Source organism: Triticum urartu, chromosome 3A (assembly GCF_056163025.1).
Source record: "Triticum urartu cultivar PI428250 chromosome 3A, HENAU_Tu73, whole genome shotgun sequence".
NCBI classification, from domain to species: domain Eukaryota; kingdom Viridiplantae; phylum Streptophyta; class Magnoliopsida; order Poales; family Poaceae; genus Triticum; species Triticum urartu.
Window position 1 is genome coordinate 7,227,513 of NC_141875.1, and position 72,089 is coordinate 7,299,601.

The 72,089-nt window shown below is 45.2% G+C and overlaps 3 protein-coding genes and 1 long non-coding RNA gene across 6 annotated transcripts; 3 read left to right on the forward strand and 1 right to left on the reverse strand.

Moving 5' to 3' along the window:
* Window positions 1–4,554: 4,554 nt before the first annotated feature.
* On the forward strand, window positions 4,555–6,252 carry LOC147977634 (disease resistance protein RGA2-like). Its single transcript, XM_087516415.1, has one exon. The coding sequence runs from the start codon at window positions 4,615–4,617 to the stop codon at window positions 6,064–6,066; it is 1,452 nt and encodes a 483-aa protein (XP_087372541.1). The 5' UTR covers window positions 4,555–4,614; the 3' UTR covers window positions 6,067–6,252.
* Window positions 6,253–28,821: 22,569 nt separating this feature from the next.
* Window positions 28,822–35,168, reverse strand: LOC125542299 (disease resistance protein RGA5). 3 transcript variants are annotated; one of them, XM_087545850.1, is made up of 3 exons: window positions 34,715–35,168; window positions 33,783–34,597; window positions 28,822–31,183 (listed from the first exon to the last, which is right to left on the reverse strand). In XM_087545850.1, the coding sequence occupies exons 2-3, from the start codon at window positions 34,574–34,576 to the stop codon at window positions 28,990–28,992; spliced, it is 2,988 nt and encodes a 995-aa protein (XP_087401976.1). In that variant the 5' UTR covers window positions 34,577–34,597; window positions 34,715–35,168; the 3' UTR covers window positions 28,822–28,989. The 3 variants fall into 3 exon arrangements, with proteins under 3 accessions (XP_087401976.1, XP_048561229.2, XP_087401977.1); XM_048705272.2 differs by lacking the exon at window positions 34,715–35,168 and having other exon boundaries at window positions 33,783–34,699; XM_087545851.1 differs by lacking the exons at window positions 33,783–34,597; window positions 34,715–35,168 and adding an exon at window positions 32,904–33,742.
* A 6,298-nt stretch (window positions 35,169–41,466) lies between these two features.
* On the forward strand, window positions 41,467–46,477 carry LOC125542300 (uncharacterized). Its single transcript, XR_007297853.2, has 3 exons — window positions 41,467–41,716; window positions 42,059–42,163; window positions 46,017–46,477. It is a non-coding gene; the product is annotated as an uncharacterized LOC125542300 (long non-coding RNA).
* A 6,112-nt stretch (window positions 46,478–52,589) lies between these two features.
* On the forward strand, window positions 52,590–58,131 carry LOC125542301 (disease resistance protein Pik-2). Its single transcript, XM_048705273.2, has 4 exons — window positions 52,590–52,888; window positions 53,229–53,333; window positions 53,805–54,863; window positions 55,866–58,131. Exons 3-4 carry the CDS (start codon window positions 53,971–53,973, stop codon window positions 57,844–57,846), a joined length of 2,874 nt encoding a protein of 957 aa, XP_048561230.2. The 5' UTR covers window positions 52,590–52,888; window positions 53,229–53,333; window positions 53,805–53,970; the 3' UTR covers window positions 57,847–58,131.
* Window positions 58,132–72,089: the final 13,958 nt, after the last annotated feature.

Consider the following 72,089-nt stretch of genomic DNA (forward strand, 5'->3'; position numbering starts at 1 on the left):
CGGTGCGCAATGCACCTTTCCCCAGCGCACATCACGCTGGTAGGAGTTCCTGGCACTTGTGGCCCCAGCAACGGCAGCTAGCGCTCACGTCCACGCGATATGGGCCGGCACGGCTACCCCCAGATCGCTCGCTCGCTTGCCCAGCCCCAGCTCGGATACTGTTTCGACCGGTTGAGCATTGAACAGTTGACTGGCCTATGTGTTGACCATTGACATTAGTGAAAAGTTTAAAAAAGTAGAAATGTTCGTGAATGTGGAAAAGAAAAAGTTCATAGTTTCAAAGGTCACAGCCGCCTCTAGGCCTCCGTTTTAGCGGCACGCCATGAGCAAGAGCTTGTAGAAGTTGCTGCCAAGAAGTCGTCAACATAGAACAAAAGACGTCAACATCTACACCGAATCATGGCAAACCCTAAGTTCATTCCTTACCCTACCCACCACCGGACCAAGTCCTCGTGTTCCCGCCCCTGTTGTCGCTAGAGCGACAGAATAGTAGGGGGCACTCGAACATGATGATGAGTAGGAAGATCAGCCGCCGTTGTCACCTATCGCACAGGTCTGGGAGAAGGAGAGGAACTAACGCCTAATTAGTTAGATCATTCAGACTTCTTCATCCAGTTTAGTTACAAAGAAGTGTATACCTATGAGACCTTGTTAGTTTTGAGGTCAATGGTTTGGTGTTTAGATAAACCCTAAGGTTTAGTATTGCGAGAAACATTTTTTTGACAAAGGTTGGGATTCATTAACTCAAAATAAAGCATCAAGGAAGTACAAACACAATAAGCACACATCCGACCTCTGCATGTTTAGGGTGCACACATCGAAAACTTATGCACCCAAGAAGAAAATCATCATATTGCGAAATAGGAAGTCGGTGCCATCGTTCATGTACCTGCAAACGGGATCATGGCCACTGATGTCTTACCACGAGAGAGCGCCTGTCCGGCCGAAATATTCACCACCTCCACTGCACAGCCATACACGCTGCTTCAGGCCTTCATTCATAGATCACATCTCATAGCCAAAGGATAGCTGAGGAAAGACCTCCCTGCCATCGCCTTCACCGACCAGTTTCATGGCTTTGCCTGGCATTTTTGCAACAAAAAAAAGGAAAAAAAAACTTCAACAGGGAGTGAGGACGAAGATGAAGGAAGGAGGCAGCGGGTGGCGGCGGCTATTTGCTAGGGTCTTTTTTGGTAAGGAGACAAAACAAAGGTTAGATGCTAGATGATACTCCCCATGTTTCAAACTATAAGATGTTTTGAATATTTCAATATAGACTATATACCTGCTAAAATGAGTGAAGGAATACGGTAAAATGCGTCTACGTACATTTAATTCAGAAAAGTTAGAACAACTTATAATTCGGAACGGATGTAGTACAACTAAACTACTCTGGAGTGAAATGTACCGGAGATACAATAATTAACTAGCATGTTCACTTTGGTTCACCAGCTCCCAAATCGTAATTAGTCCACAACGACTCGTCTATTGTGTTTACTGTGGTTCAAGTCTCGCCCAAACGAGACCACTTCAGATGACTTTTGCACACGTGGTGTCGCTTGGAATTTGCAAACGGTAAAAAACATTCTTCATATTTTGTTCCATGTCATTTTTGTGATGCAAGTTGGAGTTTTCTTTTACCCCCTCCATTTTTACATACAAAGCCATAAACTCAGATTACATGTATCAAGATAAAATTTAATGTCTGCTTTGCAAGCGAGCTTTTCTTTTTATTTACTGTGATCAGTAGACTTCACCGAACTATCACGGATAACAGCAGGCGTTGCACCTCTGTGAGCATCTCATCATCATAGCCTGAATTGATGTTCGGTTTCACATATCCCATGGGTCATGGGAGGAGGTGACCAAACCATCCTTCTCGTTTCATCGCCGCTCTAGTTTGATAGTAGTGCTCGACCAAGTCGCTGCTTTCGTACTACATCTGAATTCGATAGTAACTACTCGTGCTACTTTCTCCTCTAACAGCGCGTGCCTACATGGCCTCTTTGACCAAGTCGAGGCGAGCGACTCCTCGGCCAATTCCCGCTGAAGGTCACTCCGAGGCGGCTACGGCGACGGTGACTTTGAAGGCAGGCACAGCCAGGGACGGAGATCTTCGACGGCGACGCCATGGTACCTATACTGCGTCACCTCTGCCAAATTGTTGGGAATCACTGAAGAAGTTTGGAAACAACACAGAAAAACAAGATCACGCGATCGTTTGAAGCAATTGTACAATTTGGGCAATACTACAGGCCAGGAAACAATGAGAGAGTTATAAATAAATATTAAAGCTTCGTTGAGCTACTCCACAACGTTTTGGACCTCACTGGACCTGCTGCAGCTAACAATAGCACGGCTGCCCTGGTGAAGTTTCGGAGGTTGCTGCATGCCCATAGAAAGATATCAGCCATACGCCTATTACAGTAGTTACTAGGGTATATGGCATAAGAAATTCAGATTTCGCAGCAGCTTGCAATTTGATAGCACGAGTCGGAAGGTGTACAAGAAGTAAGCTGTTCTTCGACACATCACTTACGAGTGCAGTCAATTGGTATTGATGCGGCAGTGGTGGGGGCGGCAGCGGCTGTGTGGGGGCAAAAGTGCAGGTGGGGACGAATATGGCTATGCCTAAACGATTGCGCGCACAACTCAAATCTGCTCCAAACATCGCCATGCACATCACATCAGGCAGTACACATGCTGTCACATCTGCATGTCCATTCTCTCTCTTCTCTATTCTCTCTCACAAACAAATCCATTCCTTTTATTTTACGCTTTCTAGCTTAAATCATTTATATCTTTTAAACCAATATTCTGATTTCAAAACAAATTATTTCTGTATAATCATGACGCAAAGACCTTTAGAATAAGACTAATATTGAATATATTTCAACTACTTTGAATTTTAAATGAGTGAAATCTGTTATTGAAACGAGTGAAATGAATGAATTTTGTTATTGAAACGAGTGAAATGAATGGAATTTGTTATTGAAACGAGTGAAATCAGTTTTTGAAATTAGTGAATCAGTTTTTGAAATGAGTCAAAATCTGTTATTGAAAATGAGTGGAATGAGTAAAATGAGATGAAATCAATTTTTGAAATGACTGAAATCTATTATTGAAACGGGTGAAATGTGTTAAATATGCTATTGAAACAAGTGAAATGAGTGAATAATGTTACCAAAACAAGTGAAATGAGTGAAACTTGTTTTTGAAATGAGTGAAATATGCTATTGAAACGAGTGAAATATGTTATTGAAAAAATTAAACTAGTCAAAATCTATCCAAAAATGATCTTGTTCTAAAGGTCCTTTTATCAGGAGTTCAAATATATAAAAATTTCTGAAATCAAAATATTAGTTTAAAAGATGTAAATGATTTAAGTTAGGAAAGGCGAAATAAAAGGGTTGGATTTGTTTGGGAGAGAGAAGGGAGAGTGCACATGCCGATGGGACACCATGTGTACCAGCTGATGTGATGTGCATGCGATGTGTGGTGGAGATTTGGATTGTGTGCGCAATGAGTTAGACAAAATCCATGTCCGAGGTGGGGAAGTGTAGCAGCATGCTCGTAGCACAAGCATAGCATGTTTAACAAGAGCTAGTTTTTGCATGTGAATATTGAAGGCGAAGTACAAGCCCTGGTGCACCAGATAATTTTCTCCCTGTGTATCCAACTAATTTAGTGTACTCCCTCCATTCCACAATGTAGTGCTTCCTCTATCCCCGTGCTTCAACTTTGACCAAAATTTAACTACCAAGAGCGATTGCGGCGGGAGCAAAAGTTATATCGGTGAATTCGTATTCGAAAGAAGTTTTTAATTATGTAACTTTTTCTCACGCCGCAGTCAGTCTCGTTCGTTAAATTTATGGTCAAAGTTCGACCTCGGGAAGTACGGGCGCACTATATTTTGGAACGGAGGGGGTATTAAATAGCCAAAGGTTCAAAATGAGTTCTAAATTTCAACTTTATCCAGTATTTAACCGAGTAAGATTTGTTTTGTTTTAAGTACATAATTTATATTGCCTAGACAACTAATCAAACGACAAGATCTATCTCTTGTGACAAATGATTTTAGTGGCTCCATGATCACGTAAATTTTAGGTAGACTGAAGCTAAAAGTGACAAGAAAAAGAAATACTAACGTGAAACCCGATACAATCAATATTTTGTGTTCACATTATTTTGATTCCTTCTCTGAAACACAAGATAAGCTTATACTATAAAAGATACAAGAATAGGAACTCCATCAAGCATAGTCATAGATGCCACATCATGGTAGTTGGCATTAGGGCCCTAGTTGGCATGTCCTTGTCAAGCATTATTGTCAAATATCGGGAAACTACAGTCAAACAATAGGAGAATTGAATGTTCAAAAACATTGGAGCTATCCTTTAATTGGTAGAATTCATTCACTCCTCATTTTTAAACACTTGGCCTTGCTCAATTTGTGATTCTAATTAAATTAATTGCTAGTGCTTTCAACACAGCACTAATATATCGTGAGAGATGAGCTTCCATGTCAAATTCCATCACAAACTCAGACTTTGTTTCGCCAAAGTAAAAGCTCAAGCGAAACATTCCACTTAACAAAGAAGGGCGGTGAACTACATGGATGTCGCCATATCTGCAGTTGCAAGCGAATTTGTTAGTCGCTTCATCTCCTTCCTGATAAACAAGAACTCCTGCTCAAGCCATGTCCGATTACAGGAGAAGGTGGAGAGGTTGCAACATCTCCTAATGAGAGTACGCATGGTCGTTGAAGAGGCAGATGGGAGATACATCATGAACCACAGGATGGTGATGCAGCTACAGTTGCTTTCAGAGGCCATGTACCAAGGCCACAATGTTGTTGACACGTTTTGGTCCCAAAGCTTTGTGGACAAAGGCATCAACGAGGTTTGCAACTCATCTGTTTTTCCTTTTGCCATTCCTCTCAAGCGTACTCGCCCAATTGCATGTGCAAGAAAGGACAAAGTAGTGAACCTTGAGTTAGATGGTGCCTTGGAAAGCATGCAAAGTGCTGTGGCTAACATGATGGAGTTTGTTGTGCTTTTGGATGGATGCGACCGTATGGTGCATAGACCATATGATTCATATCTTTACTATGAAAACATCATGTTTGGACGCCATGCCGAAAAGCAAACACTCTTTAACTTCTTGTTGCAACAGAACACGCCTGGTGATGAACCAGCTGTTCTTCCGATCATAGGTGGTTGCACTGTCGGCAAGAAAACATTGGTTGCTCACGTGTGCGGCGATGATAGGGTGCAGTCGTGCTTCTCTTCGGTTTTGCACTTGAGTGGAGAAAACCTTTTGAAAATTCTTGAGCACGAAAGTACCATGTTAGGCAAAATGTTGCTAGTTGTTGAGTTTGCTTCCAATGTGGATGACAACGATTGGAGAACATTCCACTCATTTGTCAAAAGGTTGGCTAGAGGTAGCAAGGTGGTCATCATAAGTAAACTCCAAAGATCAGCCAGATTTGGATCAAGGAAGCCAATTTTTCTCAATAATTTGTCTTTCCAGGAATTCTGGTACCTATTCAAGACACTGGCATTTGGAAGTGCAAACCCAAAAGAACATCCACGACTAGTACCAATAGCGCAAGAATATGCTAGGATGTTGCACATGGAAGCGTCACTTCTCGTCATAAATCCAATTGCAGATGTACTGAGGAACAACCTGAATGTACAATTCTGGCTTTTCCTATTAAAAAAAAGAAGAAGAATGATTGAAAGGAACCTCTCTATATATGGCGTGGATCTGAAAATACAAATGGAACAAGGTTATCCGCTTGACTTAACAGATTATGCTTTGAATCCATTGCGCGCAATACCTTATTCAAACATAGTTCCAAGAAAGAAGGAATTACCAACTGTGGCACTTGGGGACCTCGTGGCAGATCCTAGTGTTAGGCCAAAAGGGGAGTTCAATTTAGTGACATGGGAATCAAGGATTCCTCCTTACAATTCATCCTCTTACTTTGTTCCGGACTGGGTTCAGAATGCTCCTGAAGGTACCCTCTTGCCAGGGAGGAAGCGACGCGAATTGCATGTATAATCTTGTAACATAACTTCTATAATTTAATGTAATAATTGTTGTTTAGTTTTTCATGGAATTTGTAGTCTTTTTGCAAAGACCCAAAGAACAATTTGGTGCCACTAGGCATACTAAGGCCACTCTATGTCTGTAATTATGCATGTATACGGTTGTTTTTCCTCTCAATCCATTTTTCCTTTTACTTCATTCCTATGTTTTTTTCATCTGAGTGTTAATTAATGTAAAGTTGAAGAAATCTTATAATGGACAACATTGCACCACAACCACAATGTCAGGACTTCGACACAATATCCTATCAGTTAAATGTTTATAGCATTGGCTGGGTGGAGGAACTAGGGCTTCGACACAACATATTTAGAGCCAAAATGGGGTTTGGACATTGTAGCAGAACCAAAATGTATTTAGTCTAACAACACGTAATGCCTCCTACGTCATCGGTTTCATCTTCAAACCTGGAGAGAGAGAAATCTCCAAAAAGATTACCATGACGTTTGAGACGTGGCCTGTTGGTTACAATATTTGAGTTTCAACAAAGTTAGCAATCATCAATCTTAAAAAAAATGGTTAGAAGTCAATCTGATTGTGACCTGGATGGCAACACAAATCGTGATATTTTCCAAATGTAGTAGTTGGTATAAGATGAAGTCACTCATCCTTTGCTTGAACCGCCAAAAATCGTTGTGCCTAGCGCGAGTGCCCATGGAAAGGTCAACCATGGCTGCCTAGCGCGCGTGCCAGCCGTTGATTGGATTATCTTAGATACACATATCAATATATGACAATTAGAAATTCAGATTTGACAACAGTCTGCAGTTTAACAACACTAGACGGTGTGCAAGAAATTGATGCTTAGCATGGACATGTAGTACTGCCGCTTTGATTAGCGGAATTAACCCTCGGTAATTAGCAGTTGACGGTGACCTGTTTATGGCAACCTAGTTGCTGCTTGCTTCCATATGAATTCGATACCGGCCCTGGGGCGGCCCCCGAAGTCCAGGGGGCCCCTCCCGGGTACGCATGTAGCCCATGCTAGGCAGCGATGCATCAGGTAAATCAAAATCCCACGAGCGACTAGTTAACGAGCACTTCTTTGGGAGCCTCACAACGCTCAGCCAATCGCCACATGTCGCGTTTTGGGCTTTTTCTTCAGATTTTTATTTTTTATTTTTTAGCACACGTTTTCGGCTATTTAAACAATTTTTTGGGTTTTTTCGATGTTTTGGTTTTTCATCGGTCTTCCTTAGCTTATCGACAAAAAAATATTATGAAAAATAAAAAATTTGCGTGAAAAAACGCATTTTTTTTCTTTCACGAGAGTCACGGTTTTGCTTTCGCGAGAGGCATGGTTTTGCTTTCGCGAGAGTGACGGGCATGCCTCTAGGAAACAGAAAAAATTTTGTTTTCTGTTCTCTTTCCTTTCGCGAGAGTCACGGTTTTGCTTCCGTGAGAGGCACGGTTGTGGTTTCGCGAGAGTCACAGCCGTGCTTCCAGGAAACGAAAAAAAACACGTTTTCTGTTTTTTCTTTCTTTCACGAGAGTCACAGTTTTGTTTCTGTGAGAGACATGGGTGTGCCTTCGCGAGAGTCACGGCCGTGCCTCCTCGGAAATGGAAAAAAAATGCATTTTCTCTTTTTTTTCCTTTCGCGAGAGACACGGTTTTGCTTCCGCGAGAGGCACGGTTGTGATTTTGTGAGAGGCACGGGCGTGGCTCTTTCGGAAAGGGACAGAACCCGTGATCCCGGTTCGGTTTTTTCGACAGGTTTTTTTCGTGAAAAAAGTTCATCAAAACATATCAACATAAGATCTAGTTTTGAAGATCTCAACGCGAGGAATCCAACGGTGAAAGCGGTCTGAGATTTGGACACACGGTTTGAGAGATAAAACGTTTTGAATAAACGGATCTACGAAAAATGGGAAAACTCCCGGGTTACGACAAGTGGCGCGCTGCATGTGTGTCACTTGTCGCAACCTGGAGAGTTGGAGTGATCTTTGCAACGAGTACTCCTCAACTAGTTTTTTTTTGTTAGGAAAAAGTACTCCTCAACTAGTTTTTTTTTAGTCTAAACACACTTTATTTATTACTCAAAGATGTTCAAAGGGATACAAGAGATGTTTGGAGGGTTTAACAGCCACACATGGCGCCCAAAATCCAAACCAAAAGCATGCTTAGCGAGGCTATGTGCCTCAACATTCGTTGCTCTACCCTCAAACATGAAGGTGCAACTATCAAAGTTATTCTTTGATTCCACTATCTCTCTAATAGTACTAGCATAAACACCACCTGTGCCGTTTTTTATATCATTCACAACTTCTTGACAGTCGCTTGCTATGAGAATTCTAGCGAGGCCAAGATCCACAGCAAGAGCAAGCGCTTCACGACAAGCCAAAGCTTCCAAAGTCGCCGGATCCGAAATTCCTTTGATCTTGATGACCGAGGCTCCCAAATAATCTCCAGAAGAACTTCTGCAAACAGCACTAAACGAACCAAAATGACCGTTCCTGGAAACAGCCCCATCAACTCTGAATTTTGCTATTCCTTCCGCCGGAGCGACCCACCTTGATCGTACCGGTTCAGCCGCTTCGGCTACCCGTGGGTTCTTCTTCGTCTTGCAATCCTCCAGTTCTCGAATATATTTCAGAATGAAAGTATATGTCGAAAGAGGACTCTGGAAAATATGTTCGTGGAGTGCCTGTCGCCTCGCATACCAAATAGCCCATAGTGTTGTAACAACGAGTATGAATTCCTGAGAAGAAAGCATGTCCTGGATCGAAAACAGCCAACGCTTCGCATCTGGTTCTGTAGTGCTGTTCAAAGCCTCGACAAGATCATGATCATGTAGAGCCCAAACGCATCTATCTACCGTGCAATGAAGCAAGGAGTGTTGCCACGAGTCTTCCGCTCCACATAAACCACAACAAGTTGTCATTGACATGTTTCGATGATGCATAACGTCTGCTGTCGGGATCGATTGCTGAGCCAATCTCCATAGAAAAATTTTAAGTTTCGGGGGTACATCAACACTCCACATCGCCTTCCATGATAGCTTCTCTCTGTCCATGTTTGAGGAGTCCCCTCGCCCCTCCAGCCAAGCCTCCCTTCTTATCTTTGTTTCCACCAACATGCGGTATGAAGATCTGACCGAGAAAACGCCTCGCCTTTCATGCACCCAAGACCAGAAGTCATCTACCTGGCGCGTACACAGAGGGATAGAGTATATGGCTGCAGCATCCGTTGGCAGGAAAACTTCGTTGATCAGTGTTCGATTCCACTCGGCTTCGGGTAAAATTAAGTCGCTCACCTCTTGAGGAGGATGCGCTACCCTACTCATGATCGGCCTCATATTCGAGGGTCTCGGCAGCCAATTGTGTTGCCAGATATTGGTGGTATGGCCATCTCCAATTCGTCGGATCGGTCCCTGAGTAAGGACGTCTCTACCATCAATGATCACTCGCCAAATCTATGACGGAGCTGCTCCCAGATCAACTCGCAGAAAATCCCCCTGTAGGGTAATACTTGGCCTTCAAGACGCGAGCACTGAGTGAGCCAGGATCCATCAGTATTCGCCATGCCTGTCTAGCCAAGAGGGCAAGATTAAAAAGCTCTATATCTCGAAAGCCCAAGCCTCCACAATATTTTGGTTGTGTCATTGTGCTCCACGAGATCCAGCTTGGTTTCCGTTTTCCTTCCTTATTGCCCCACCAGAACTTTCTGATCAAAGTGTTTATGTGTTCACATAGTCCCCGGGGCAACCTAAAGCATGACATAGAATAAACTGGGATAGACTGGGCGACTGACTTTATAAGGATTTCCTTTCCTCCCACTGACAAGAGCTTTTTCATCCATCCCTTGACTTTGTTCCACACTCTGTCCTTTAAGAATTTGAAGGCTCCATTCTTGCAATTTCCCACATCAGACGGCATACCCAAATATTTATCAGAGAGAGACTCACTTGCAATATTCAAAACATTCTTTACCTCAGCTCTTAGTGATGCAGGACAGCCCTTACTAAAAAAGATTGAAGATTTTGCTAGATTTATCCTTTGTCCAGACGCATTGCAATAGTCCTCCATCAAGACCGACAACTCATTTGCTCCAAAAGAACTGGTTTTGACAAACAGCAGGCTATCATCAGCAAATAACAAGTGGCTTACCGGCGGGGACGTCGGTGCAACTCGAATTCCAGTGAGGTGCGATGATTCATTTTGGGTTTTAAAGAGGCACGAAAGGCCCTCCGCTGCTAGCAAAAACAGGTATGGAGAAATAGGGTCTCCTTGACGGATTCCTCTAGATGGTGAAAATTGCTCAAGCTTACCACCATTAAACATAACAGAGAATTTCACCGATGTTACCATCCTCATGACCGAAGCCACCCACGATGGAGCAAATCCCATCTTGGTCATGATAGCTTCCAGATAGTTCCATTCGACATGGTCATATGCCTTCATCATATCCAACTTTACAACACAATATCTGTGTCGTTTAGCTTTGTTCCTTTTCATAAAATGTAAACATTCATAGGCAGTAATGATGTTGTCTGTGATCAGCCGCCCGGGAATGAAAGCAGACTGCTCTTCAGAGATGATATCAGGGAGTATCTTTTTCAGTCTGTTAGATAAGACCTTCGAAGCAATTTTATAAAATACATTGCACAAACTTATCGGTCTGAATTGAGCAAGATTGGTGGGGTCCTTTACCTTTGGAATCAAAACAAGAAAGGTCTCGTTAATTACCTCAGGACTCTCCTCCCCCGAAGGATGCGTAGAACAACATTGGTCACCTCCGTACCACACAATTCCCAGTGCCTTTGGAAAAAATGCGCTGGATATCCGTCGGGCCCCGGGGCCTTAGTGGGGTACATCTGAAAAAGGGCATTTTTCACCTCTTCTCCTGTATAAGGAGCCGTGAGCCCTGCATTCATTGCATGCGTAACTTTGACCGGGACCGCGTTTAACACTGTATCCATACCACTGGTGCCCTCTGATCTGAACAAGTTTTTATAAAACTCGGTAGTGATTGAAGCCATCTCCGCTTGATCGGTTGTTACTGATCCGTCCGGACGTTCCAGTGACTTTATGGTATTCTTACGGCGACGCATGCTGGCTCGTCTCTAGAAGAATTTGGTATTCTTATCCCCATCCCTAAGCCAATCCACCCGGGATCGCTGCCGCTGTTTGATCTCTTCCATGTGATACAACTCGATGTGGCGGTCAGTAATTTTTATCTCTGCATGCGATGGCGCTATTATTTGGGGGTCATTTTGCAAAGCCGCCAACTCTTTCTTCAGCTTCTTTATCTCTCTCGGCACACGGCCAATCGTTGCTCCGTTCCACTGTTTCAATGATGCCGACATATTGCTAAGTTTGTTGCTAATCTGCTCAACAGTCATCCCATCCGCTGAACCTTTCCACATTGCCTCGAGAGAAGAGCCAAAATCTTCTTGCCTCTCCCAGAATACCTCATAACGAAACAATTTTGAAACCTTCTGCTGTGGGGTGGATGGCTCTGATTGCAGCCTAATCGGGCAATGATCCGATGTCGCCCCTGTTTCATGGTTCAACACTGCATGTGGGAAGATTGTAGACCACTCCGTATTAGCTAGGGCCCGATCCAGATGTACCCTACAGTATCCGCCACCCGCAGTTTTCTTTTCAAAGGTCCATCGTTTTCCATTATATCCTATGTCAGTAAGAGCACAAATATCAACCGCATCTCGGAAGCCTTGGATTTGTGATCGCCTCCGTTGTCCCGCTCCTATATGCTCGTGAGTGTGGAGGACTTCATTGAAGTCTCCTATACACAGCCATGGTAGAGGACTCGCTGACACGATTGACTTGAGAAGATCCCAAGTCTTGTATCTCTCCGCGACTTGTGCTTCGCCATACACACACGTCAGGCGCCAATCCTCCTGACTCGGAACGGAAATAGTTGCATCAATATGGTACTCAGAATAACCAAAAACATCAAGCTTTATTCCATCATTCCAAAACAGACCCATGCCTCCACTACGGCCAACACTACTAACCGCATAAGCATAATTAAAACCTAATGTACCAGCAAGTTTTTCGACACGTGCTTTTGAGATTTGCGTTTCCACTATGCATAACACTGTCGGGGCAAATTTCTTCGCGATCTCGTGAAGCTCGCGAATTGTCGAGGCTTTGCCCGCACCCCGACAATTCCAACAGATGATACTCATTGCTTCCGGCGGCACTCCTCAAAGGAGCCCGCCGATACATCATTATCCGCCAAGTTACCTTTCATCCTGTTATCATTTTCTGATTCGCTACTGCTTGTTGCAGCACTATCCAGGCTCCTGCCTTTGCCATCGCCTTTCTTTGGCCTCTTAACTTCTTTCATCGGAGAAACATACACCGGTGGTAAAGGTGGCACTCCTGTTGGGTTCCCCACCACCACAAGTGCAGTCGCCACCCCTTCTGCCATTTTCCCTCCTCTTAACTCATCAGCCGGCCCCGAAAGGGGAGCTGTAGTGTTGCCCGCCGAGAAACGCTTGAGCGAAGTCCCTGCAGTCTCCTTATCAACCTCCACCGTTGTGCTTTTGGTTGCTTTTTCCAGGTCAAGACGTTCATTCTGTTTCTGGACTTGCGTCTGAATTTGCACAGGTTGGTGCTGATTGGCCTCATCATTTTCACTGTTATCTTCCTGCGATCTTCCCTCCGACCCAGAAGCAGATGCAGGGGTTTGCGTTGGCCGGGCGTTGAAGCGCCAGCTTTGGTTCGGGTTGTATTGGTCCCTCCCCCTCCCACGTCCCCCCGTTGCATAGCCTCCTCTACCCCTCTGCGAGGCAGTTCCTCGCCCTGCTGTTCGGCCTCTTACATTTTCTGCCAATACAAAATCGCCCCACTCAAAGGTTGTTTCTGTTGGGGAACGTTGCAGAAAACTAAAATTTTCCTACGGTTTCACCAAGATCCATCTATGAGTTCATCTAGCAACGGGTGATCGGATGCATCTACATACCTTTGTAGATCGCGAGCGGAAGCGTTCAAAGAACGGGGATGAGGTAGTCGAACACGACGTGATCCAAATCACCGGAGATCCTAGCACCGAACGGACGGCACCTCCGCGTTCAACACACGTACGGTCAGCGTAACGTCTCCTCCTTCTTGATCCAGCAAGGGGGGGAGGAGAAGTTGATGAAGATCCAGCAGCACGACGGCGTGGTGGTGGATGCAGGGCGTCACAGTAGCAGGGCTTCACCTATACTACGAGAGAGAGATGTAACAGGGGAGAGGGAGGCGCCAAAGGCTGAGGTCTGAAGTCCTCCCTCTCCCCCACTATATATAGGGGTGCCTAGGGGGGGGGGGCGCCGGCCAAGGGGTGGGGGGCTTGCCCCCCAAGCAAGGGGGCGCCCCCCTTTAGGGTTTCCCCCAAACCCTAGGCGCATGGGCCCTTTTGGGGCTGGTGCCCTTGGCCCATATAGGCCAAGGCGCACCCCCTACAGCCCATGTGGCCCCCGGGGCAGGTGGTCCCACCCGGTGGACCCCCGGGACCCTTCCGGTGGTCCCGGTACAATACCGGTGACCCCGAAACTTGTCCCGATGGCCGAAATAGCACTTCCTATATATAATTCTTTACCTCCGGACCATTCCGGAACTCCTCGTGACGTCCGGGATCTCATCCGGGACTCCGAACAACATTCGGGTTACTGCATATACATATCTTCACAACCCTAGCGTCACCGAACCTTAAGTGTGTAGACCCTACGGGTTCGGGAGATATGTAGACATGACCGAGACGACTCTCTGGTCAATAACCAACAGCGGGATCTGGATACCCATGTTGGCTCCCACATACTCCACGATGATCTCATCGGATGAACCACGATGTCGAGGATTCAAGCAACCCCGTATACAATTCCCTTTGTCAATCGATATGTTACTTGCCCGAGATTCGATCGTCGGTATCCCAATACCTCGTTCAATCTCGTTACCGGCAAGTCACTTTACTCGTACCGTAATGCATGATCCCGTGACCAGACACTTGGTCACTTTGAGCTCATTATGATGATGCATTACCGAGTGGGCCCAGTGATACCTCTCCGTCATACGGAGTGACAAATCCCAGTCTTGATCCGTGTCAACCCAACAGATACTTTCGGAGATACCCGTAGTCTACCTTTATAGTCACCCAGTTACGTTGTGACATTTGGTATACCCAAAGCACTCCTACGGTATCCGGGAGTTACACGATCTCATGGTCTAAGGAAAAAACACTTGACATTGGAAAAACTCTAGCAAACGAACTATACGATCTTTATGCTATGTTTAGGATTGGGTCTTGTCCATCACATCATTCTCCTAATGATGTGATCTCGTTATCAATGACATCCAATGTCCATAGTCAGGAAACCATGACTATCTGTTGATCAACGAACTAGTCAACTAGAGGCTTACTAGGGACATGTTGGTGTCTGTTATTCACACATGTATTACGATTTCCGGATAACACAATTATAGCATGAATAAAGACAATTATCATGAACAAGGAAATATAATAATAATGCTTTTATTATTGCCTCTAGGGCATATTTCCAACAGTCTCCCACTTGCACTAGAGTCAATAATCTAGTTACATTGTGATGAATCGAACACCCATGGAATTCTGGTGTTGATCATGTTTTGCTCTAGGGAGAGGTTTAGTCAACGGATCTGCTACATTCAGGTCCGTCTGTACTTTACAAATATCTATGTCTCCATCTTGAACATTTTCACGAATGGAGTTGAAGTGACGCTTGATGTGCCTTGTCTTCTTGTGAAACCTGGGCTCCTTGGCAAGTGCAATAGCTCCAGTGTTGTCACAGAAGAGTTTGATTGGCCCCGATGCATTGGGTATGACTCCTAGGTCGGTGATGAACTCCTTCACCCATATTGCTTCATGTGCTGCCTCCGAGGCTGCCATGTACTCCGCTTCTCATGTAGATCCCGCCATGACGCTCTGCTTGCAACTGCACCAGCTTACTGCCCCACCATTCAAAATATACACGTATCCGGTTTGTGACTTAGAGTCATCCAGATCTGTGTCGAAGCTAGCGTCGACGTAACCCTTTACGACGAGCTCTTCATCACCTCCGTAAACGAGAAACATTTCCTTAGTCCTTTTCAGGTACTTCAGGATATTCTTGACCGCTGTCCAGTGTTCCTTGCCGGGATTACTTTGATACCTTCCTACCAAACTTACGGCAAGGTTTACATCAGGTCTAGTACACAGCATGGCATACATAATAGAACCTATGGCTGAGGCATAGGGGATGACACTCATCTCTTCTATATCTTCTGCCGTGGTCGGACATTGAGCTGAGCTCAATTTCATACCTTGTAACACAGGCAAGAACCCCTTCTTAGATTGATCCATATTGAACTTCTTCAATATCTTATCAAGGTATGTGCTTTGTGAAAGACATATGAGGCATCTTGATCTATCTCTATAGATCTTGATGCCTAATATATAAGCAGCTTCTCCAAGGTCCTTCATTGAAAAACTCTTATTCAAGTAGGCCTTGATGCTGTCCAAGAGTTCTATATCATTTCCCATCAAAAGTATGTCATCTACATATAATATGAGAAATGCTACAGAGCTCCCACTCACTTTCTTGTAAACGCAGGCTTCTCCATAAGTCCGCGTAAACCCAAACGCTTTGATCATCTCATCAAAGCGAATGTTCCAACTCCGAGATGCTTGCACCAGCCCATAAATCAAGCGTTGGAGCTTGCACACCTTGTCAGCATTCTTAGGATCGACAAAACCTTCCGGCTGCATCATATACAACTCTTCCTTAAGGAAACCATTAAGGAATGCCGTTTTGACGTCCATTTGCCATATCTCATAATCGTAGAATGCGGCAATTGCTAACATGATTTGGACGGACTTTAGCTTCGCTAACGGTGAGAAAGTCTCATCGTAGTCAACCCCTTGAACTTGTCGATAACCCTTAGCGACAAGCCGAGCTTTATAGATGGTCACATTACCATCCGCGTCTGTCTTCTTCTTAAATATCCATTTATTTTCTATGGCTCGCCGTTCAACGGGCAAGTCAGTCAAAGTCCATACTTTGTTTTCATACATGGATCCTATCTCGGATTTCATGGCTTCTAGCCATTTGTCGGAATCCGGGCCCGCCATCGCTTCTTCATAGTTCGAAGGTTCACCGTTGTCTAACAACATGATTTCCAAGACAGGGTTGCCGTACCACTCTGGTGCGGAACGTGTCCTTGTGGACCTTCGAATTCCAGTAGGAGCTTGATCAGAAGTATCTTGATCATTATCATTAACTTCCTCTCTAGTCGGTGCAGGCACCTTAGAAACATTTTCTTGAGTTGCGCCATTTTCCGGTTCAAGAGGTAATACTTCATCAAGTTCTACTTTCCTCCCACTTACTTCTTTCGAGAGAAACTCCTTCTCTAGAAAGGATCCATTCTTGGCAACAAAGATCTTGCCTTCGGATCTGAGGTAGAAGGTATACCCAACAGTTTCTTTAGGGTATCCTATGAAGACGCATTTTTCCGACTTGGGTTCGAGCTTTTCAGGTTGAAGTTTCTTGACATAAGCATCGCATCCCCAAACTTTTAGAAACGACAACTTAGGTTTCTTCCCAAACCATAATTCAAACGGTGTCGTCTCAACGGATTTCGACGGAGCCCTATTTAAAGTGAATGCGGCAGTCTCTAAAGCATAACCCCAAAAAGATAGCGGTAAATCGGTAAGAGACATCATAGATCGCACCATATCTAATAGAGTGCGATTACGACGTTCGGACACACCATTACGCTGAGGTGTTCCAGGCGGCGTGAGTTGTGAAACTATTCCACATTTTCTTAAGTGTGTGCCAAATTCGTGACTCAAGTATTCTCCTCCACGATCTGATCGTAGAAACTTGATTTTCCTGTCACGTTGATTCTCAACCTCACTCTGAAATTCCTTGAACCTTTCAAAGGTTTCAGACTTGTGTTTCATTAAGTAGACATACCCATATCTACTCAAGTCATCAGTGAGGGTGAGAACATAACGATAGCCCCCGCGAGCCTCAACACTCATTGGACCGCACACATCAGTATGTATGATTTTCAATAAGTTGGTTGCTCGCTCCATTGTTCCTGAGAACGGAGTCTTGGTCATTTTACCCATGAGGCATGGTTTGCGCGTGTCAAATGATTCATAATCAAGAGACTCTAAAAGTCCATCTGCATGGAGCTTCTTCATGCGTTTGACACCTATGTGACCAAGGCGGCAGTGCCACAAGTATGTGGGACTATCATTATCAACCTTACATCTTTTGGTACTCACACTATGAATATGTGTAGCATTACGCTCGAGATTCATTAAGAATAAACCATTCACCACAGGAGCATGACCATAAAATATATCTCTCATATAAATAGAACAACCATTATTCTCGGATTTAAATGAGTAGCCATCTCGAATTAAACGAGATCCCGATACAATGTTCATGCTCAAAGCTGGCACTAAATAACAATTAATTAGGTTTAAAACTAATCCCGTAGGTAAATGTAGAGGCAGCGTGCCGACGGCGATCACATCGACCTTGGAACCATTCCCGACGCGCATCGTCACCTCGTCCTTCGCCAGTCTCCGTTTATTCCGCAGCTCCTGCTTTGAGTTACAAATGTGAGCAACTGCACCGGTATCAAATACCCAAGAGCTACTACGAGTGCTGGTAAGGTACACATCAATTACATGTATATCACATATACCTTTCGTTTTGCCGGCCTTCTTGTCTGCTAAGTATTTGGGGCAGTTCCGCTTCCAGTGACCACTTCCCTTGCAATAAAAGCACTCAGTCTCGGGCTTGGGTCCATTCTTTGGCTTCTTCCCGGCAGCTTTCTTGCCAGGCGCGGCAACTTCCTTGCCGTCCTTCTTGAAGTTCTTTTTACCCTTGCCCTTCTTGAACTTAGTGGTTTTATTTACCATCAACACTTGATGTTCCTTCTTGACTTCTACCTCTGCTGATTTCAGCATTGCAAATACCTCAGGAATGGTCTTTTGCATCCCCTGCATATTGAAGTTCATCACAAAGCTCTTGTAGCTTGGCGGAAGCGACTGGAGGATTCTGTCAATGACCGCGTCATCCGGGAGATTAACTCCCAGCTGAGTCAAGCGGTTATGTAACCCAGACATAGTGAGTATGTGCTCACTGATAGAACTATTTTCCTCCATCTTACAGCTGAAGAACTTGTCGGAGACTTCATATCTCTCGATCCGGGCATGAGCTTGAAAAACCATTTTCAGCTCTTCGAACATCTCATATGCTCCATGTCTCTCAAAACGCTTTTGGAGCCCCGGCTCTAAGCTGTAAAGCATGCCGCACTGAACGAGGGAGTAGTCATCAGCACGTGTCTGCCAACCGTTCATAACGTCTTGGTTCTGTGGGACGGGTGGATCACCTAGCGGTGCTTGTAGGACATAATCTTTCTTGGCAGCTATGAGGATGATCCTCAGGTTCCGGACCCAGTCCGTGTAGTTGCTGCCATCGTCTTTCAGCTTGGTTTTCTCTAGGAACGCGTTGAAGTTGAGGACTATGTTGGCCATTTGATCTACAAGACATATTGTCAATATTTTAGACTAAGTTCATGATAATTAAGTTCATCTAATCAAATTATTCAATGAACTCCCACTTAGATAGACATCCCTCTTCTAGTCATCTAAGTATAACATGATCCGAGTCAACTAGGCCGTGTCCGATCATCACGTGAGACGGACTAGTCAACGTCGGTGAACATCTTCATGTTGATCGTATCTTCTATACGACTCATGCTCGACCTTTCGGTCTTCTGTGTTCCGAGGCCATGTCTATACACATGCTAGGCTCGTCAAGTCAACCTAAGTGTTTGCATGTGTAAATCCGTCTTACACCCATTGTATGTGAACGTTAGAATCTATCACACCCGATCATCACGTGGTGCTTCGAAACAACGAACTGTCGCAACGGTGCACAGTTAGGGGGAACACTTTCTTGAAATTATTATGAGGGATCATCTTATTTACTACCGTCGTTCTAAGTAAACAAGATGCTAAACATGATAAACATCACATGCAATCAAATAATAATAGTGACATGATATGGCCAATATCACATAGCTCCTTTGATCTCCATCTTGGGGCTCCATGATCATCTTGTCACCGGCATGACACCATGATCTCCATCATCGTGTCTCCATGAAGTTGCTCGCCAACTATTACTTCTACTACTATGGCTAACGCGTTTAGCAATAAAGTAAAGTAATTTACATGGCGTTTCTCAATGACACGCAGGTCATACAAAAAATAAAGACAACTCCTATGGCTCCTGCCGGTTGTCATACTCATCGACATGCAAGTCGTGATTCCTATTACAATAGCATGAACATCTCATACATCACATATATGTCATTCATCATTCATCACAACTTTGGCCATATCATATCACAAAGCACTTGCTGCAAAAACAAGTTAGACGTCCTCTAATTGTTGTTGCAAGTTTTACGTGGCTGAAATAGGGTTCTAACAAGAACGTTTTCTTACCTACGTGAAAGCCACAACGTGATTTGTCAACTTCTATTTACCCTTCATAAGGACCCTTTTCATCGAATCCGCTCCAACTAAAGTAGGAGAGACAGACACCCGCCAGCCACCTTATGCAACTAGTGCATGTTAGTCCACTACAAGAAAATTGACATACTGTGACGAAAAACCTTGTGACGATGGCTGGCAACGTCACACAAATACCTAATGTGTGACGTCTTGGAGGCTGTGTCACTAATTACCACAAATGGATGACGATTAATGTCATTGAATCGATTGGGGTAGTGAGCGCCACATGGATGCCAATTTCTATGACATTTTGCTAATTTTCGTGATGAACCTACTAGTGTCACATATTATTACGTGTGACGCTCTTTTTCATCATATAAAGACTAGCAATAGCACCCATCGTAGCAAGTTAGTAATTTGTTTAAGAGGCGTGCATGGCCCAATATGTTCCACGAGCTATATGGCGATTTGGAAATATTCAAAAAACAACAATGTTTTACTGGTAAACCATCTTAAAATGGAAATATATAGATGTCGTGTATGCACCATAAGATCGTATTTTGGTGTTTCTCAACATGACCTACTGCAATATAACCCACTTTACTCTTGACTATGTGAAAAATCTCAACATGACCTAGAATATATTTTGGTGTTTCTCATATTGTTCGATTGATGTTTTGAAAGCGAATTTGTGCACTCGATGTTAACCGTGTGGTTGGTGAGGTGGTCGATTCCTGATGTTGGTGAGGTCGTCGATTTGTAAGGCCGGCGCCTAGCGTCCCCCTAATGGTTTTCTACATATTGTATTTTTTATAATTTGCTATTTCTGTTAAATTATGCTAATTATAAGAAATTGCATTCATATTTGACTCTGAAAATAAAACCTCCACCACCGACCTTAGTCAGAGCCTCGCACTCCATCTCCAGTAAAATACTTTGACCTCCATTTTTCTAAAATTTTGCCCATTGCCTCTGTGTCCCCACGTGTCAGTCCCCACGCAATTATTTCTCCTTTATTTTTTTAGCCGCGCGAAACTACCTCGCCCGATATCTACCTTATCTCCCAACCCCCTCTCCGCCACAACCGCATCCAGAGGCGAGGCGAGATTGGAGAGTATCCCGGTGGCGCACCTTGCCTGTAACCGCTGCCGCGCTCTCGAGCGCCCTGCGCCTTCTCCCTCACGGCTGCTCGCCCGCGCTCCCTCAATCCTCAAACCCCGACCGCCGCGTTCGCTCTCCGCAAGGACCAGCCGCCCCGCTTGGCAGGCTGACATCGGAGCCGCCAGCCTGTACAGGCGACATTAATATCTCGCCTCACCCTCGCCGGCCGTGGTCATCGGGTCCCGCGTCGACCCGACCGTAGCGCTGCACCGCCATAATTTCCTCCAAGTCCGGCTCCCACGACCATGCGAGCTTCTTCTGGTTGCCAATGGCGTTGGGAGGCTATGACTGATGACCCTAATTATGGTGGCATGGAGTCGTATGCACGCGACTTGTTGTTTGGGCAGCCCGCTGTCGCATTGGAGGTGGAGCGCGAGGCTCTGCCTAAGGGCGGTGGTGGTCGTAGATTCTTTCCTTTCTGCTCCGTACAACCTTCTCTGTTTTGTTAGGTATTTTCTGAAAATTCCATCTGTTATGCCCAAAACTGATTAGTACAGCTTAATTTCTGGGTGTCGTTTTACTCTTTCCCATGTTAATAGTGGAGGTCCTCTTTGGAGCTTGGGAGACATATACTCAGAAGATCTAGGTACGCTAGATCAAAGATGAAGACGTGAATACGTGATTAATTGCGAGTGTGGAAATAACTTAACATTGCCTTTTTTAGAAGACCTTTGCTTTTTTGTTAGTCCCCTGTTATAACCCAAATTGGACTTTGGCTGACTATTTTTACTACTCAGTATTCACATTATAGACCTGTTTCTGTTTTGCCAATCTAACATGATCACAATTACTGCATTCATTTGGACAGATTATGCTAAGTGCGTCCTAATGCACATGACCATAAATTATCTAAGTGAGATTAAATTCAGAAGGTCTTTTCCTAAAAGTCAAGGTTAGGCTCTGTTTCTTTGTTGATATGTTTTGAGATAGCTTACTGCTTACGTCAAGCGGTATCATGAAGATTAGTCTGAACATTAAATATTTGTTAGGCATCAAATCATACAATTGGTGAACATTTGTGCAGATATATATAGAGAGTGGCCTTGTCATATAGGGTTCTACGAACTATACATGGATTTTACCTTTCCTTCCAATGATGTTTACCTTTGGCTCGTGAACAATTAAACTCAAATTTGATCTTTTTGTCATCCATATTATTTGTTATTTATTGAGCCATTATCTATCATTACAGTAAAAACGCCATATAGGTTTTATAGTACTGTTCTCCTGGAAAACTACAAGCAATCACTTTGTACAAGCTAAAAAAAATCTTATTTCCTGATTAAATATATATTTGAGAGATGAAGAGGAGGTTTCTCTTGCTATGTCCAAGACAATGGTAATATATTGTGCGAACCTACATCTTAAATAGCATGTACATAAGTGTGGATTCATTGAATTTAATTTTGTCTTCTTGTATCATAATAAGTATTGTAAATATTTGACTAATTACCTGCAGACTGATTCACAATTTCTGCCCCTCCACTCTTTTACTTGTACTAATAAATCTCGCTGATGCTTTCTCTGGGCGGTACCTTCCTATTTGAACTAGTGTCGGCTTGCATAAGTCATTGTTGATTCACTGCCTTCTTTTTCTCTGACTTGTTTGACCTAGGCACCTGAAGGTTCTACGATGTCAAATACACAAATCCGAGAGGTCTAGGAGGTCTGTTTCATGTATTCAATCCAGAAGAAAGAATTGGACAGAAGGGTACAGAGGCAAGAAATGTGAATGACATTTACTTCTATGTATTTCTCTTTATGTTCTTGTTGTTTCTTATTTTCCTCTGTGTGCACAGTGCACTCGTGACGGTGAAATTGAAAACACAGTTGAGTTACCGACTTGTCGTCTTATCGATGAAACTGATGCTGCCTTTCAAGATTGATAGTTGAAATCTTACTCTTCCTTATGCATGTTCTTTAACCACTATAACTTGTTATTGCATTTACCGTTTCATTGGCCCATTTGCATGTTTGCATATACATTTAATAAGTTACTTCTCATTTTCGATTCATAATTTAATAGATTGTAAGCTTCTTAGTGTTACTCGTGTACCATGGTGTCTTGTCTGTTTTCATCTAATGAGCATGCAAACCTACTGTGTTTCGTCAATTTATAAGCACCGGGAGGAGTGAGCTACAAGACTTGAATCACAAGATAGAGCAGTTGAAGAGATGGAGACGAAGAATCAAGAAAATTTGAATTTGTGAAGAAGAGTCGGTACACAACAGTGAAGCCTAAAAAAGAAGCATCAAGAAATGGAGAACCTGATTGTCCTTGTCCAAACCTGGTGGTGCGTGAAGGTCATCCTTTTGTGATGGAAAATAGTTGTTGAATGATACACAACAATCATCAGGCCAACACTTTTGTGGTCTTTAGTTATCCAAATATTAGTTTCCAACTTGTATATTGTCATGATTGTCAAACTTCTGAATCAATTTTGTATTTATTGTTATTTAGAGAATGATTTGTCTGAGATGATTGAATTTATAATATGACTAAAGTTGTCAACTACGTTTTGTAGCCATGGGATAGTTTGGTTGGTGCTGACATGGCATCAAGTCATGACATTGCATCATCACTGAATATGGTAGATTATGCCATACTTGCTCCTAACATGTGACATTTAGTCGTCCGTCATAGAAATAGCAAGTTTTTGACGTTCTAGAAAATTCCACCGAAGGTACAATTTCAGTGACATTCATTTGTGCGCACCGTCACTGGGAGTAATCTGTGACGGGGATTCTGTGACGATGCTTAAAACGTCACTCAGGGGTAATTTGTGACGTTATTAGCTATTCGATGACATTTTTTGGCTCGTCATAGTAGGCCTGATCTCTTGTAGTGGTCGGTGGAACCGGTCTCACGTAAGCGTACGTGTAAGGTTGGTCCGGGCCGCTTCATCCCACAATACCGTTGAAGCAAGATAAGACTAGTAGCGGCAAGAAAGTTGACAACATCTACGCCCACAACAAATTGTGTTCTACTCGCGCAAGAAGAACTACGCATAAACCTGGCTCATGATGCCACTGTTGGGGAACGTTGTAGAAAACTAAAATTTTCCTACGGTTTCACCAAGATCTATCTATGAGTTCATCTAGCAACGAGTGATCAGATGCATCTACATACCTTTGTAGATCGCGAGCGGAAGCGTTCAAAGAACGGGGATGAGGTAGTCGAACACGACGTGATCCAAATCACCAGAGATCCTAGCACCGAACGGACGGCACCTCCGCGTTCAACACACGTACGGTCAGCGTAACGTCTCCTCCTTCTTGATCCAGCAAGGGGGGAGGAGAAGTTGATGAAGATCCAGCAGCACGACGGCGTGGTGGTGAATGCAGGGCGTCACAGTAGCAGGGCTTCGCCTATACTACGAGAGAGAGAGATGTAACAGGGGAGAGGGAGGCGCCAAAGGCTGAGGTCTGAAGTCCTCCCTCTCCCCCACTATATATAGGGGTGCCTAGGGGGGGGGCGGCGGCCCCTAGGAGATCCAATCTCCTAGGGGGGCGGCGGCCAAGGGGTGGGGGGCTTGCCCCCCAAGCAAGGGGGCGCCCCCCTTTAGGGTTTCCCCCAAACCCTAGGCGCATGGGCCCTTTTGGGGCTGGTGCCCTTGGCCCATATAGGCCAAGGCGCACCCCCTACAGCCCATGTGGCCCCCGGGGCAGGTGGTCCCACCCGGTGGACCCCCGGGACCCTTCCGGTGGTCCCGGTACAATACCGGTGACCCCGAAACTTGTCCCGATGGCCGAAATAGCACTTCCTATATATAATTCTTTACCTCCGGACCATTCCAGAACTCCTCGTGACGTCCGGGATATCATCCGGGACTCCGAACAACATTCAGGTTACTGCATATACATATCTTCACAACCCTAGCGTCACCGAACCTTAAGTGTGTAGACCCTACGGGTTCGGGAGATATGTAGACATGACCGAGACGACTCTCTGGTCAATAACCAACAGCGGGATCCGGATAACCATGTTGGCTCCCACATACTCCATGATGATCTCATCGGATGAACCACGATGTCGAGGATTCAAGCAACCCCGTATACAATTCCCTTTGTCAATCGATATGTTACTTGCCCGAGATTCGATCGTCGGTATCCCAATACCTCGTTCAATCTCGTTACCGGCAAGTCACTTTACTCGTACCGTAATGCATGATCCCGTGACCAGACACTTGGTCACTTTGAGCTCATTATGATGATGCATTACCGAGTGGGCCCAGTGATACCTCTCCGTCATACGGAGTGACAAATCCCAGTCTTGATCCGTGTCAACCCAACAGATACTTTCGGAGATACCCGTAGTCTACCTTTATAGTCACCCAGTTACGTTGTGACATTTGGTATACCCAAAGCACTCCTACGGTATCCGGGAGTTACATGATCTCATGGTCTAAGGAAAAAACACTTGACATTGGAAAAACTCTAGCAAACGAACTATACGATCTTTATGCTATGTTTAGGATTGGGTCTTGTCCATCACATCATTCTCCTAATGATGTGATCTCGTTATCAATGACATCCAATGTCCATAGTCAGGAAACCATGACTATCTGTTGATCAACGAACTAGTCAACTAGAGGCTTACTAGGGACATGTTGGTGTCTGTTATTCACACATGTATTACGATTTCCGGATAACACAATTATAGCATGAATAAAGACAATATCATGAACAAGGAAATATAATAATAATGGTTTTATTATTGCCTCTAGGGAATATTTCCAACAGTTTCATCATGCACTCCATCTCCACATTCCTCATGCCAATGCCCAAACTCCCAGCAGTGGTAGCAGAAGATAGGAAGTTTCTCATACTTAACTTGATATTTGACCCTCTCCCCACCTTTCTTTCCTGTCACAAATCTCTTGATTTTTGCATTTACATCAATCTTGATCCTGACTCTTACAAATTCACCAAAGAAGCCAGCAGGCAGTTTCAATTGCACTTCCATTACCTCACCAATCCATGACGCCAGCCCCTTCACAGCCGGCTCAATGAGAAAATTATCAGGCAGGCGGTGGATCTGAGCCCATACCTTAATCTTATCCAGCTTGAAGGAGTCCGGATTTTTGAAGCCATCATATTCCTCCAGAATCACAGCTTGGTCACGAAATAGCCATGGGCCATCAAGCATAGCTTTTTTCCAATCTGCAAGACAGCCAAATTGTGCCGTAAACAGGTTTTCCCTGATCCTCCTCCATACAACTGTTTTGGCCGGGTTCCAGGCCGCTCTCATGTCGCCGTACAGCGCATTAGGGCTGAAGGTTTTCGGAGTGTGCACCCTCGCAATCGCCAGCCACTTCGCCGGCTCCATCTGATCTGGGAGTTCCTCCTCCCACACAAAGTCGTCCTCTTCTTCTTCCTGCAAGGTGAGGCGAGCTAGTAGATCCTCGGCCGTCTCCTTCCCCTTCTCCCTCTGAGATCCTCTTCCATCCGCCATAGCCACACTTCGTCCTGACGCCAAACCCTAGCGCTCCCTCGGGAAAGCAATCTAGACCCCCGTCCAAGGCCGGGCAGGATCGCCAGGACCCCCCTTTGTCAGCCCGAGACGGGAGAGATCGATCGTCCACGAGAGTTGCGTCGAGATATAGAATTCCGGCGAAGAACGCCGGAAGACGTCGAAACCCTAGGTTCGAGCCCTAGGGGAAGAAGCCGAGCCCAGTACTCCTCAACTAGTGATTTCGACGACAACGTGCGTCCTTCTCCTTTTTCCTACCGACCCACCAAGGGCCCTTAGAGGTACCGTATGAGCCCGTCTAACGAGATGTGGAGCCTGGCCCAGCAGGTGGCCGACGGCCTGGCGACCGTCGTTCAACGTATAGAGAACAACCCACGTCTTGTTTTCTCCGGCCCACCGATCACGTCAAACTCCAGTCCCCCCAAATGGCAGGAAGGCCATCACCGCCAATGCCGCGGCGGCGGTGGCGGTGGAGGAGAAATCTGTAGGCGGTAGGCTCGTCTTCAGTGCCGTGATCGCTTTGCTCTTTGGTAGGCAAGGGGTCGCTTTTTTCTTTTTTGATTGAATCATGTTTGTTTGCATGGATCTTGAGATTTCTGCCCTTTCTTGCTCTATGCGGAAAAAATAGTAGTCCCAGTCATAAATAAGGATCATCTCCAACGGGTTCAGATGGTCCCTTCCTTGTTGACGTTTTCAATTTTGATCAGTATCAAAGCGGACACAAAAATGATGTCTTTGTATCTGCATATGAATCAAGTAATACAATGAATCTTCTGTTTATTTCTCATACTGCATATGACATTTAACCCATTGTCCACGTTGTTTCTAGGGCTCAGAAGATGGTTCTAGTGCTTCATAAGAGAGCAAAAATAATCACATCAAACATGTATAAGGAGGCAGCGGATGAGTTGATAATGGCTGAGGTATATGTGATTGTTTTAGTCGTACTGTAAGAAGCATGTGCATCTTATTCACAAAAACGATGTGAGGTCCGTAAATGTGCAAAGATAGATTCTGTTTGCAAATTACATACTGAAAATAAATTATTGAATAAAATTTATATTTTTTTTATCTGTGAATAAAATTTGATATTAATATCATCATCAGCTGCATCTAGAAAGTTAGAAGATTTTTTTTAAGGTAATATATAAGGGGCCCCTGTTCTTATTTCACGGCCCCCGAAATCTCAAGACCGGCCCTGAATACTTTGCTCTCTCTCTGACAGCATGGGCCCATGTGGCTCCTTCCTTCGACCGAGTCGAGGCGAGCGACTCCTCGACCAACTCCCGCTGACTAAAAGCTCGCTCGGCGGAGGCGGCGACGGAGACGGTGACTTCGAAGGCAGGCGCAGGTAGGGGCGGCAACGGCGGTCTTAGACGGCGAATCCACGGTACACCTGCTCCCCCTACCGTTCATCTGCTTCTCTCCGTCTACTGTGATGCGACCTAGGGCCAGGGAGATGGGACCGGTGGATGCCTTACGCCGCCGGAGTAGCGAGCCACACGGTCTATCGGGCCGGTGGAACCCGCGACCGGACGGCAGCGGAACCGCCGCGCAAGGAAGAGGGGAAGGAGTTTTGAATTTTGATGATGCAGACTCAGGTTGCAGCAAGTTGAAAACCGAAGAATGTCGGACATGAAGGTTCAGAGCTGAGACTTCAAGTGTCAGTTTGCATGCCATTCCCTTGTGGCATAGAATAGGAGGATCTGTTCTTCGCTCCGTCAATCACAAGCACTGTAGGACTCGCCGCGATGTGCCACAACTCAAACTCCCCAGTTTTCAGATGCGTCTGAGGCAAAGAAAGAGAAGCAGAGGAAACAGAGCAAAGTGTAACTGACGAAACTGAAGGTGTGTGTGGTCATCCAACGGAAGGCGGGAAAGGGACGCTTAGTCCTAGTACATCAGTCTCATCTTCCCACGCCACAAACTAGAGCAGACAATAAGGAATCCCAAAAGGGTTCTTAAAGTTTCATCAGTTTCATCCTGGATGCTGTACGTCGCCGGAGTTAGTAAGGGACGCAATCGATCTGGCCGGTGGAACCCTCAACCGTACGGCAGCGGAGCGGCCGGCCGCACCGCGGCTGATGTACCCGCCGGCGCCGGCGCAAGGAGGAGCGCCAGAGGTCACGCGCAGCTAGCATCGATGCAGACTCAGGTTGCAGCAAGGACGTCGAGCCGGGTTCAGAGTTCAGACATCAGACAGACCCCTCGTTGCAGGGCATCCCCTTCTAGTGCAGGAGGATCTCTCGAGTCTTTAACACTCCGTGGAACACCATAATGCTCGCAGCAATGAACAACAACCTGCCATTGGTGCATCCCGGCAAATCGCACCGGCAGCATTTAGCTTCGTCACTCCCCATTAGCTGATTACCCTCCATGACTTCTGAATCCTTGATCTTTGGGCTCACAATACTATTAATATGTTATCACAAAGTCGTCAAATGCAGCACTTGCCCAAGTTGCCATAACTCAGAAGGTACATACACTGCATACACATTCCAGGATTTAGGTACAAGAGACAAATGTATTGACAAATACAATCACGTTTTGATAAATGAACAATTATTGAGTCCAAATGTAAAGGAATAAATACCAGGTCTCTCGTCTGCCAAATGTTTGGGAAATTGAACATTGGAAACAACAGGCATAAACTCGACATGCGATTGGTTGAAGCAATTATACAAATTTAGATGGCACTGCACGGCTACAACAATGAGAGAGTGATAAATATTAAAGCTTCATTAAGCTACTCCACAACTTCTTCGATCTCGCTGGTCCTGCCTCCCTCTTGTGTGTCTTCTTCTTCTGCAATCTCAGTCATCTTAGTGGAACTAGCAACTCTGTTCTCTTGAAAAATCTCAGTCTCCATGGTGCAGTTACCATCTTTGTCCTCTTCAGCGACGCAGAGACTGATCTGGTTCTGGTGCTCCATACACTCAGTTTTCACGGTTTCAGTTGTCTCCCTGACGCCCTTGTTGGCTGCATACCATTTGGAGTACCGGAGAGTGACCTTTTGAAGGTTTCGGAGGTGGTTGATGCCCATATGTTCATCACTAGCTGATCCAGCGTACAGCTTGAGCTCAAGTCGATCCAGCTTTGGCATAGCTCCTTCCTCGAATATCACCCTTGGCATTCGGCAATCAACATAGAAACTCTCAAGTTTTGCAAACCCTTCACAGCTGATGTGTATCATTTTTGTTGGGAGGAGTTCAAGCCGCACGATGAGGCACTGTAATCTAGGCAGCCCTTGCAGTATCTTCACATCATCCTCCTCTAGCTTGCAGACCCTGATATGAAGCATACGAAGATGTTGCCCTGCAATACAAATCGGGACCTTCAAGAATCTTAGCATGGTATGTTTCTTCCAGTAGTTGAGATATTTATTCGGTGATGATGACTGTAGTGTGTTCACTCTGAAATCAGTATAAACTACCAGGGATCTCTGCTTGATGGACTTGTTGAGGAAAGAAAAAAAAGCATTCTTAATTCTTGTGTCTTCTGGATCATCACTTCCCACTACTGCAATCTCTTTAAGATGAGGGATTTCAGCAAGCTCCTCCAGAGAGGATGCCGAACATTTCATCAAATCAATGGTGCCCAGTTGCTCCAGTGATGCCATCTTCCCAAATCCATCAGGTAACTTCACTCCTTCACAGGATTCATTGTCACCAATAAGCAGATGGACCAGCCCTGTGAGCCGGACAACTTGATCCGGTATTTCCTGAATTCGTGACTTCCTTGCATCGAGAGTCTTCAGACGCAGAAGTTTTCCAATTTGTGGTGGGAGCTGGCTGATTTGAGTCCCTCCTACATCTAGGCCTTCCAAACATTGCAGGTTACCTATTTCTGGGGGGAGATCTGTGATTTGCGTTTTTGCAAGGCACAACCACTTCAGCAGGTACATACTGCATATGTACTCAACATCAGCTCTCTCGATGCTCTTGCAGCCTTCTAAATCCAAAAGTCGTATACCTTCAAAGTACCTAAACAGAGTTCGGTTTGCATGACCAAAAATAGTTAAGGAGCGAACACCAGCACGAGATGGCATAATGGATAAATCAATTTGATTTTCTGAATCCGGACAGTTAATAGAGACTTGAGGGAAAGTGCTGCCTGTCAGGCGGTCAGAATATTCCTCTGAACTATGTTCGAGATCAACTAAAGCAGCAAAGTTCTCTTCTATGGCTATGGTTTTAAGGAGGCCGTGCATCATAGGGTGGATATGGTAGCTTATTACCTCACCGTGGTTGTTGCATTTGAGGGGATGAATAACATTCCTATTGACAAGCTCATCCAAGTACTGTCTTGCTACCTCCTCTCGACTAATCTCCCTACTCAGCCTAGCCTCATTTTTGTTCGGTGATCCAATCAACTTAGTCTCCTGAGTAACAATCCCTTCCACTACCAATTTTTTCACCAGCCGATCTCTTATAATTGGTAGAGCCCAAGGGAATATACTCAAGTACAATAAGCAAGTCTTCAGATGTGGCGGAAGTTCATAGTAGCTAAAGGATAGTACCCTTAGCATCTCCTCCCAACAGGGATCTTGTATAAGGCCATGACCAATAGAACTGAGCAAGACATGCCATTCATCCGGTTTGACCTGGTGATCACTAGCCAACATACCAGCCGTAGTAAGGATGACTAAAGGTACCCCGCCACATTTCTTCAAGATATCAATAGATACTTGTTCGTATTCGTGAGGACATCCACTCACAGAACCAAATATTCTATCATACAAGAGTTTTTTGGAGTCATCATTTGACAGAGGTTCCATTTGATACACTGAATCATTTGCGGAGAAACAGCATGCTTTAGATACACTGACTATGCGGGTTGTAGTGATTATTCGGCTGCCAAGATTGTTCTTATTGGAGAATGCATGCTTGATATTTCCCCACAGATTTTCATTCCATATGTCATCAATCACGATGAGGTACCTGCCCCAATTGTGAGAGCATCAGAGAAATATGCATACGCATGACAAAATAATCTAGCATGTTTGTATTTGAACGAGCAAAGGAGAGTGCGTGCCAAAGTGTAAATTCCAATCCAAATGAATAGGAAAAAGGATGTTGAGAAGAATCTTAATAAAAATTCAGGGATCCAATTTCTAATTCAGACCCAATGGTGCAAAACATAGAAATTGCTGGATCTGAACCGTATACATATACAATAAAATTAGTTAATTCAATATGTGCCAGCGCATTACTTTGAGCTATATGGAACTGCAGCAATGATATGGTTTTTAACAGACAAACTCAAATAATCTTTAATTCGCAGGTTATCAACAGGGCCACTACTTGGATACGTAGGTGGTCGTTACTCACTCCTGTGGAAGCCAGGGAGCCTTTGGTTACTGGGTCTACTGGATGGGAGATAGTAGGTTGGGATATCTATAACCAGTTTGGTGGCGATCTAATAATAGGCTAGGTGTTTAGTCATCTCGTCCTATTTTTGCCGGTTGTGCAACTTTTACCCTTTAAAAAAAATTTTAGCTCCAACCGAGCTTGTACTAAGGGCCTGTTTGGTTTCAATAAGTCACCCGACTTATAAGTCAGGTGACTTAAAACTAGTGACTTATAAGTCATGCCTGTTTGGTTGTCACCTGACTTATAAGTCACCTGACACATCTTTCCACACCAATCAACATCATGCAGGTGGTGGGACCCACGCAAAAGGAGGTGACTTATAAGTTTTAAGTTGGGGTGGAGCAACTTATGACTTATAAGCTGGGGACTTATAAGTCGGGTCTGTTTGGCAAAATAAGTCATTTTTTTCACTTTTCGACTTATAAGTTGGTGACTTATTTGTAACCAAACAGGCCCTAAACCGCAGACCTTTCGGACACTTTGCTTAATAAGAGGGCCACAAGCATCATTCTGATGCAGAGGCTGGGTGACCCACCTTTTCTAAAAAAAGTGCCAGTACCAACTTTGCATATTTCAAAAAATACCACTACAAAAAAAACAGAAGAAAAAGGCCACGGCCAACACTTGGATTTGATAAATGCCATTGTGGCAGTGGCATATATCCATATATTTTGCAGTGACATTTCTCATAAGTTGTTTTCTGTAGTGCCATTTTTTGGATACACGAAGTTGGATTGGCAATGTGGCATGTATCGAATACATCTTTGGTGCTCTGCCATGAGCAATGACAGAGGGCCGACTCTCTACTTTTCCCTTGATTCGTTGTTTCGCCCTTTCGATTTATGATTTGGTGGAACAAAGGAAAATATTCATGCACTTTTGTTCTTAGAAATGTAGTGAACATACACCTCTAATGCCTATGTCTAATATAGTTGTACTCCGTATTTGCTAATTAAATTAGCATGGTTGACCCAATGGAAGAAATTATCCTGAAGTCATCAATGTAAACTTGTACAACAATAAGGAAATAAAAAACTCGAGTAAATTGCAAGAAACCACTACTTTAAAGGCTAGGTTAGCAGAAAACACTACTATACATTTTTTTGACAGAAAACATCATGTCTAGCGTAATCTTTTTGCAAATAACACTGATCGGCGGATTGGAGCCGGTTGAACGCGTTTATGACATGCGGGTCCCGTATTTTGCTGACGTGCCATAACATCGTCCAGAGATGGCGTTAGAGGGGTTCTTTTTGCCAAAAACACCTCAAAAAACAACCTACCTCACCTGCCCTCACCCGACCCCTGATCCGGCGAGATCCGCCCCTGTCCTGCTGCTGCTCCGGCGTGGTCGCAGTTGCTGGAGAAGGTCGGGCGCGCGAGGGTGTCGGCGACGAGCCCAACCCTTCCTCTACTCCTACGGGCCACCTGGATCGACGATGTACGTCGCGCTGTGGATGAGCGCGACCGTCGCCATCGACGAGCGCCAAGGACGTCGCGTCGTGGATGCCGCCGCCATCGACGAGCGCCAAGGACGTCGCGGCCACGCTGCCCGCCCCGGCGTCGCGCCAATCGCTCTCCACCTCCTCCTAGTGCCCGATGGCGCGCCCCGCCTTGCCGGCGTGGCCACCTATGGTCTGGCACCCCGACGACCGCCCGCCGTCGCCTCCCAGACCCGGAAGCCGCCGCCGCCGCCTCCCAGACCCGGACGACCGCGGCCGGCGCCTCCAGACCCCGACGACCGCCGCCGCCGCCTCCCAGACCCTGATGGCGCGCCCCCTCACCATTGACGAGAGCCATCGTCGTGTTGTTCTGCTCGCGTGCTTGGATAGGCTCAGGGAGCTGATTGCTTTTTTGGTTTTCATTTAAGGGTGTTCCTTCAAATTACAAGGACTTGTTTGTAAATCTAGATAAATACATCATCTAATGCCGTCTCGGCCGAGCCGTTATGCCACGTCGGCAAAATCTGGACCCATCTGTCATAAACATACTTAAAGCGCTCCAATCCGCCGATCAGTGTTATTTGCAAAAAGATTACGCTGGATATGATGTTTTCTATCAAAAAAATGTATAGTAGTGTTTTCTGCAAACCTAGCCTTCAAAATGATGGTTTCTTGCAATTTACTCTAAAAAACTCATCAATGTAAGCTTGGTAAGGGATGTGTACCTTTTGTTCTCAAGGAGTTCCCCAAGTTTTGTGATGAGCCGTTGTTCGTCCAGTGTGTTGAGCTGACTTCCGTTCATGTCGAGATGAAGGATGATATCCAGGAGAACCTTCTTTACGTCAGCATTCTGACTGGCTGAAACGAAAGCTCCGCAGTCGAAACCACTTTTGATCTTGTCATACACTGTTTTGACGAGAGTAGTTTTGCCCAATCCTGCAAATCCAACAACAGAGACTATCTTTAGCTTTTTGCTGGGCACGTTGTCCCCGTCTGAGAGTAACTTCATGAGCTCTTGATATTTTTCCCCATCAATGCCGACAAGTTGTGGCACTGCCGTGTACATAGCTCGCAAACAAGGAAAAGGGCCTCTACAATTAGTAACATCAGAATCCCTATGCCGGTCACGTTGACGGTCGATCTCTCGGATGTGAGACTTGATGTGCTTGATTGTGTCCCCTATCTCATGGCGAAGCTTGCCTTTCTTGAACCAATTGCACTTCTTTTCCATGTGCCCCATAGAGCCGTCTGAGTTGGGGGCTCCCATAAGAAGCTTGTCAAGGAGAACCTCCATGTTGTAGGACATCTGCCTGGCCTCCCCTGCCCAGAGCTTGTCCTGCTTGTGGAGCTGGTCCGGCGGAACCTCTGCCACCTTGCGAAGGGCAGCGTGCATGCTCTTCATCTCTCGGGAGAGATTCTCGACGTCTTCCCTGATGCTCGTCTGCAGCTTGTACTTCTCGTTGAGGAGCTCATCCAGCTTGGGGAGCAGGGATGCCATGACGCCCGTTCCCACTTCCATGGCTCGCTCTCATAGAATGGCCTGCCTTGAACAAACAAACCACAAAGAGCGAATTTATTGACCGGCTGGAGAAGTTTGTAGTAGTACAATCAAAGTCGCCGGCCAGGGTGGGATTGCTGATAAAGTAAGCTATCATACGGCTAGCTCCCGAAGGCGCTCCTCGTCCGAGCGGGCTCCGGCCGGCCGGCTGCTGGCTAGCCGTCGACGGTGTCCTGGTCTGACCAGTAGATCGCGCTTGGTAATGGCATGCGTGGCGTCATGTGCGGCGCGGGATCTTAGCAAGGTGCGTCTGGCTGGGAGTTGGGTAGGTGCTGCGAGACCATGATTGCGGACGAGGATTCATGAAGCCCGAGTCACTCAAAGTGTAGAGTAGTATAGCTGTGAACACCACGGTAAGTTTTACGTGAAAAAAATTATTGTTCAATACACATCCCTAATAACTTCTGTGTAAATAACATTATTACATACAAACTGCTAATCTGATAACTTGGTAATAAATACCGCGGTAACTCTACCAGAGCTCTTACCCACATCTTGATTGGCTCGTCGAGGTGCTCATCGGGCATCATTAAGAAAAAGGGTTCCCGCCTTAGATTATAAAGCAACGTCCAACCGATACAACCAGCTTGCTAGGGCCGCATCACAAACAAGCTCAAAAAAAAAGGAGAGAAAGAAAAAAAAAACAAATGCCGACGCTGGCAGCTCAACTAAGCAAAGATGGCCGACACCCGCTGCACCCACCGGGGAAGAACCACCGCCCGCCAAGCATTCCAAAACCTCGCGTACCAAGTAACATCTTCACGAAGAAATGCGATGACGACACCACTGCTGCCTGGACAAGTCCTAGGGTTTCCCCCGGTACGCGGATGGCAGTGGGGAAGGGTATATCACCGACGCCCCACGGGAGGGTCCGGCAACGCCCATGGGCGCAGCCGCGCCGGTGGCGAACGAGCCGCCAGAGATTTCTCCCGCCCCGAAACCACCACCGCCACCTCAGACAATCGGAAGCGCACCGCCCAACATGCCTCCCACCAGCCTGTGCCACCACGGATATCGCACCATCTTCACCGTTTCACTGAGGCCACCAACACGAGACCTGGAGGTAGGACGAGAAGACATCGGGCTCGGAGGCAACCGCACCACAGCCGACAGGAGGGAACAACCTCCACCGCCGCGCGGAGCCCACCGGACATGGCAACAGGGACTTGCCAGGCCACTATCGGCCCGGCCGGACCCCAACGGGTCCGGACAGTCCCTGCAGCCACGCCAGCCGCCGGAGCCACCACCACCACAGCCACGCGGCCCCCTTGTCTCACCACCAGGGAGCCACGCCGTCGCGCACCGGACCACAGGCTCGCCCCAGCCCAGATGGGGCCCGAAAGGGCCCAGATCTGGGCGAGCGGGCGCCGCCCCGCAGCCAACAGCCACGTCGAGGGCACCCGAAGCCCGCAGGACGCCGCCGCCGAGCCTCACCGCCGCCAGCCGAGCAGGAGGGAGCCCCGACTCTCCCTCCCGGCGCGCGGGGAAGGGACGTCCGCCGCCGCCGCCGGCGCCACCCAGACACGCCAGAGGCCGCAACCGGCGGCGGCGAAGGGGGTGAGGGAGGAGAAGGACCGAGACGGGAGGGAGGGCAGGCGGCGCTCCGCCGCCTCAGGGGGCGGCAGGAGCGCCGGGGGAGGGGGAGGGCCAGAGGGGGGACCGGGGGGCGCGCGCGAGGCTGCCGGCGCCGGCGGGAGGGGGCAAGGGCGGCCGACGACGGTGGGGAGGAACCCTAGCGCGGGTCGCGGGTCGCGGGAGGAGCCAGCGAAGATCCAGCTCCACAACTGCTCCTATTTTCGGATTACACAGGAACAGGAAAAGGAAGACCAATGGATATCGCTCATGGGGCACCATTGCCACCTAGTTGCAGAGTGATGAACTAAAAAGAAAATACAGACTCGCCAAATGGGATATTATTTGTCGACCAAAAGACCAAGGGGGTCTTGGCATTGAAAATCTTGAAGTCAAGAACAAATGTCTTCTCAGCAAGTGGCTGTCTAAGTTATCTGTAGAGACAGAGGCCACATGGGCGCAGATTTTCCGTAGTAAGTATCTTCACTCCAAAACTTTGTCCCAAGTGATAGCAAGGCCAACGGATTCACCTTTTTGGAAAGGGCTGATGAGAGTCAAATCATCCTTTTTCAATAGGACAAAGTTTATAAACGGAAATGGCAACAACACGCGTTTCTGGGAGGAGACCCCTCGCACTTCAATACCCATCTCTTTATAGTATTGTTCAACGACGCGACGCGTATGTTGCAACAGTATTTCAGTCCATCCCCCTCAATATTCAATTCAGGAGAACGCTAGCCGGTAATCGTTGGGAAGCTTGGCTCCATTTAATGAGTAGACTGATGAAGGTCTAGCTGTCTCAACAACTCGATCAGTGCGCTGAAAGCTTACTAGGACTGGGGAGTTTACAGTTAAATCGATGTATCTCGATGTTATCAACTCTAACTCCATTCCTAGTTCCAAACATGTTTGGAAAGTCAAAATTGTTTTGAAAATTAAAGTGTTTATGTGGTTTGTACATAAACAAGTCATCTTAACCAAGGACAATCTGGCAAAGCGTAACTGGACAGGACCTACTACGTGTAGTTTTTGTGATCGGAATGAAACTATCAAACACATTTTTCTTAACTGCCCGCTGGCAAAAGTGCTATGGCAGATGGTGCACATAGGCATAGCCTTTAATATTTCCCGAAAGTAGCCTAGGATGCCACTTGGACTGCAGAGCCCCGGATTAAACTACACTGCATGCACCACTAATCTCCATGCGTTGTTGGATTAAAGAAAAACAAGAGTAGATTCCTGAGACCATGTTGACGGGTATCGGTGTATGTGACCCATGTTTATTAAGCCCCCTGAGACCATGTGGACGTTTATCGGTGTATGTGACCATCTCTACGCTCTAGGTATTCATCGAAAATATAAAATTGCCAAGCTCTAGGATAAGCGTGACGCTTTTGACACCTTTTCCATTGGTACTTGCAAATGGTCACCACGCTTGCGATGATGTCTACGAGAAAGTGCAGTATTTTTGACGAAAAGGGGTTCCCCCGCCCTATTTCTTTAATTGAGAAGAGGCAAAACAACGACCAGACCTGTTGACAGCGCTCGAGTCGCAACCAGAGTAGCTGAGCCAGACATAGAGGGTGTTTGTTTCTAGGGACTTATTGATTTAGGGACTTAAAAAATCCCCATAAGTCTCATCTAAACCAAACAGAAGGGATTTATAGGGACTTAAAGTGGGCATTTGGAACTTATGAAATAAGACTCTCAAGGAGGGACTTATAGGAACTTATAGTTGTAATATGGTTTTATATAGACTTATAAGTCCCAGAAACCAAACAGGTAGGAACTTTTTAGGGACTTGAGACTTATAAATTGGGACTAAAAAAAGTCTTAGGACTTATGAACCAAACACGGCCATAGTTACATAGTTCAAACGAAAGCGAAGAAGGTGGCACATGCGCCAGAATATTGAACAGGAGGTTCAACAAGACTAGAAACTACCCCAAACGCACGTCCCCTAATGAGAATGAGCCCTTGGGTAGAAGCCTAGCTTGTCATGTCCATCGAAACAGGTTTTCATCCCGCTTTATATATAAAGCAACAACCAAACAAAGTACACAATCGAACAATACCCAAGGTTACTCATGCTGAAGAGGCACTTCATCTTCACCTTCAAGTGTTGCACCTCGTCGGGCTTGACTCCTATGATGACCATATCGTCAACGTAGATGCCGACGACGAACAGCGTGTTTGCACGGTCCCTCAAGCTAGCTGGTGGCGTTCTGCGGTTACAAAGAAGAAATTCTCGTCACTGTTTGTATTGCTGTGCAAAATGAGAAGCTATGTGTATAATGTATGATTTTAGTTTATTAACCAAGAGCAGATCGACATGCCTGATCATGTTCATACGTTCACTACCTTGTGGGCCTCTGCACAGCTAGGTCCTATGTATCATCTGGATGCAGCATTAGCTTAGAGTGTTAGCGTGGCTGCTCTGGCAAAGGTCAGACATCCGATCTTAATTAACTGAGACGTCCGAAAGTAGCCTAGGATGCCACTTGGACTGCAGTGCCCCGGGTTAAACTGCATTGCACCATAAATCTCCATGCGTGGTTGGATTAAAGAAAAACAAGATTAGATTCCACCTGCTCCCTGAGACCATGTGGACGTGTATCAGTTTATGTGACCATCTATAACGGCATCTTCAACGGTAACCTACAAATTTTCTCCCGCATCCGTTTGCAAGAATGGGGGATCAATCCACGAACATGAATACGGGAGGCCGTCATCCAACCGCAGTTGTATACATTTCAAACAACTTTTCAACAAACCGGATGAAATGCATGCAAACATGGCCGGATTTCATATAAACATGACGGGTTTCATACAAACACGATGGAATTTCATTAGATTTCAAATATTTAGAAAAAAAAACCAACCTGACCCCAAACCTATCCTGGCGGCGGCGCCCAACGTCCAAGCCCTTGTCATCCTCCGTCCGCCGTCCTCATGAGCACCGGCGATAAAACCCATGAAGTGAAGCTGCGGTCTCCGGCGAGGAAGAGTAGAACACGGGAGACGGACCGGCTCACATAGGACACCAGGTCCCGCCACCTCCCATGGCCTACTCATACTCGGAGGAGTCTGCACCTTGTCCATTGCCGGTGGACATCAGGTCCATAATGGAAATGGTGTCGCCCGCGCTGTCGTCGTCCCACCGGACCGCCAGATGGTTCGTCGGTGGCGCGTAGGAGGCGCAATTGGCGTTGTACTCCTCCGTGATCGCCTGGAGTTGTGCCTCGGCGGCGGCCGCTTCATGGCGAGGGGCGGCTTGAGCGCGGATGGCATCGTAGATGGCACGCTACTTCGCGACAAAATTGGGGTTCATCGCGGCCATGGCCGCCACAGCCTCCTCGCTCATGCGCCCGCTGTAGATCCGGCCCTCCGCCAGCCGGTGCTGCTCCAAGAGGAACAGGTTGTATCGTTGTTCCTCCTGCGCCTACTAGAACGCCGACAAAGGCGCCGGCGCAGGCTGCACCTCCGCCATTGCGGCGTTGCACTACGTCTGCGCCTGTTCCATGGTGAAGCCGGCATGTACAGGAGGCGCGGTAGCCGGGGCAGTGTCATCGGAGCCCGTCTCCATCGTGGTGTCGTCCTCATCGTCAAAGACCTCGATCGAACTGGCAGGTAAGTCGGCCTTGATCCACCTGGCACAACGGCTTTGCCAGGTGGCGGCAAGGGCGGCCACCGCGTGCTTCATCTTCGCCGACAGACTGTCCCACAGTGCATTCCCGCTCGCGGTCTTGGCGGATGTGGAGCAAAGGAAGAGGATGTGGATCGGATGTGTTGTGGTGTGGAGATAGCCGGGTATGGCTGCCCTTCAATAGCAGATTCTGGTGGGGCCAGGCATCCGGGTGCGTCAATGCGCGGCGCCGGAGTGGGTTTCTCGGTCAGCGAGCCTGCTTAATGGCGGTATATGGACGGACGAGGCATTCAACAGACGTGGTAAATATCTGTCTCATCTTGTCTAGTAAACGTGTCTCCGACATTGAACAAGTGTGAAATCAGAGACCCGTCGCGGGCGGCGCCCTTGGCCGGCGCGCCACTTCAATGGCAGAGGCAGCGAGAGGTCGCGTCCAGCCTAAGCCGTCTTGGATCGGCGTGCTCTATAGCGGCATGAATGCGGGAAGCTTGCGCGGGCGGGAACGCGCGGGGGCGACGCCCTTGGCCGGCGCGCCGCTTCAATGGAAGAGGCAGCGAGAGGTCGCGTCCGCCCTAAGCCGTCTTGGATCGGAGCGCTCTATAGCGGCATGAATGCAGGCAGCTTGCGCGGGGCGGGAACGCGCGCGGGCATGTGAGGACGGGTTTGGGTGGTTAGAAGCAGGCTTGGGAGTGGTCAGGATTGCAAAGCCCCCCTCCCCCCTCCAGTTTGTCTCTGATTTGCGGAGAAAACAAGTTTGGGCCGCGCTGCGGGTCGATACATGCCTGTGTTAGATGGCTTTCACTGTCCGAACATATGCAGAAGGTTTGTGGACAACCGTTGGAGGTGCCCTAACCTTTAGGTATATAAAAACTTAAAATGTCTATGATTTGCCCAGGGCAAAATTTAACTTTTCTTGTAAATCGGTCGGGATTATAGGGCCCGCGTGGGATCTGCTAGAGATCAAAGCTGGCCAAACGAGCTGTGCTAACTAGGCCAGCCCGGTAGCACGCATGCACGGCATGACCCAAGCTAAACGGGCCAGGCCCGGCACGCGGCATGCCATGGGCCATGCCTGGATCTGGAGGCTGGTTACGCGGGCCAGCACGACATGGTCCATCTTTTTAAATATATAAATATATATGTCCTATATAAATGCCTAATACTTTAATATGTTCAATATTTTTGTAGTGCATGCGTATTTTTTGTAGTGCTTGGATCTGAGTAGTCGCACTGTTATTGTGTAGTCTTTGTATGTTTTTTATCTTTTTTGTAATTCTAAAGCATGTCTTGTATTCTTTTACTTCTTTGAGATGGAAGGTTTTACTGGTGTAGGCATTAATAAAACTCTAAATTTATCTCACATAATACTTCGCCGAATTTTTTAAAAATTTAATATATAGTTTTTGGCTTCCCCCTGTTTTTCGAAGGTATTTCATGAAAAAATAAATCAACCCAACACGGGCCAGCATGCCTAAGCGTGCCACGGGCCGGCCCACTTACCTCCCATGCCGCTGCCCTGGTGGGCCGTGCTGTGCCAGGCACGTTTACGACGGGCTGGGCCGTGCCGTGCCAGGCCGGCCCGTTTGGCCAGCTCTGCTAGAGATGCTCTCAAGCAACTCACTGCTCGCAGCCCTAAAAAAAAAGCAACTCACTGCTCCGGCGACTCCCGTTGCACGCTTCCGTGCAAATTCCCCAATCGGCCCCGTCCCAAGTTCAACACTAGTCCACACTCCACAAGTGCTCCTCTGCTTCACTCACCGCTGCTCCTTTTACTCTCTGGTTTTGTCCTTCTGAGAGTAGATCTGATGGCGTTCGGCGTTGCTGCGATTCTTCAATCTGTTTAGGGAAACTAGGGATCTGGGGTCTGAAAGGTAGCAGCAAAGGTAGCGATTTCATTTCAACTCAATTTGTTTGTGCTTTTCCAGTTTCGTTATATGAAAAGGAGGTAAGCATCTGGGGTTTCAGATCTACTAGTAAATTTGATACCAGAAAGTAAGCAGAGTTAGTGGGGGAATGTGAAGCCTTTGCTCTTCTTATTCGTTCTGTTTCAGTTTTGGAATTACCAGGTAAAATTTTGTTTTTCTACACAAACTATAAAATTGTGTTAGTAGCATAGATTGTGAATTAGACACAATTTGCCTACTGAATTCAGCAGTTTCAACCTATTAAAATCCCATGACATTAGCATTAGATTAGTACTAATCTTGTGCTTACTGTACTTGTAGCCAAGCAATTGATTCACGAAGGTAGGCTGCTCTGCTGCTCTCTGCCATTGATGCGTTCGGCGTTGCTCTGCTTCTCACCTATATATGCTGGAATCCGAGGTCCAGGTAGCCATTTTTTCGCTTCATTCAGTCTGGTTGGGTGTTTTCAGTTTCATTTGAGGAAAAGAAAATAAGGGATTTGAGATCTAGTAACTGTAAGACCAGAAGTAAGCAAAGATAGCGGGGGAATGTGAAGCCTTTGTTTTTCTTATTAATTCTGTTTTCAGTTTGGAATTGCAAAACTAGTGTTTTCATACTAGAATATACAGGTAAACATTTATATGTTTTAGAGTTACAACATATAATTTCCCCAATTTCCTCAATTTCATACATAGAGGCAGAATGTAAGGGACTAGCCATAACGACAAACAAACGAACTAACAAACAAGCAAACAAAAAGCAAGCGGGCAAAAAAAGGCAAATAGAGAAATAGAGGGAGGGTAGAGAGAGAGGGCGAATAAAACGGCAAGGGTGAAGTGGGGAAGAGGAAAACAAGAGGCAAATGGCAAATAATATAATGCGGGAGATAAGGGTATGTGATGGGTACTTGGTATATTGACTTTTGCGTAGACCTCCCCGGCAACGGCGCCAGAAATTCTTCTTGCTACCTCTTGAGCACTGTGTTGGTTTTTCCCGAAGAGGAAGAAATGATGTAGCAAAGTAGCGTAAGTATTTACCCCAGTTTTTGAGAACCAAGGTATCAATCCAGTAGGAGGCTACGCGCGAGTCCCTCGCACCTGCACAAAACAAATAAATCCTCACAACGAACGCGATAAGGGGTTGTCAATCCCTACACGGCCACTTACGAGAGTGAGATCTGATAGATATGATAAGATAATATTTTTGGTATTTTTGTGATAAAGATGCAAAGTAAAGTAAAAGCAAAGGAAATAACTAAGTAGTAGGAGATTAATATGATGAAGATAGACCCGGGGGCCATAGGTTTCACTAGTGGCTTCTCTTAAGAGCATAAGTATTCTACGGTGGGTGAACAAATTACTGTTGAGCAATTGACAGAATTGAGCATAGTTATGAAAATATCTAGGCATGATCATGTATATAGGCATCACGTCCGAGACAAGTAGACCGACTCCTGCCTGCATCTACTACTATTACTCCACTCATCGACCGCTATCCAGCATGCATCTAGAGTATTAAGTTAATGAAAACAGAGTAACGCCTTAAGCAAGATGACATGATGTAGAGGGATAAACTCATGCAATATGATGAAAACCCCATCTTGTTATCCTCGATGGCAACAATACCATACATGCCTTGATGCCCCTACTGTCATTGGGAAAGGACACCGCAAGATTGAACCCAAAGCTAAGCACTTCTTCCATTGCAAGAAAGATCAATCTAGTAGGCCAAACCAAACTGATAATTCGAAGAGACTTGCAAAGATAACCAATCATATAAAAGAATTCAGAGAAGATTCAAATATTGTTCATAGATAGACTTGATCATAAACCCACAATTCATCGGTCTCAACAAACACACCGCAAAAAGAAGATTACATCGAATAGTTCTCCACAAGAGAGGGGGAGAACATTGTATTGAGATCCAAAAAGAGAGAAGAAGCCATCTAGCTACTAACTATGGACCCGTAGGTCTGAGGTGAACTACTCACACTTCATCGGAGGGGCTATGGTGTTGATGTAGAAGCCATCCGTGATCGATGCCCCGTCCGGCGGAGCTCCGGAACAGGCCCCAAGATGGGATCTCGTGGATATAGAAAGTTGCGGCGGTGGAATTAGGGTTTTGGCTCCGTCTCTGATCGTTTGGGGGTACGTAGGTATATATAGGAGGAAGGAGTACGTCGGTGGAGAAACAGGGGGCCCACGAGGGTGGAGGGCGCGCCTGCGGGGTAGGCGCGCCCCCTACCTCGTGGCCTCCTCTTTTGTGTCTTGACGTAGAGTCCAAGTCTCCTGGGTCTTGTTCGTTGAGAAAAGCACGTTCCCGAAGGTTTCATTCCGTTTGAACTCCATTTGATATTCCTTTTCTTTGAAACCTAAAACAGGCAAAAACAGCAATTCTGGGCTCGGCCTCCTATTAATAGGCTAGTCCCAATAATAATATAAAAGTGGATAATAAAGCCCAATAATGTCCAAAACAGTAGATAATATAGCATGGAGCAATCAAAAATTATAGATACGTTGGAGACGTATCACAACGCGAGCTCTGGCGCAGCCACTACTACGAGTACTACAACCTTGAGGGCGGCGCCGAGGACGAGGACGAGGACATGGTCGACTTCAGCAGGGGGGCCACGTAGTCCACAAACGGCGACATGTCGCCAGGACAAGTCATCGACGTCTCATCTCACACCGGCGATGCATAGGCCGGCGCAGCGGTGGATTTGTTAAAATTATGTGTACTTAGTCTTTGTTTTTAATATTGGTCTTTTGTTAGAGCAATGCTTGGTCAATTGGCTCTGTTTAATAACTAAAATTGCTCGATTCAGGAAGTGTGGTCTGTCTGCTGTACGCTCTTTTGTGTGCCCAAATTAACAAGCGATGTTAAATTATGCAATAACGTACCCATGGAAATTTCCACCAAAATTTGAATTATCAGACTCATCTCATCCGCGTAAAGTAGAAGAATCGTTTGCGATGCACACAATCGTTCAAAGTGAATGGTCCGGCGGCACCGTGCGCAAAGTTTCCCTCCACATTTCCAAAATTTTGGTCTACCGCCAAAATATCTACCCCGCCCACCTTCCCCCCTTCCCCACCCCCTTTTCTCCCCGACCACAAGTCACATTTCTCCTGTTTTCTCCTTCCTTCCTTTCTTCCTAAGCTATAGTCGCTTCCTCGCTCTCGCCGTCTTGCATCCTACAGCCGGGGTCGCCATGGTCTTCTTCAAAGACCTCTCCAACGGTTCCTCCTCCGGTGACAACTCCTTCACCACCCGGGTATGCCTCTCTTCTCTCTCTCGGGCTATGACTTGAAATGAAGGATTTTTACCCGGCGGTCGATTTGAGTCATTTCTTCCTCTTGTAGCTCCCTAGGACCATCAGTAGCAACGAATGGAGCGGGGTGGCTGAAGATCTATCTGCTCGTTGTCACCATCAATCTCCATGCGTGAAGCTAGTTGCGTTTGAATCTCTGGACAGTGGGAGGAAGTTTCCAGCATGTGCAAAGAAGGTTAGACCCTCTTTCGTTGTTACAAATCATTTGTTAGATGTGATTCAGACACTGTTATGGTCCCAACCCATTCATACCACACCTTCAACCAAACGCATCCTAAGACAGTGTCACAGTTTGTACCGAGTATCTTAAATTGTTGCCATCTCATCAGCGGTGCCATTAAAAAATTATTTGGCACCGCTTCAGCAGTTTGTGCAGCCAACTTTGGTCCACACATCCGAGCCGCCAAGCAGTAAAATACTAAATCTTTATGGCACGAAGGAACTGGGCATCGGAGCAACTACGTGCTCCGGAGTTCGGGTCCCTGATTTTTTTTCCGCTGCATCGGCTCGCCACAGCAGGGCACCGGTGCGAGATGTAGCAACAGTTGTTTTTACCCCAGTTTTGGCATACATAATGGTTGTTCTGTTAGTTCTATGTTACTAAATTTGTGCATGTACACACTTATTAGTATCAATTTGCTGTCATCCAAACACTGTCGCTACGCTGTTGCAGTTATATTTACCTTCCTCATAAAATGTTCAATTTGTTATTTATTGTACATGAGTAAGAACTTGTAGCGTTCTTGTAGTTAATTATAGCTTCTAATGTTCCAGAATTTGGTTGTTGTCTCAGTAGCAATTAATTCATTTGCACATTGATCTTTTTGAGAAGATAAGTCATAATTAACATGTTTATTTAGTTTTTTAAAATAAGCATTGGTGATTTTCTATGTTTCTATAAACCTATTTCCCCTACAATTGTTACTGATCTAGTTTTAAATATTATAGGATGAACGGAAGTGTTCTTACTTGGATTGGGTTGATCAAGAGTGGCCATAGTCTTTGAAGATGTGCTTATCGAAGCTCTAGAGTATGTATGAGGAAGAGAACAGACGTAGGCTTAGAGAAACTGTTGTCAACTCTGAAGAATATTTGAAGATGCGGGATAAAAAGTTGAAAGTGGAGAATGAGCTCAGATTTTTTTAAATCAGACTTTACTAAGATGGTGTTGGCGAAGGAGGAGGCACTTTCCCAGTGGGCCCGTGCAAAACAGGTTCTTACTGAACTAAAAGCAGAGGTGGATAAGACGAGCCTCGATGATCTCGATTAGGGAAATGAATATATTGTTCTTATGAAGTTGAACTAGCTATATGTTGTACTGTGTTGTTTTCATGTAGCTACCGTACTGTGATGTTATAATATATTTATGTGCCTGATATAAAATTGGCAAACAACTGTTTGATATGAAATGTGAATTTGCATAATACTGAAATTATTAATTGTAAATTAATAAACCTGCTAAATGTGTCATGGACCTTTGCAAACGGTTCTAGCAGTAAAAGCGCTTGCGATGAATAGCCCGATGCCACACAGTTTTCTTCATCAAATCGTCTGTGATATAGTTGATAAAAGCAAACAGTTAACCAAGGCAGACCGTGTGTGATAGTTACACCTTTCACACACGAGCCTACACATAAAGCTGTATGGGATGTACGTACGAACGGAAACGTTTTTTCTGGATTGACTGTGTGGGATGTACATAAGAACGGAAACGTATTCTTTGGATTGAATGTGTGTGATATACATACGAACGAAAATGTTTTTCTGGGATTCACCATGTGAGATGTACATACCTACGGAAATGTTTTTCTCGGATTACTGTGTGGGATGTACATACCTATGGAAATAATGATGCCTCGCCCGATCGCACATGGCTCCAGCCTGTGTCCTAGGAGGGCCTATCCACGACGATTTTTGAATCGTGTGGAAAGGACCCCCCCTATTGCCCACACTCACTTGGCGACGATTCTAAATGCCATCATGAAAAGGGGTTAAAATCGTTTGTATAGCACCGACGCGCACCACTGTAATACTCTCTCTGTTCACTTTATAAAGCTTTATAGATATTTCAGACATTATGCAAAACAGCTCAATTTCACTTGTCTGAAACGAGTTATAAAAATGAACAAAGGAAGTATATGGTTTTAGTTTATCAACCAAGAGCAGATCGACATGGTTGATCATGTCTATACGTTACCTTGTGGGTATGTATGAGCTGGATGCAGCTGTAGCTTACAGTGTTAGCATGGCTGCTCCGGCAAGGGTCAGAGATCCGAACTTAATTAACTGAGACGTCCGAAAAGTAGCCTAGGATGTCACTTGGACTGCAGTGCCCGGGGTTAAACTACACTACACCATCAATCTCCATGCGTCGTTGGATTAAAAAAACAAGATTAGATTCCACCTGTTCCCAGGGACCATGTGGACGTGTATCGGTTTATGTGACCATCTCTAAGAGCAACTCTAGCAGACCCGCATAATTCCGGCGAGTATACGAGCTCGGTCCAATTTTCTGGCCAGAACAAATCCCGTATACTCATCCGGCCCGTAAATATTTTTGCCGCGGCCGCAAACGTTACCCCCGAAGTAGTATAACTACGGTTTTGCGGGGCGGATGCGGGTCGAAACCCTATCCCCCGCAGCCGCGTTTCCCCCCAATTCCCCACCACGTCGCTCGATTTCTCGCCGCCGGCAAGCCTGCGAAAGCCATGGACAGCTCTGGGAATGAGGCGGAGTGATAACACCCAAGTATATGGGATCGCAACAGTTTTCAAGGGTAGAGTATTCAACTTAAATTTATTGATTTGACACAAGGGCAGCCAAAAATATTCTTAAGTATTAACAGTTGAGTTGTCAATTCAACCACACCTGAAAGACTTAATATTTGCAGCAAAATATTTAGTAGCAAAGTAGTATGAAAGTAACGGTAACGGTGGCAAAAGTAACAATAGCAGTTTTGTAGCAATTGTAACAGTAGCAACGGAAAAGTTACTTAAAAAAGATCAATATGAAACGAACTCGTAAGCAATGGATCAATGATGGATAATTATGTCGGATGACATTCATCATGCAACAATTATAACATAGGGTAACATGGAACTAGCTCCAATTCATCAATATAATGTATGCATGTAATCCAAATATAGTCATACATGCTTATGAAAAAGAACTTACATGATATCTTTTTCCCTACCTTCCCGTGGCAGCGGGGTCCTAATGGAAACTAAGGAATATTAAGGCCTCTTTTTAATAGAGAAACCGGACCAAAGCATTAGCACTTAGTGAATACATGAACTACTCAAACTACGGTCATCACCGGGAAGTGTCCCGACTATTGTCACTCCGGTGTTGCCGGATCATAACGCGTAGTAGGTGACTATAACTTGCAAGATAGGATCAAGAACACAAATATATTCATGAAAACATGATAGGTTCAGATCTGAAATCATGGTACTCGGGCCCTAGTGACAAGCATTAAGCATAGCAAAGTCATAGCAACATCAATCTTAGAACATAATGGATACTAGGGATCAAACCCTAACAAAACTAACTCGATTGCATGGTAAATCTCATCCAACCCATCACCGTCCAGCAAGCCTACGATGGGATTACTTACGCACGGCGGTGAGCATCATGAAATTGGTGGAGGATGGTTGATAATAACGGTGGCGACGATTTCCCCTCTCCGGAGCCCAAAACGGACTCCAGATCTGCCCTCCCGAGGAAGAACAGGAGGTGGTGGTGGCTCCATATCGTAAAACGTGATGAATCCTTCTCTCTGATTTTTTCTCCCCGAACATTAATATATGGAGTTGGAGTTGAGGTCGGTGGAGCTTCGTGAGACCCACAAGACAGGCGGCGTGCCCAGGGGGGTAGGGCGCGCCCCCACCCTTGGACAAGGTGTGGGTCCCCTTCGGCTGACTCTTTCGCCAGTATTTTCTATTTATTCCAAAAATATTCTTCGTGAAGTTTCAGGTCATTCCAAGAATTTTTACTTCTGCACAAAAATAACACCATGGCAATTTTGCTGAAAACAACGTCGGTCCGAGTTAGCTCCATTCAAATCATGCAAATTAGAGTCCAAAATAAGGGCAAAAGAGTTTGGAAAAGTAGATACGATGAGATGTATCACGGAGCACCGCCGCGCCAGATCTGACGTCGTGCCCAAGAGGGGGCGCGTTGGTGGCTCAACCGCGGTAGCTGGCCGCCGCCGGTGTTCGAACGCCGCGAGCTGGACGAGTTCGATCTCGAGCTCGCCCACCGCCGCCATGCCTCCTCCGGCTCCTGGTCCGCGGGGAGCTCATCCGCAGGCGCATCGAGCTCGCGGCTCATTCCGGTGAAGAGGGGGCAGGAGGAGGAGCTCTCGCCTCGCGCCGTAGAGCCCGATGCGCCGTTGTGCCGAGGCGTTATCGGGCCCGAGGACTACCTCCCCGGGGGGTAGGAGGAGCTCCTCGAGCGGTTGGCGAGGGAGTAGGAGGAGATGGAAGAGCGCATCCGGCGCGAGCTCAAGTACGAGCAGCTCTTCCTCCAGACGGGCGTCGCCGCGTCGTAGGCGCACACGTCCAAGGAGGCTGACCTGCGATTGATGAAGGCAGAGCAGTCGAAGTACTACATCGACCTCCACTCCTCCGACTCCTCTGACTCCAATTAAGCGCCGCCGCTGGGCATCTAGCGCACGAGCTCCAATGAGCTCATTTTTTTGTAGTGGTATGGTAGCATAGGCCCGGTCTAGCTCCGGCGAACTTATATGTAATATATGCATGCTGTGTACAAACTTGTGTGAAGAAGAACTATCTATGCAAGTGATCTCAGGCGAGCTTTTGCTTAAATTTCTCACGTGAAACAAGTTTTTTTAAATTTTACGGGTTTGAATATAGTTTCTATTCTGCCGTGGTGATTTTGAGCCTGCATAAATGCTACAGTTTATAGTTCATGGAATGCGGGGTCTGCTAGAGATGCTCTAAGGGCATCTTGAACAGCAACACACGAATTTTCTCTCACGCATTCGTCCATGGACAGGGAGATCAATTCGTGGACACATAGGAGGTCGTCATCCAACCGTAGCCGCATACATTTCAAACATCTTTTCAACAAAGCAGATGACATGCGTGTAATATGCTTAGACCTTGAATGAAAGATTGCTTTCTTCCTCAAGTGGATGGCACTTTGGTTGTCATAAAAAACACATACTTATCTTGCTCAAATCCAATCACATAAGCCAACTGTTTGAACCACAATAACTCTTTGCTCACCTTTATTACTGAAATAAATTAAACTTTAGTTGTATTCAATGCCACACACTTTTGCAATATGTTTTGCCATGACACCGCGCCCCCTCATAGGTAACCAAATAATATGAAGTAAGACTTCCTCCTTTAACATCTCCAGCCATGTCTAGATCTCAAGAAGGAATCAACTTGGGCTCACTATCACCAAAGCAAAGCTTCGTATTAGTGTTGCCTCAGAGATATGTGAGTATCCACTTCATGGCTTCCCAATGTGGTCGTTCTGGATTAAACATAAATCTTCTCACAATACTAACCACATGAACAAAGCCAGGCCTTGTGCACACCATAGCTTACATCAAACTCCCAACTGTTGAAGCATAAGGAACATTTGCATTTCCTTTTTTTCATCAGCGATAGGACACTACTTGATGCTCAACTTGAAATGGGCTAATGGTGGACATCTCTCCGCTTTTGTATTGTTCTTCCTATACTTGTGAAGTGCCTTCTCAATATACTTTTCATGAGACAAGTATGAGTTATTCGAATTTTTGTCTCTCTCAATTCTCATTATTAAAATATTCTTTGTTGACCTAAGTCTTTCATGGCAAAATATTTGCTCAACTTCTTCTTCAGGGCCTATGTGGGTTGTTTTGGTGGCTAATATAAAACAAAAGTTTTGAAAAAATGTTAAACTTGCGGTGCACGGCCCAGACACGGCCCCAAGCGGTACACATGACATGTCGTCCTGATTAGCCACGTGCCAGGCCAGCCCACTATGAGCCGGCCTGCTAGGTCTTATAGGGGACCAAATCTCAAGGCTCAGAGTATCTCTAGCAGATCCTGTAAACCGCGGTACCATAAATTTCATTTAAGGAATATTGTAAAATGTTTTTGCGGTACTGCGGAAGGCACGACAGAGTAGGTCCTCCATACCATACTGCATAATTCAAACATAGTTCACGCCACCATAGTTCACCGAAAGTTCATCGCACATTCGAACACACAAACTTAAACATAGTAGATAAACCTAAATCTAAACCTAATCTCCGGCTTGACATTTAGATAATATCCGGCAGCGAAGTTGGAGAGAGTGAAGGCGAGCAGGAAATCCTCCTTAGTCGCCTCGAGCTGTGCGGCAACGCCTTCTTCTTCTACCACGACCGCCTCCTTCGCCTCGGCGAGCTTGCGCTCCGTCTCATGGAAACAATTGGTGGTCGTCCAAAGGAGGTCGCCGATCCGATTGAACTCCCTCCATGGCCTCCGGCAGCTCCTGTGGGAGAGGGCGACGCGCTCCCTCGCCTGCATGCGCCGCCATTCCTCGACCGGGGGGTGGGGGATGGAACTCCCACCCTCGTCCTCGTGGCGGGCTCGCTTGTGTGGCGGTGAGCCGCCGTAGCCCCCTCGGCCACCATGCCCGCCACCTCCACTCGACATTGAGGCAGTCGAAAAGGGGTTGTGCGTGTGGAAAATGACTACCGGAGTGGGTGGATTGGGTGCCAGAGAGAGAGGAATTGTGGTGGAGGAAGGTGCGGGATTTAGCAGATAGGAACCTTAAATGGGTTGTGCGTGCGGAAAATGACTACCGGAGTGGGTGGATTCGGCGCCAGAGAGAGAGGAATTGCGGCGGAGGAAGGTGCCGGATTTAGCAAATAGGAACCTTAAAGGGGTTGTGCGTGCGGAAAATGACTACCAGAGTGGGTGGATTCGGCGCCAGAGAGAGAGAGGAATTGCGGCGGAGGAAGGTGCGGGATTTAGCGGATAGGAACCCTTAAACGCGTTGGATCCGATAGATATATCAGCAGAGCCGGAGTTTTATGGGACGCCCATGTATTTTTCATGGGCTAGGTTTTTTTATATGATCTGCTCGGGGGAGTGGGCACGTCCTGAACCTAGGGGCATCTGCATCCACTTTTCAAAAAAAATGCATTTTAAACATGTTTTAAAATCTTCAAAAATTCAAAAGAAAATTCCATGCATACATGCATGTCGCAAATGTATGTGCGCACCACAAAGTTTTGTGATAAAATGTCGTTTTGTTTTGTCTCTGCAAAAAAGACAAATTTCAGTGCTTCTAAATAGCGTTCCATGACACAAATTTTTTGTCTTTTTTGCACACACCACAAAAAAGTAATTTTTCCACGAAACTTTATGCATGCGTATAGAACATGAAGATGTACCAGTGCAATATTTTTCAGTTTTTTTAGCATTTAAAAATGTATTTTTTAAAATGGATTCGTATGTACCAGGTTCATCCATCCACTTCCCCCGGGGCTAAATTTATCACTGTTGACTGCTCGCAACCCTAAAAAAGAAAAAAGAAAAAAACTCACTGCTCCGGCGACTCCCGTTGACGCTTCGGGGCAAATTCCCCAATAGGCTCCGTCCCAAGCCTCTCCTCTTCTTCGATCCACCGCTGCTCCTTTTACTCCCTATTTTTCTCCTTCTGACAGTAGACCTGACAGTAACCCATCGCATGGCGTCGGCGTTGCTGCGATTCTCGGCCAGATAACCATCTTCACTTCAACCTGTTTAGAGGAATTAGGGATCTGGGGTCCGAAAAGGCAGCAGCTGTAAGACCTGAAGTAAGCAAAGGTAGCAATTTCATTTCAACTCAATTTGTTTGTGTTTTTCCAGTTTCGTTGTAGGAAAAGGAGGTAGCATAGGGTTTGAGATTAGTAAATTTGCTACCAGAAAGTAAGCAGAGTTAGTTGGGGAATGTGAAGCCTTTTGTTTTCTTATTTGTTCTGTTTCAGTTTTGGAATTACCAGGTACTGTAAAATTTTGTTTTCCTACACAAACTATAAAAGTGTGTTGGTAGCATAGATTGTGGATTAGACAAAATTTACCTACTGAAGTCAGCAGTTTTAACTGATTAAAGTCCCATGTCATTAGCATTAGATTAGTACTAATCTTGTGCTTGCTGTACTTGTAGCCAAGCAATTGATTCATGAAGGTAGGCTGCTCTGCTGCTCTCTGCCATTGATGTGTTCGGCGTTGCAGTGCTTCTCACCTATATATGGTGGAATCCGGGGTCCAGGTAACCATTTTTTCACTTCATTCAGTCTGGTTGGGTGTTTTCAGTTTCATTTGAGGAAAAAAAAATAAGGGATTTGAGATCTAGTAACTGTAAGACCAGAAGTAAGCAAAGATAGCGGGGGAATGTGAAGCCTTTGTTTTTCTTATTAATTCTGTTTTCAGTTTGGAATTGCAAAACTGGTGTTTTCATACTGGAATATACAGGTAAACATTTATATGTTTTAGAGTTACAACTTTTTTTGGACAAAATGTAAAGTTCTGTTAGTAGCATATATTATGGATTGAAGACAAAAATTACCTGCTATAATGACTAGTTTGGGCCTATTTAAATCCCAATCCCACAGATTAATGAACTGCTTATTGTTGTTGGTTTTGTGATAGCTAACCGCTCCTGCCACACCCTTCTTATTGTACTCGATGATACAACTGTCTATTTATATATGGTGACCCTAATTCAAGCTTAACCCTGTAGGCAAGCAACTGATTCTTGAAGGTAGACTGTTTTGTTGGTGCCTTCCATTGATCTGACCAGCATCTGGTTCCACTTCCATACAACAAAGACTTCCTTGCCTTCAGTTGCTAAGCTTCTGTAAAGAGATTTGGATAGTGAAAACTGAAGAGCACAAATAAAGAGCAAGATGGAGTTGGTGGTAGGTGCCTCAAATGCTACCATGAGGTCTCTCTTGGGAAAGCTGGGGGGCCTTCTAGCCCAGGAGTATGCTCTGGTCCGTGGAGTCCGCCGTGATGTTCAGTACATCAACGATGAGCTTACAAGCATGCAGGCCTTCCTCCGTGACCTCAGCACTGCCCTGGATGACCATGACAACCGGATGAAGGACTGGATGAAGCAGATCCGTGACATGGGCTATGACATTGAAGATTGCATTGATGACTTTGCCCACCGCATACCCCGCGATCCCAGCAGTGATGTTAAATGCTTATTCATCAGAACAAGATTCTATGAACTCCAGATGTGGTGGCCTCGCCGTGACATTGCGTCAAAGATTGCTGACCTCAAGGTGCGAGCGCAACAGATTGGTGAGCGACGTAGAAGATATGGGGTGCACAACCCAAGGAACCGTAAGAATGGCTCTGGAGTTACTGCTGGAACATACGAAGTTGCTGAGCATCAGCTCACAGAGCGTCAGCTTATTGGTATGAAGAAGCCTGTGGGGATGACGGATGACATGAAGAAGCTTGAGGATTGGCTAGCCAAATCTGATAAAAGTTCTTATGAGGAGCGAGCTGTTCTTTCCATAGTCGGATTCGGCGGCGTGGGAAAGACCACTATTGCAATGGCTTTGTACCAAAACGTCAGGGATAAATTTGATTATCGGGCATCAGTCACCGTGTCTCAGAACTATGATGAAGATGCAGTCCTCTTGATGATTCTAAAACAAGTCAAGCCGCAGGAGAGTGATCACGAGAAGCAACACAGCACTGGCAGCTCTGCTGTAAAACAGATCAAGACTGAAGCAATTAACCATGGTAAACTCGTGAAAGAACTACAAGATCATCTGGCCAAAAAGAGGTATTTATAAATTGTTCCTTTGCTTCTTTCCCAATTGACTATTGTTTTGTGGCAAGTAAATTAACTATTCCATTCAGATTAAATTTAATTATCCTTGTCACAATAGTTTGACCCATCACTAATTATTTTGACATGTTTAGTAAGTTGTGTGATTTCATGATTTGCCTTGGGCGGAAATAGCTCTAAGTTCTAACCTAACTAGTGCCTAGTGAGATATTTGTCATCCTAGGCTGCCAAGTGTTTCTGACATTTCATGATAATAGAGTTTATCACTAATCGAACTAGTGAGTACCTTGGCAGTTGACACGTTGCTAACATACCGTTACTGTTGAGACAATGGCGGCCAAAGTTTCAGTTGAAAAGATTGGGAGACATAGGAAGCAGCCATTTACACAAATTGATCCGCCCACCACCTATGCAAGAGCAAGAGCATCAAGCTTGGCATAAAAGACAGTGACGACGGAAACCTAAAATTAAACAAGTGTTTCTTTTAATTAATACCCTTTGAAAATCTCCAATCTATAAGGGGAGATCTATCGGGCACATATTTCTTTTAAGCCGAACAAATACAAATCTAATACAAGGCTAGGATGAGCCATAGACTGAGAAAGCAATATCAAATCTACTGTATTCTCGATTTGCTAAACTCAAGAGGTTTTTCAGTATCTGTAATAAGTTTTTCATTAATGACCGAAACCTAAAGCAATGGAGGTAGAGCATGCAGCAAGTCACTAACCATACAAACTAGCCATAACAAACAATATGCAGTGAGGACAGTCTGCTAATTCACGAACAGTCTGTCACCTGCACAGTCCTTGCATGAACAGAGGATACCCCACACACCTTTCCGACAGCCAATTGTAGCCTAAGGAGTCACTTTCCTCGATAACTGCACATATATAAGAGAAGCGACCTAACACATAGTATCTCTCTCACAAAAGATAAACTCGGGGACATGTGCATTTCTTTTCTTGATGCATTTTATTTCCTTGTTCTTGATAGGTATCTCCTCTTGATTGACGACATATGGTCTGCACAAACTTGGGAGAGTATCAGAAATTGCTTGCCACATGACAATAAAGAAGGCAGCAGAGTAATAGTGACTACAAGATTTCAAGCTGTTGGTGCTACGTGCTCCCAAATAGATGGAATTGATTTACTCCATCCAGTCGATTTTCTAGATGATGAGCAGTCTAAAATTTTATTTAATCGAAGTCTTTCTGAATCCAGAAGCAGCAAAGATGGCAAGAAAGAACTGGACCAAGTCCCTCCTGACATATGGAAAAATTGCATGGGTCTGCCTTTGGCCATAGTTAGCATGGCTGGTCTCGTTGCCAGCAACCCTGACAAATCCATCAAAAAATGGAAAGAAGTATGCAACTCATTATTTCCAGAGTCGGTGCCTTCTCTCACCCTGGATGGTGTTACAAGGATACTTGAGTATTGCTACAATGATTTGCCTGCAGATCTCAGGACCTGTTCATTATACCTGAGTATATTTCCTAAGGGTTCAAAAATCAGTAGGAAGCGTTTGATCCGGAGGTTGGTAGCCGAAGGCTTCGTTAGTGAAAAGCATGGCTTGTCGGATGAGGAAGTTGCAGAAACATACTTTAATCAGCTGATAAAAAGGAAGATAATACGTCCGGTTGAGCACAGTAGCAATGGGAAGGTAAAATGCTTTCAAGTGCATGATATGGTTCTTGAATATATAGTGTCCAAGTCGAGCGAAGAGAATTTTATTACTGTGGTTGGTGGCCACTGGCTGATACCAATGTCGACCAATAAAGTCCGTCGACTCTCCGTCCAAAGCAGTGGTTCCGAACATGGAAGTTCAACAAAGCACATGAATCTGTCGCAAGTGCGATCACTGACCATGTTCCGGAGGCTGGACCAACTTCATTTTCACTCTTTCAATAATGGAATTTTACAAGTGCTGGATCTTGAGGGTTGCAAGGGTTTGAAAGAGAAACATCTAAAGGACATGTGTAGAATGCTTGTACTGAAGTATTTGAGCCTTCGTGAAACAGATATTTCCAAAGTACCCTCTAAGATTGAGAAACTCGAGTACTTAGAAACTCTTGACCTGAGGGAGACTGATGTTGGTGAGCTGCCAAAATCTGCAGGGCAGCTCAAAAGAATAATCAACATATTTGGTGGGAACAAGAACCCAAGAAGGGGGTTGAAGTTGCCTCAAGAGATTAATAAGGAGACAATGAAAGCACTTCGTATACTGTCGGGGATCGAGATTGATGAGCAATCAACAGGTGTAGAAGGCCTCCATCAGTTGACAGGGCTTAGGAAGCTTGCCATTTACAAGCTCATAATATTGAAGGATAGTAAAATCTTCAAAGAATTACGCTCTGCAATCGAGTACCTTGGCAGCTGTGGTCTGCAGACTCTGGCACTCAATGATGAGGGTTCTGATTTTATCAACTCACTGGACACCATGTCCGCACCTCCAAGATACCTCAGCGCCCTTGAGCTCTCTGGCAATTTGAATAGTCTTCCCAAGTGGATTAACAAACTCAGTAACCTCCACAAATTGACCCTCTCCGTAACAGTTCTCCGGATGGATACTTTTGAGCTCCTCTGCGAGCTGCCTTTATTGTTTTCCCTCACCTTTTCGCTGAGTGCAGTGAAGCAGGATGAGGCCATAGAAGACATCCTTGAGAAGAACAAATCGGAGTCCGGCGGGGAGATCTTCGTTCCAAGTGGAGGATTCAAGAGTCTAAAGCTGCTTCGCTTCTTCGCACCTCTAGTGCCAAAGCTGAGCTTCCCAGAAGAGGCAATGCCAGCACTCGAGAGGATCGAGATGCGGTTCGAAGCCTTCGAGGGCCTTTTTGGCATCGACACCCTGGATTGTCTTCAGGAGGTGCACCTGAGAGTCAATAGCGCAGCAGATGAAATAACCAACTTCATTGTAGAAGATTTGAAGGCCATCAAGAAGCCAAAGATAATCGTGGATCATGTCATCACCAGTTGAAATGTGGTATTCTCTTGGAGCGCTTTCTCATCATCCTACATTTCCACTCTGTTTGTTGAGATTATTGATTTTATCGATGCCGTTGGTACTCCAACAAATACGGTTCATGTACGCCACTATTATTTATTTGGTTTTGAACTTGACACCTTATTTCATTCTGGGCTTGTAAGTTGATGTTGCAAGAGTTGATTTTAACTTGAAACTATGAACGTTGGTCAAAGATATTTTAAGTTGCTGTTGCAAGAGAAAACCTTCACCATGGAGCGATTTGTGAGCCCCTCAGTACATGCTGGACGAACAGTCTTTTTTTCCTGTCCTTCCTCTGTACATGTTGTGTGGTATGATTCTCTGGATTGTTAATGCTTTTGAAGTACAGCAGAACTAGCTTCAGATATCTCAAGATTAGGGCTTCCATAAAATAAATACCACCAGCACTAGCATCTGATATCTCAAGTTCCTTTTTTTCTTCTGTCAACACTGATTTGACGACCTGTAAAATACTCCTACATGTAGTGTTATTTTTCACATTGGTGATCACATTACCTTGGAAGAAAAATGCATTTGAGGTCTGCAGGGAACAGGTTGTGGTGGCAGGGAAAATCTGCTTCATATTTTAACACTTCAAAAAATTCTGAAAAAATACATGTACAACCTTTTTCCAGATCTTTTTAAAACTGAAAATTTCGAATTTTGATTTTTTCCAAAAATTCGGCCTCCATGGAGGCCGAGATCCAAAACGCCATTCTTTCTCTGCTAACAAAACAGTGCATTGTCTTCCATGGCAGGAGGCCAGCTTTGTACCAAGGGCTTGGCCATGGTAAATTAGCAAGGATCCCATGGTTGTAGCTGTCTGTCTGCCAAAGTCAGCAAGATGCCTCTCAATCCGAGGACACGGGCGATTTTGCACGGTGTTCGTCTACAACATTGTAAATTTTCTTACAAAATATATAGAAACTTCATGGAGAGGCATGCGGTCTGTTCTGAGTTTTGACCGCAGTGATTTGGCGCGATACCGCCATCAATGCACCGCACGTGCAAGGCTTATATAGAAGCCTAACCAAGATGCTAGCTGAACTACTCTGCCGACCTTACACCACATCTCCTATATACACTTTCTAATAGGTCATTCACTTGTTTTCTTCTCAGCCATTCACTTGTTTTGTTCTTCCTGTCAAAATTCAGATTCAGAGCCAAGGGCGATGCAGATACATTACTTGCTTGTCTTGTTATGTAAGCAACAGCAGCAGCAGCAGTGAGATTCAGTCATTCAGTGGAGGGATCAGTTCGGCCTTGACAGAGAGAGAGAGAGAGAGAGAGAGAGAGAGAGAGAGAGAGAGATGAAGCAACGATGCAGCTGCTCCTTGCTCATCCACCGCGCCCTACTGCTGCTGCTACTGCCCCTGGCCTTCCTCGCCGGGATGCTCAGCATCGGCGGCCTCCTCACCGAAGGCAACAACGGTACGCACGGTGCATGGAGCCCGCCACTTAATCTCTCTGCAGCTGGTCTTTCGCTCTTTCTTCTTCTACCCTGCCGGTTCTGTTTGAATGTTCAGCAGCTGACCCTGAGGATTCTAACTTTCCAGCAGTACTGCACAAGTCTATGGGCCAGAGAAACGGCGGCCGCGTTGCGCCGCCGGCGCCCTACGCTAGCGGGGACCCTCACACCTGACCTAGCTAGGAGCCGTACGATCCACAAGCAAGGGGCCAATTAATCAAGCTAGAAAGATGTAGCTGAACACTGTCACACTGTTGAGCTAGCTAGGTTCAGTTAGTTTCAGCTCCTGAAATCTTTGGGTTTTTTTCTTGGCTGGGAATTTACACTCCTGATTTGATATTTCAGAATTGGTGTCCCACTTTCTTCGTTTTGCGTGAAGCTTTTGTGGCATACATGTTACCATAGTGACGACGAACCAAGAGGGCCCCCATGAAACGTCATTTGTGGAAAATGTGAAAGCATTTTGGAGCATTGACTTTGTTTTTTTTTCGCCACATTTTCAACTAATCTCATCTGGTGATGAAAATTTTCAAGCTATCAAAACATGTGTCAGTGTATCAGAAAAGAAAAAAAATCAGAACAGCCGCATTCGGGAAAAGTTCCAATATATTATACTACCTATGTACCTAAATAGTTCATCCCCACCACCTCTATTATCTTAATATGTACACATCGACATCATTAAAGGCCCATGAGACTTATTTTGCATTATCAATTAATCCTCACTAATTCTATTTCTTTCAACATGTACACATAAGCCATGCACACATGTCGCCTCATCAAAGGCCCACCCAGCATGCATGACACAAAATTTCATTATATTATACTGCCTATGTTCAATAAATATCTATCGACTATATAATAAGCCAATGCAATACATAATATGTATTGTTAGTTTTTTTTTCATATTTTATTAATCCAAATGTTTCAAACAACCAAATCTTATTGAAATATATTGCAACATATTTCCGCCGCAACGCGCGGGATATCGTCTAGTTCGAAAAAAAAACGTATGTACCATTCTTTAAAAAGTGTTTGCGACTTTCAAAATTTTAAAATTTTAGAAAAATTTTATGCAATATAAAAAATATTTGTGTATTTTAAAAAAATGATTCGTACAATTAAATAAATGTACATGAATTTAGCAAAAATTCCCTTGATTCAAAAGATTGTGCATGCCATTCAAAAAAAGTGTTTGTACAATGTAAAAAAAATCGTTTTTGTGAATAATGTAAAAAATTTTCTATAGGTTAAAAAATGTTTGTACAATTGCAATATTTTTGCGAATAATGTAAAGGATGTTTCTATAGGTTAAAAAATCTTAAGTTCCTTTAAAATATCTATAAAGCGTATTTTTAGTTTTTTAACCGTGTATTCCAAAAGGTGTTAAAATATTTTTTTTTAACCGTATATATCATGTATTTCAAAAAAATCGAAAGTGTATAAAATAAATGTTTTTTGTGTGCGTTAAAAAGTAATGGCGTACTCAGAAAAAGTAGACATGTGTTTAAAAAATTAAACGATAAATACCAAACAAGAAAAAAATGAAAGCAAGAGAAAATAGAAGAAAAGAAAACCAAAAAGGAATCAAAGAAACCAATATAGCAAAGAAAGAAAGAAAACCAAGAAAAGTTTATGAGAAAACAAAGAAAACCAAAGTAAAATGAAGAAGAAAAAGAAAAAGAAAATCTGTCCTAGAGAATAGCGATGGAGAATGCTAATTAATTTCACCAATGAAATATAAGTTGTGTGCCACAAAAGTCGGAGGATGTCCCTATCATTCTGGATACAAATCCTACAGATTGCTCACACGTACACCATCCTTTCAAATTCAAATTTGGATGGTTACAACATGATGGATCTGCAAACCTTATCAAGAATGTATGACATAGGCCTGCTGTTGGTCGAACGCCTATTGAGAGATGGAATTTCAAGGCTCGCCTGATGCGATGATTCTTGAATTGATGGGCAAAACTCACCATCGGAATATCAATTAAGAAAAGCAATATATATCCGCCATAAGAGATGACCTTGACAAAATCGTTGACACACATGCATTGTCCTCATAGGAGACTGAGATAAAAAAAAATCCTAAAATTGTAAACATTTTTTTAAATGCGAACTTTTTTGGAAACGGTGTATATTTTGCAAATGTATTTTCCCATAATTTTGAACATTTTATGAAACGTGTAAACATATTTTTTTTAAACGAGAATAGCTTTTCAAAATGCGAACTGTTTTAGAAAAATTATTTTTTTTAATGCGTGAACATTTCTAAAATCTGCAAACATTTATTAATATCTTTGAACTATTTTTTAAACCCAAATATTTTTGAAAATATGAATCATAGAATTGAATATTTTTAAAACATAAACATTTATGGTTTTTTTTAAAATTAAAAAACTGAAACCTTTTTTCAAGAAAGTTAAAAAATATTTTTGAAAGAATTAAAATAAAAACACCTAAAATAAATCTGCAAAAAAGATGAGAAAACCGGCCAGGACTTCGAGAAGGTTCCCAAAACCGGAACCAAAATCCCCTCGGCCTAGCGCCAATGGGTCGACCGGTCGCTCGGTTGTGCCAGCAGTCGACCGTTTGTTAGTTTCTTTTCAATGTTTTCATCACAATCACTGGAAATCGCCCAGATTATTGACAAGAAAAATACACCTATTTTAGATTTCTAACTGAAGAGATGCACACTAATATATAATGTTCTAAACAATTGTAAACGATTTTAGAAAAATCTAAACAATTTTCTAAAACCCTAATATTAGTTTGAAAACATGAACTTTTTTGGGAAAAGGCGCATATTTTTAGAAAACGTGGGATTGTTTCAAAACGTTGATCATTTTTAAAAATGTATGAATAATGTTTTGAAAACGTGAAAATTTTGAAAAAATAGATTTTTTTAATTTTAAACTTTTTTTAATTTGTGAACAACTACTTAAAACACGAATAGTTTTTGAAAACATATATTTAGGAAAAAATCAGAACAATTTTTTAAAAATGTGACTAGTTTTTTAGAACACGAATAGTTTTAATAAATATGTAATATTTTTGGAAAACACAAACAATTTCTGAAATTTTCGAATATTTTTTAGAAAAGCGAACAGTTCTAATTAGTTTTTCTAAAATATTAAAAATTTATTTATTTTCTGAAGAATTAAAATAAACATATATGAAAACCTAAAATATGCCTGCAAAAGAAAAATGAGAAACCGGTCAGAAACCTTCTTGAAGGTTCTCAAAACCGGAACCAAAATCTTTTCTGCCTATTGCTAATGGACCGGCCCACCTCTTGGTAGACCAGTGGTTCGGTTGTAAGTTTTGACCGAAACGATGGCCATCGCCGGCTGTCGCATTTTGGTAGTCAGGCCGCCGTGTGGCGGTCCAGATGGAGGCCCAAACTCATGATCGAGAGTGGATGCAATATTTTATGGGTGCACACTGGCTGTCCATGCCTGCTCATGTGGGGGGGGGGGGGGGGGGGGGGGGGGGTATACCTGGCTTGCTGACCCACCGAGTGACGGGGGCCCCAGTGTGAGCAGAGGTAATTCGCTCTAGCCCTGTCAGCGGGGCGCCATGTGTGGCTTATCCATCCCCCAGATATAAATGAATCCGTATCAACGTTAATCAATAAAAGAGGAGCGAGTTTTTTCCTTAAAAAAGAATATGCCCAGAGCATTCTTTCAAAGAAGAAGAATAAATGCCCAAAGCATGAACTACGGTGTCATGTACCAAAGTTAAAAAAAAAGGTTTTTACAATTTCTTTATTCGATTTTGCGAAGCAGCGACCACAAAAATTCATGTACAGGAAGCCATACCACAGAAAATTTTATGCAAAAATAAGAAAATGGGACGCCAATTAACATTTCACATAATGTTAAAAAATTTGTGTTTTTCTAAATGCATTTTAATAAATGTTAACAGTTTAAAAAATTCAAATATGTTTTGTTTTGTGTATGAAAAAATGTTTGAGTTTTCCATAAAAGTGTTCATACAAATGTTTTAATTTTTGATATGTCGCCCGTACCGATTCATAATAGAAATCACCTGCCGGCGACGCTAGCGTCCAGCCCATTTTAGCGCGGGTGATTGCTGCGCGTAGGTTTGCTTCTTGTTCTTTATTTTGCGGCTAGTTCTGCTCGTTTTGCTGGCTGCGCAGGAGGAGTCGCCGTAGGGATTCTTTTTCCTTTTTCCCGTTTTCTCGAATAAGGTGATTCCTAACTCTTTGCGTGCGCAACGCCAATCGAGACTGCACAAGCTACGTGCGGATCCGAGCCGGCTGGCCCACTGGACCCAGGTTTGGAAAATATATTCCTCCTTCACCGGCCGGTATACAAATCAAATACGTATCTAGGCTACTGTTGGGGATCGTAGCAGAATTTAAAATTTTCTATGCATCACCAAGACCAATCTATGGAGTAATCTAGCAACGAGGGGAATAGGAGTGCATCTACATACCCTTGTAGATCGTGAGCGGAAGCGTTCAAGAGAACAGGGATGATGGAGTCGTACTCGCCGTGATCCAAATCACCGATGATCAAGTGCCGAACGGACAGCACCTCCGCGTTCAACACACATACAGTTGGGAAGACGTCTCCTCCTTCTTGATCCAACAAGGGGGAAGGAGAGGTTGATGAAGATCCAGCAGCACGACGGCGTGGTGGTGGATGCAGCAGGATCCCGGCAGGGCTTCGCCAAGCGCAAGCGGGGAGGAGAGGTGTTACGAAGGGAGAGGGAGGCGCCTAGAGCAAGGGTGCGGCTGCCATCCCTCCCCCCTCTTTATATAGGGGCCTTGGGAGGGGCGCCGGCCCTAGGAGATGCAATCTCCAAGGGGGGCGGCGGCCAAGGGGTGGCTTCCCCCAAGCCAAGTGGGGGGCGCCCCCACCCCTAGGGTTTCACAACCCTAGGCGCAGGGGGGCCCAAGGGGGGGCGCACCAGCCCACCAGGGGCTGGTTCCCCTCCCACTTCAGCCCATGGGGCCCTCCAGGATAGGTGGCCCCACCCGGTGGATCCCCGGGACCCTTCCGGTGGTCCCGGTACAATACCGGTAACCCCCGAAACCTTCCCGATGGCCGAAACTGGACTTCCTATATAAATCTTTACCTCCGGACCATTCCGGAACTCCTCGTGACGTCCAGGATCTCATCCGGGACTCCGAACAACTTTCGGGTTACTACATACTAATATCTCTACAACCCTAGCGTCACCGAACCTTAAGTGTGTAGACCCTACGGGTTTGGGAGACAAGCAGACATGACCGAGACGCCTCTCCGGTCAATAACCAACAGCGGGATCTGGATACCCATGTTAGCTCCCACATGCTCCTCGATGATCTCATCGGATGAACCACAATGTCGAGGACTCAATCCCGTATTCAATTCCCTTTGTCAATCGGTACGTTACTTGCCCGAGACTCGATCGTCGGTATCCCAATACCTTGTTCAATCTCGTTACTGGCAAGTCACTTTACTCGTACCGTAATGCATGATCCCGTGACCAACCCCTTGGTCACATTGAGCTCATTATGATGATGCATTACCGAGTGGGCCCAGAGATACCTCTCCGTCATACGGAGTGACAAATCCCAGTCTCGATTCGTGCCAACCCAACCGACACTTTCGGAGATACCCGTAGTGCACCTTTATAGCCACCCAGTTACGTTGTGAATTTTGGTACACCCAAAGCACTCTTACGGTATCCGGGAGTTGCACAACCTCATGGTCTAAGGAAATGATACTTGACATTGGAAAAGCTCTAGCAAACGAACTACACGATCTTTGTGCTATGCTTAGGTTTGGGTCTTGTCCATCACATCATTCTTGTAATGATGTGATCCCGTTATCAATGACATCCCATGTCCATAGTCAGGAAATCATGACTATCTGTTGATCAACGAGCTAGTCAACTAGAGGCTCACTAGGGACACATTGTGGTCCATGTATTCACACATGTATTACGATTTCCGGATAACACAATTATAGCATGAATAATAGAAAATTATCATGAATAAGGAAATATAATAATCATTTTATTATTGGCTCTAGGGCATATTTCCAACAGTCTCCCACTTGCACTAGAGTCAATAGTCTAGTTACATTGTGATGAATCGAACACCCATGGAGTTCTGGTGTTGATCATGTTTTGCTCTAGGGAGAGGTTTAGTCAATGGATCTGCTACATTCAGGTCCGTATGTACTTTACAAATTTCTATGTCTCCATTTTGAACACTTTCAATGGAGTTGAAGCGACGCTTGATATGCCTGGTCTTCCTGTGAAACCTGGACTCCTTGGCAAGGGCAATAGCTCCAGTGTTGTCACAGAAGAGAGTCATCGGGCCCGACGCATTGGGTATGACTCCTAGGTCGGTAATGAACTCCTTCACCCAGACTGCTTCTTGTGCTGCCTCCGAGGCTGCCATGTACTCTGCTTCACATGTAGATCCCGCCACGACGCTTTGCTTGCAACTGCACCAGCTTACTGCCCCACCATTCAAAATATACACGCATCCGGTTTGTGACTTAGAGTCATCCAGATCTGTGTCGAAGCTAGCATCGACGTAACCCTTTACGACGAGCTCTTCGCCACCTCCATAAACGAGAAACATATCCTTGGTCCTTTTCAGGTACTTCAGGATATTTTTGACCGCTGTCCAGTGTTCCTTGCCGGGATTACTTTGGTACCTACCTACCAAACTTACGGCAAGGTTTACATCAGGTCTGGTACACAGCATGGCATACATAATAGACCCTATGACTGAGGCATAGGGGATGACACTCATCTCTTCTATATCTTCTGCCGTGGTCGGGCATTGAGCCGTGCTCAATCGCACACCTTGCAATACAGGCAAGAACCCCTTCTTGGACTGATCCATATTAAACTTCTTTAATATCTTGTCAAGGTACGTACTTTGTGGAAGACCTATGAGGCGTCTTGATCTATCTCTATAGATCTTGATGCCTAATATATAAGCAGCTTCTCCAAGGTCCTTCATTGAAAAACACTTGTTCAAATAGGCCTTTATGCTTTTCAAGAATTCTATATCATTTCCCATCAACAGTATGTCATCCACATATAATATGAGAAATGCTACAGAGCTCCCACTCACTTTCTTGTAAACGCAGGCTTCTCCATAAGTCTGCATAAAGCCAAACGCTTTGATCATTTCATCAAAGCGAATGTTCCAACTCCGAGATGCTTGCACCAGCCCATAGATTGAGCGCTGGAGCTTGCACACCTTGTTAGCATTCTTAGGATCGACAAAACCTTCCGACTGCATCATATACAATTCTTCCTTAAGAAAGCCGTTAAGGAATGCCGTTTTGACGTCCATTTGCCATATCTCATAATCATAGAATGCGGCAATTGCTAACATGATTCGGACGGACTTCAGCTTCGCTACGGGTGAGAAAGTCTCATCGTAGTCAACCCCTTGAACTTGTCGATAACCCTTAGCGACAAGTCGAGCCTTATAGATGGTCACATTACCATCCGCGTCCGTCTTATTCTTAAAGATCCATTTATTTTCTTTGGCTCGCCGATCATCGGGCAAGTCAGTCAAAGTCCATACTTAGTTTTCATACATGGATTCTATCTCGGATTTCATGGCTTCTAGCCATTTGTCGGAATCTGGGCCCGCCATCGCTTCTTCATAGTTCGAAGGTTCACCGTTGTCCAACAACATGATTTCCAGGACAGGGTTGCCGTACCACTCTGGTGCGGAACGTGTCCTTGTGGACCTACGAAGTTCAGTAGGAGCTTGATCCGAAGTATCTTGATCATCATCATTAACCTCCTCTCTAATCGGTGCAGGCACCACAGGAACATTTTCCTGAGCTGCACTACTCTCCTCTTCAAGAGGCAGTACTTCATCAAGCTCTACTTTCCTCCCACTTACTTCTTTCGAGAGAAACTCTTTCTCTAGAAAGGATCCATTCTTGGCAACAAAGATCTTGCCTTCGGATCTGAGGTAGAAGGTATACCCAATGGTTTCCTTAGGGTATCCTATGAAGACGCATTTTTCCGACTTGGGTTCGAGCTTTTCAGGTTGAAGTTTCTTGACATAAGCATCGCATCCCCAAACTTTTAGAAACGAAAGCTTAGGTTTCTTCCCAAACCATAATTCATACGGTGTCGTCTCAACAGATTTCGACGGAGCCCTATTTAAAGTGAATGCGGCAGTCTATAAAGTGTAGCCTCAAAATGAGAGCGGTAGATCGGTAAGAGACATCATAGATCGCACCATATCCAATAGAGTGCGCTTACGACGTTCGGACACACCGTTACGCTGAGGTGTTCTAGGCGGCGTGAGTTGTGAAACGATTCCACATTTCCTTAAGTGTGTGCCAAATTCGTGACTTAAATATTCTCCCCCACGATATGATCGTAAGAACTTTATTTTTCTGTCACGTTGATTCTCAACCTCACTCCGAAATTCCTTGAACTTTTCAAAGGTCTCAGACTTGTGTTTCATTAAGTAGACATACCCATATCTACTCAAGTCATCAGTGAGAGTGAGAACATAACGATAGCCACCGCGAGCCTCAGCACTCATTGGACCGCACACATCGGTATGTATGATTTCCAATAAGTTGGTTGCTCGCTCCATTGTTCCGGAGAACGGAGTCTTGGTCATTTTACCCATGAGGCATGGTTCGCACGTGTCAAATGATTCGTAATCAAGAGACTCTAAAAGTCCATCTGCATGGAGCTTCTTCATGCGTTTGACACCTATGCGACCAAGGCGGCAGTGCCACAAATATGTGGGACTATCATTATCAACCTTACATCTTTTGGTATTCACACTATGAACATGTGTAACATTACGCTCGAGATTCATTAAGAATAATCCATTCACCAGCGGGGCATGACCATAAAACATACTTCTCATATAAATAGAACAACCATTATTCTTAGATTTAAATGAGTAGCCATCTTGAATTAAACGAGATCCTGATACAATGTTCATGCTCAAAGCTGGAACTAAATAACAATTATTGAGGTTTAAAACTAATCCCGTAGGTAAATGTAGAGGTAGCATGCCGACGGCGATCACATCGACCTTGGAACCATTCCCGACATGCATTGTCACCTCGTCCTTCGCCAGTCTCCGCTTATTCCGCAGCTCCTGCTTTGAGTTACAAATATGAGCAACCGCACCGGTATCAAATACCCAGGAGCTACTACGAGTGCTGGTAAGGTACACATCAATAACATGTATATCACATATACCTTTGGTGTTGCCGGCCTTCTTGTCCGCTAAGTATTTGGGGCAGTTCCGCTTCCAGTGACCACTTCCCTTGCAATAAAAGCACTCAGTCTCAGGCTTGGGTCCATTCTTTGACTTCTTCCTGGCAACTGATTTACCGGGCGTGGCAACTTCCTTGCCGTCCTTCTTGAAGTTCTTCTTACCCTTGCCTTTCTTGAACTTAGTGGTTTTATTCACCATCAACACTTGATGTTCCTTTTTGATCTCCACCTCTGCTGATTTCAGCATTGAATATACCTCGGGAATGGTCTTTTCCATCCCCTGCATATTGAAGTTCATCACAAAGCTCTTGTAGCTCGGTGGAAGCGACTGAAGGATTCTGTCAATGACCGCGTCATCCGGGAGATTAACTCCCAGCTGAGTCAAGCGGTTGTGTAACCCAGACATTTTGAGTATGTGTTCACTGACACAGCTATTTTCCTCCATCTTACAACTGAAGAACTTGTCGGAGACTTCATATCTCTCGACCCGGGCATGAGCTTGGAAAACCATTTTCAGCTCCTCGAACATCTCATATGCTCCGTGTTGCTCAAAACGCTTTTGGAGCCCCGGTTCTAAGCTGTAAAGCATGCCGCACTGAACGAGGGAGTAATCATCAGCACGTGACTGATAGGCGTTCATAACGTCTTGGTTTGCTGGGAATGGTGCTTCACCTAGCGGTGCTTCTAGGACATAATCTTTCTTGGCAGCTATGAGGATGATCCTCAGGTTCCGGACCCAGTCCGTATAGTTGCTGCCATCATCTTTCAGCTTGGTTTTCTCTAGGAACGCGTTGAAGTTGAGGACAACGTTAGCGTGGGCCATTTGATCTACAAGACATATTGTAAAGATTTTAGACTAAGTTCATGATAATTAAGTTCATCTAATCAAATTATTCAATGAAGTCCCACTCAGACAGACATCCCTCTAGTCATCTAAGTGAAACATGATCCGAGTCAACTAGGCCGTGTCCGATCATCACGTGAGACGGACTAGTCATCATCGGTGAACATCTCCATGTTGATCGTATCTTCTATACGACTCATGCTCGACCTTTCGGTCCTCCGTGTTCCGAGGCCATGTCTGTACATGCTAGGCTCGTCAAGTCAACCTAAGTGTATTGCGTGTGTAAATCTGGCTTACACCCGTTGTATTCGAATGTTAGAATCTATCACACCCGATCATCACGTGGTGCTTCGAAACAACGAACCTTCGCAACAGTGCACAGTTAGGGGGTACACTTTCTTGAAATTAATTTGAGGGATCATCTTATTTAAGCTACCATCGTTCTAAGCAAATAAGATGTAAAACATGATAAACATCACATGCAATCAAATAGTGACATGATATGGCCAATATCATTCTGCTCCTTTGATCTCCATCTTCGGGGCGCCATGATCATCGTCGTCACCGGCATGACACCATGATCTCCATCATCATGATCTCCATCATCGTGTCTTCATGAAGTTGTCACGTCAACTATTACTTCTACTACTATGGCTAACGCTTTAGCAATAAAGTAAAGTAATTACATGACGTGTATGTTGACACGCAGGTCATAAATAAATTAAGACAACTCCTATGGCTCCTGCCGGTTGTCATACTCATCAACATGCAAGTCGTGATTCCTATTACAAGAACATGATTATCTCATACATCACATATATCATTCATCACAACTTTTGGCCATATCACATCACAAAGCACTTGCTGCAAAAACAAGTTAGACGTCCTCTAATTGTTGTTGCAAGTTTTTGCGTGGCTGCTATAGGTTTCTAGCAAGAACGTTTCTTACCTATGCCAAAACCACAACGTGAATTGCCAATTTCTATTTACCCTTCATAAGGACCCTGTTCATCGAATTCGATCCGACTAAAGTGGGAGAGACAGACACCCGCTAGCCACCTTATGCAACTAGTGCATGTCAGTCGGTGGAACCGGTCTCACGTAAGCGTACGTGTAAGGTTGCTCCGGGCCGCTTCATCCCACAATGCCGCCGAATCAAGATAAGACTAGTAACGGCAAGATAATTGACAATATCGACGCCCACAACTACTTTGTGTTCTACTCGTGCATAGAAACTACGCGTAGACCTAGCTCATGATGCCACTGTTGGGGATCGTAGCAGAATTTAAAATTTTCTACGCATCACCAAGACCAATCTATGGAGTAATCTAGCAACGAGGGGAATAGGAGTGCATCTACATACCCTTGTAGATCGTGAGTGGAAGCGTTCAAGAGAACGGGGATGATGGAGTCGTACTTGCCGTGATCCAAATCACCGATGATCAAGTGCCAAACGGACAGCACCTCCGCGTTCAACACACGTACAATTGGGAAGACGTCCCCTCCTTCTTGATCCAGCAAGGGGGAAGGAGAGGTTGATGAAGATCCAGCAGCACGACGACGTGGTGGTGGATGCAGCAGGATCCCGGCAGGGCTTCGCCAAGCGCAAGCGGGAAGGAGAGGTGTTACGGAGGGAGAGAGAGGCGCCTAGAGCAAGGGTGCGGCTGCCCTCCCTCCCCCCTCTTTATATAGGGGCCTTGGGGGGGGGGCGCCGGCCCTAGGAGATGCAATCTCCAAGGGGGGCGGCGGCCAAGGGGTGGCTTCCCCCCCAAGCCAAGTGGGGGGCGCCCCCACCCCTAGGGTTTCCCAACCCTAGGCGCAGGGGGGCCCGAGGGGGGGGGCGCACCAGCCCACCAGGGGCTGGTTACCCTCCCACTTCAGCCCATGGGGCCCTCCAGGATAGGTGGCCCCACCCGGTGGACCCCGGGACCCTTCCGGTGGTCCCGGTACAATACCGATAACCCCCGAAACCTTCCCGATGGCCAAAACTGGACTTCCTATATAAATCTTTACCTCCGGACCATTCCGGAACTCCTCGTGACGTCCGGGATCTCATCCGGGACTCCGAAAAACTTTCGGGTTACTGCATACTAATATCTCTACAACCCTAGCGTCACCGAACCTTAAGTGTGTAGACCCTACGGGTTCGGGAGACAAGCAGACATGACCGAGATGCCTCTCCGGTCAATAACCAACAGCAGGATCTGGATACCCATGTTGGCTCCCACATGCTCCTCGATGATCTCATCGGATGAACCATGATGTCGAGGACTCAATCCCGTATTCAATTCCCTTTGTCAATCGATACGTTACTTGCCCGAGACTCGATCGTCGGTATCCCAATACCTTGTTCAATCTCGTTACCGGCAAGTCACTTTACTCATACCGTAATGCATGATCCCGTGACCAACCCCTTGGTCACATTGAGCTCATTATGATGATGCATTACCGAGTGGGCCCAGAGATACCTCTCCATCATACGGAGTGACAAATCCCAGTCTCGATTCGTGCCAACCCAACAAACACTTTTGGGATACCCGTAGTGCACCTTTATAGCCACCTAGTTACGTTGTGACGTTTGGTACACCCAAAGCACTCCTACGGTATCCGGGAGTTGCACAACCTCATGGTCTAAGGAAATGATACTTGACA

Bases quoted from the DNA above. Each gene is read 5' to 3' on its own strand.
- LOC147977634 (XM_087516415.1), top strand. From the start codon at position 4,615: ATGGATGTCGCCATATCTGCAGTTGCAAGCGAATTTGTTAGTCGCTTC.
- LOC125542299 (XM_087545850.1), bottom strand. From the start codon at position 34,576: ATGGAAGTGGGAACGGGCGTCATGGCATCCCTGCTCCCCAAGCTGGAT. The intron at 31,184-33,782 runs GTACACATCCCT...CAATTGGGGCAG, and splicing joins GAACTCCTTGAGAACAAAAG to GTACCTCATCGTGATTGATG.
- LOC125542301 (XM_048705273.2), top strand. From the start codon at position 53,971: ATGGAGTTGGTGGTAGGTGCCTCAAATGCTACCATGAGGTCTCTCTTG. The intron at 54,864-55,865 runs GTATTTATAAAT...TGTTCTTGATAG, and splicing joins GATCATCTGGCCAAAAAGAG to GTATCTCCTCTTGATTGACG.